Source organism: Oncorhynchus kisutch, linkage group LG26, assembly GCF_002021735.2.
Source record: "Oncorhynchus kisutch isolate 150728-3 linkage group LG26, Okis_V2, whole genome shotgun sequence".
NCBI classification, from domain to species: Eukaryota; Metazoa; Chordata; class Actinopteri; order Salmoniformes; family Salmonidae; genus Oncorhynchus; species Oncorhynchus kisutch.
In genome coordinates, this window is record NC_034199.2 from 40,375,794 (window position 1) to 40,427,972 (window position 52,179).

General features: G+C 42.5%; 3 protein-coding genes across 12 annotated transcripts; 2 read left to right on the top strand and 1 right to left on the bottom strand.

The window, feature by feature from the left end:
• The first annotated feature begins 796 nt into the window (after positions 1–796).
• Positions 797–8,005, top strand: LOC109870950 (UBX domain-containing protein 4-like). Of its 4 annotated transcripts, none has more exons than XM_020461667.2 (13): positions 798–1,013; positions 1,473–1,575; positions 1,706–1,734; positions 1,967–2,085; positions 2,182–2,347; positions 4,074–4,212; positions 4,291–4,342; positions 4,700–4,849; positions 5,070–5,197; positions 5,335–5,437; positions 6,273–6,404; positions 6,822–7,042; positions 7,361–8,005. In XM_020461667.2, exons 1-13 carry the CDS (start codon positions 932–934, stop codon positions 7,497–7,499), a joined length of 1,563 nt encoding a protein of 520 aa, XP_020317256.1. In that variant the 5' UTR covers positions 798–931; the 3' UTR covers positions 7,500–8,005. The 4 variants fall into 4 exon arrangements, with proteins under 4 accessions (XP_031662205.1, XP_020317256.1, XP_020317257.1 ...); XM_020461666.2 differs by having other exon boundaries at positions 799–1,013; positions 4,688–4,849; XM_031806345.1 differs by lacking the exon at positions 1,706–1,734 and having other exon boundaries at positions 797–1,013; positions 1,992–2,085.
• A 71-nt stretch (positions 8,006–8,076) lies between these two features.
• On the bottom strand, positions 8,077–40,150 carry LOC109871402 (protein mono-ADP-ribosyltransferase PARP14). 4 transcript variants are annotated; one of them, XM_020462263.2, is made up of 26 exons: positions 39,919–40,150; positions 38,241–38,437; positions 38,111–38,132; positions 37,724–37,891; positions 36,961–37,200; positions 36,293–36,535; positions 27,673–29,744; positions 27,324–27,456; positions 27,119–27,223; positions 24,038–24,100; positions 23,771–23,947; positions 23,457–23,641; positions 23,321–23,363; positions 23,089–23,193; positions 22,871–22,933; positions 22,575–22,751; positions 22,178–22,353; positions 21,986–22,094; positions 21,779–21,898; positions 21,594–21,656; positions 17,318–17,494; positions 16,973–17,155; positions 16,035–16,676; positions 15,669–15,832; positions 10,828–11,002; positions 8,077–10,622 (listed from the first exon to the last, which is right to left on the bottom strand). In XM_020462263.2, the coding sequence occupies exons 1-26, from the start codon at positions 40,088–40,090 to the stop codon at positions 10,327–10,329; spliced, it is 6,270 nt and encodes a 2,089-aa protein (XP_020317852.1). In that variant the 5' UTR covers positions 40,091–40,150; the 3' UTR covers positions 8,077–10,326. The 4 variants fall into 4 exon arrangements, with proteins under 4 accessions (XP_020317852.1, XP_020317853.1, XP_031662203.1 ...); XM_020462264.2 differs by having other exon boundaries at positions 27,339–27,456; positions 39,919–40,115; XM_031806343.1 differs by lacking the exon at positions 38,111–38,132 and having other exon boundaries at positions 37,724–37,802; positions 39,919–40,115.
• Positions 40,030–46,625, top strand: nmi (N-myc (and STAT) interactor). 4 transcript variants are annotated; one of them, XM_020462265.2, is made up of 10 exons: positions 40,030–40,376; positions 40,456–40,512; positions 40,604–40,669; positions 40,752–40,910; positions 41,086–41,202; positions 41,312–41,471; positions 42,082–42,188; positions 42,489–42,675; positions 42,821–42,924; positions 44,971–46,625. In XM_020462265.2, the coding sequence occupies exons 2-10, from the start codon at positions 40,471–40,473 to the stop codon at positions 45,172–45,174; spliced, it is 1,146 nt and encodes a 381-aa protein (XP_020317854.1). In that variant the 5' UTR covers positions 40,030–40,376; positions 40,456–40,470; the 3' UTR covers positions 45,175–46,625. The 4 variants fall into 4 exon arrangements, with proteins under 4 accessions (XP_020317854.1, XP_020317855.1, XP_020317856.1 ...); XM_020462266.2 differs by having other exon boundaries at positions 40,257–40,376; positions 40,468–40,512; positions 44,971–46,622; XM_020462267.2 differs by lacking the exon at positions 40,456–40,512 and having other exon boundaries at positions 40,261–40,376.
• Positions 46,626–52,179: the final 5,554 nt, after the last annotated feature.

The following is a 52,179-nucleotide window of genomic DNA, read 5'->3' on the forward strand; positions in this document are numbered from 1 at the left end:
TGCATTATTGACTGTATGTTTGTTTTTACTCCATGTGTAACTCTGTGTCGTTTTATCTGTCGAACTGCTTTGCTTTATCTTGGCCAGGTCGCAATTGTAAATGAGAACTTGTTCTCAACTTGCCTACCTGGTTAAATAAAGGTAAATAAAAAATAATGGTCTGAGTCACTCCAAGCCGGCTGCCGTGCCTTTTACTGAGGAGTGGCTTCTGTCTGGCCGCTCTACAAAAACTGTTTTCGTGTTGTCATGAAGGGGTATCGTGTGTAGATTGAGGATTTTAGAATAGGGCTGTAAAATAAATAAATGGAAAAAGTCCAGGGGTCTAAATACTCTCCGACTGCATTGGATCGCTATCGGGGCTCTAGTTAGTACTATTAGAGTGAGGGGAAATAATCTATATAAAAAGCACTGGGATGTTTGACATGCTAAGATAGACGTGGCTATTTGCCTTGTGAAATAAAACTACTTCCATAAAGGGCTAGAATACAAATAGTATTTCAACCCTTGAGGCTAGAGATTATATTTGAATTTGGCAATACAAAGTAATGTAGTGGAGGCTGATGTATTACCCCGTTAATCAAATGCAATGTTCTAGTTCTCATAACTCATCACATATATTTATTATGCTTTCTTAGTTACCACACCCGTTGTTTTTTCAGAGGGCCTCGTTAATCACATTCACAACTCTTTTCTAGTAATCGGCAACAAATATTTAATCAGTACCACAGCGCTATCTGCTGTTAATCGGTTGACATAATTGTGTGGACTACAAGTCCCATAAGGAAGCGTTAGTGCCTACGGACTACTACACCCATCATGCTAATTTAGTTCAGCGATGAGATTGAACGTTATAGCACAGTTTCCAATACTTTCAGAATAGAAACGACTGGACAGCATTACAAAACAGAAAAAGCCAACACATTTTATTAAAATGCTTTGGTTTGAAGGCTCTATTCCAGCAGCCATCATCTCAGCCAAAGAACAGAGCTCCATCTTCGTCGTCGTAATAACAGGTATTGTTTTGTAGATTACGGTAGCTAGCCAGCGCAGATTTGCTAGCAAACCAGTTGAGTTGAATGATTCGCTAATGTAGCTAGAACACTGAGCCCAAACGAGCTGTCATTGTCAGTAAACTAGCTATGAATATCAACAACATGACAAAACGTTAGCCAACGGGTCGAAACGGAAAGGAATGACAGCTGTCAAATATCAGCTAACGTTAAATAATACGATTTAGCTAGTTTAGTTAATTGTTAGCTAACTGGTTAGTTCTAGCCGCTAATGACAACCAGTATGTCTGGCTAGCTTTTTTTTTAACGTTACATACAACAGAAACATAGGTGGCCTTTGTCATTATTCACCGTTCGTTCCTTGCCTAATTTCAGTAGAACCAGCGACTGTCACCACCAACATACGCATAGTGCGTGTGAAGCGAATAATTCACCACTTCTGACATTCTTGTCTTCTACCAGGCGACGATGAGGTGTCAGCACAAATGATGTCCAGTTGGGAGGACGACGGAGTGGCCGAGGTCTCCCATAACTGCTGTGTCGCAATCAAGGTGGATGCCAAGAGGTAGCCTATAATGCAATCCTACACTTGTGTGGATATGATACACACTGCTTCCTTAACTTATTTTTCAAATGACGTTAGTAATACTAACATAAATGTTATGTCTTGTGTTTAATGTTTTTTTTTCTGCCAGCGAGACATGCTCTCAGTTCTCTCAAATCTGTATCCTTCTCCTCCAAAGGGTTTTTATTACCCCTATATTAGGACTATTGTTTCTGATCCCTCAGTCATAATTTTGTGTAGAAGATGTTCCATCTCTTCTAATACCTGTGATTATTCACCAACCATATTCTTTCAGACATATTCTAGACTATGTAATCAAGTCCAATCCCTTTTGTTGTTGTTGTTATTATTATGTTGTGCACTTTGGTTTGCCCTTAATTTCCCCTTGAAGACCCGGTGGTGTGCATCCCATCCAGTTTCTTTATTGGAGAGAATGGAATCCCCCTGGAAGTTGTTGCCGGGAGTGTCTCTGCAGAGGAACTCATGAAAAGGATCGACAAAGTCAAACAGGTAAGCCTTAAATCGAAAAGACAAACAATAACAGTAACTTGTTTTCAAGAGCGCTGAGGGTGTCACACTGAACATGCATCTCTTGTGCCTTAACAGATGCACGCCCAGCAGATAGCAAGCGAGGGAACGGAAGCAGGGACTCCCGTGGAGGCTTGCCCACCAGCCGTGGTAGCCTCAGAGCCAGCCCCAGCACAGCCCCCCTCACCCCCACTGGAGCTCCAGCCCAGCCACGCACCACCTGCAGCGCCAGCCACATCTAAAGGTATGTTTGTGTGTCAGACCACTGTGGACGATGCTGATTAATGATGGTTCACCACAGGAGTTTTGCTGCATAACAATGCAACAAAATACGAGCAGGTCCGCTATACAGAAATGTAGTTCGGTGTGTGTTACTAGATATGCTACATGACAAAAATTATGAGGACAGCTGCTCGCCGAACATCTCATTCCATAATCATGGGTATTAATATGGAGTTGGGCCCCCCTTTGCTGCTCTAACAGCCTCCACTCTTCCACTATATGATGGAACATTGCTGGAGGGACTAGCTTCCATTCAGCCACAAGTATTCGTGAGGTCGGGTACTGATGTTGGGCGATTAAGACTGCCTCGCAGTCGGTGTAACAATTCATACCGAAGGTTTTTGATGGGGTTGAGGTCAGGCCTCTGCAGGCCAGTCAAGTTCTTCCACACCGATCTCGACAAACCATTGCTGTATGGACCTCGCTTTGTGCAGGGGACATTGTCATGCTGAAACAGGAAAGGGCCTTCCCCCAAACTCTTGCCAAAAAGTTGGAAGCACAGAATTCTCTATAATATCATAGTATGCTGTAGCCTATGATCCCACTTCACTGGAACTAAGGGGCGTGGCCCGAACCATGAAAGTCAGCCGCAGACCATTATTCCTCCTCCACCAAACTTTACAGTTGGCACTATGCATTGGGGAAGGTAGCGTTCTCCTGGCATCCGCCAAACCCAGATTCTTCTGTCGGACTGCCAGATGATGAAACGTGATTCATCACTCAAGAGAAAGCGTTTTCACTGCTCCAGAGTCCAATGGCGGTGAGTTTTACACCACTCCAGCTGAGGCTTGGCATTGCACATGATGATCTTAGGCTTCTGTTCAGCTGCTTGGCCATGGAAACCCATTTCATGAAGCTCCTGAGGAAGACTTGTGCTGACGTTGCTTCCAGAGGCAGTTGGAACTTGGTAGTGAGTGTTGCAACTGAGGACAGATGATTTTTACATGCTACGCGCTTCAGCACTCGGTGGTCCCGTTCTGTGAGCTTGTGTGGCCTACCACTTCGCGTCTGAGCTGTTGTTGCTCCTAGACGTTTCTACTTCATAATAACACCACTTAGAGTTGACCGGGGCAGCTCTAGCAGGGCAGAAATTTGATGAACTGACTTGTTGGAAGGTGGCCTCCTATGACCGTGCCATGTTGAAAGTCACTGAGCTCTTCAGTAAGACCATTCTACTGCCAATGTTTGTCTATGGAGATGGCATGGCTGTGTTCTCGATTCTATACACCTGTCAGCATGGGGTGTGGCTGAAATAGCTGAATCCACTCATTTGAAGGGGTGTCCCCATACCTTTGTATATAGTGTCCTGTTGATATGAACAACAATGTGTAGACTTAAATAGAGACACTGACATGATTGCTGTTAATTGATACACTTGGTGTTTCTCAAAATGTATGGATCCAAATCAAAGTATGCAAAACGGAGCACGGAGGGCACTTCTTGAATGCATACTCCGTTTGTACATATTTTGAAGTATGCATCAATGCAAGCTTCAACTGAAAGTATGCACAGAAATATGAAACAACCATGTAAAAAAATAAATATATATTTCTCCACACTCGTCCTCACAAGAACCATACTCGAGAGAACGTTGTCGAGGAATGCACGCGGAGCATGGAGCACGGCAGTATGCATATTGAGAAACACACTGATAATGATTTCTGTAATCCGCTTGTGGTTCTGCTCAGAATCCCTGTCCAGGCCAGCAGAGGAAGGCGGAGCATCAGCCTCAGTGGTCGTCACCCCCGGGGAAGACGGGAGCTCATCGTCAGACGACGCATCAACCAGCTCTCAGCCTGACAGGGTCCTTGATGCTAAGGTGGAGAGGTAGGAACGACACACAACGGAGGAACAGGGATGGAGGGTTGAAATATGCTTTGTCTTCTGAAACTTTCCCTTCTGTAGGTTAACAAAGAAACTGGAGGAGAGACGGGATCAGAAAAAGAAAGAGGAGGAGGTAAAGAATACTGACACCTCCCCTACTGACACCTCGCTGGTGTCCCCTACTGACACCTCCCCTACTGACACCTCGCTGGTGTCCCCTGCTGACACCTCCCCTACTGACACCTCGCTGGTGTCCCCTACTGACACCTCGCTGGTGTCCCCTACTGACACCTCCCATACTGACACCTCGCCGGTGTCCCCTACTGACACCGCACTACTGACACCTCGCCGGTGGCCCATACTGCTCTTTTATTACTATATAATGTACATTTTAGCTAATCTAAATGTGTATACATAGTATGGATGGCCTATTGATACTTGTGTGCGCCTGTATCTATTTCTGTGTGATGATGGTCAGGGTGAAATAAAGGAGATGGAGAGAAGGAAGATAGGGAAGGAGATGCTGGACTTCAAGAGGAAAAACGAGGATGAGAAGACCAAGCGCATTATGGATGAGAGGAGCAGAGAGAAGGCAGAGGAGAAGGCTGCCAGGGAGCGTGTCAAAGCACAGATCGCCTTGGTAAACAAATGCATCAAACTCTCACCCCTCAGCTTCAAAACCCAAAAGACTTTGAACTAAAATAATAATCCCTTGTTGGGCTTCTCTAATTAAACTTTTACTCATAACTCCCTCTAGTGGCCTGAGTGAACACTACAGGGTCTTGTGATGAAATAGACAATGTTTGTTGTGGTGGTGTGGAATGAGTATAGAGGCTGGCTGATGCAAGTTTGTCCCACAGGACCGTGCTGACAGAGCTGCCCGCTATGCCAATAACCAGGAGGAGGTGGAGGCAGCCCGGCTGGCAGCACTGCAGGCCAGACAAGCAGAGGCGGAAGCCAAGAAGGAGATCGTACACAGGGAGAGGAGGTATGGAGCTACTTTAGTCACAGGAGAAAATGTAGATTCACTTTAAACATTATTATTATTTTTTTACACCCATGAAGTTCTATGTCACCACTAATGTAATCATAGATTAACATTAAAAAAAAGTTATTTTCCTCCAGCGCCATAGCAAGAATACAGTTCCGTCTCCCAGATGGTTCTTTCTTCACCAGGCAGTTCTCCTCAGAGGCCAGACTGAATGAGGCTCGGCAGTTTGCTGTCAATGTAAGACTTTTTCCAACTCAAGTTAGACAAGTAAACATTAAGAACATGTTCATTCTCTCTGGTGGAATATGATATTAAATATCATAATTGGTAAATAGCCCACCCTTCTTCACCTACCTCATCACCTACCTCATCCCCATACTGTTTTTATTTATTTACTTTTCTGCTCTTTTGCACACCAATATCTCTACCTGTACATGACCATCTGATCATTCATCACTCCAGTGTTAATCTGCAAAATTGTAATTATTTGCCTACCTCATGCCTTTTGCACACATTGTATATAGACTCCCCTTTGTTTTCTACTGTGTTATTGACTTGTTAATTGTTTACTCCATGTGTAACTCTTTGTTGTCTGCTCACACTGCTATGCTTTATCTTGGCCAGGTCGCAGTTGCAAATGAGAACTTGTTCTCAACTAGCCTACCTGGTTAAATAAAGGTGTTCTCAACTAGCCTACCTGGTTAAATAAAGGTGTTCTCAACTAGTCTACCTGGTTAAATAAAGGTGTTCTCAACTAGCCTACCTGGTTAAATAAAGGTGTTCTCAACTAGCCTACCTGGTTAAATAAAGGTGTTCTCAACTAGCCTACCTGGTTAAATAAAGGTGTTCTCAACTAGCCTACCTGGTTAAATAAAGGTGTTCTCAACTAGCCTACCTGGTTAAATAAAGGTGTTCTCAACTAGCCTACCTGGTTAAATAAAGGTGTTCTCAACTAGCCTACCTGGTTAAATAAAGGTGTTCTCAACTAGCCTACCTGGTTAAATAAAGGTTAAATAAAAATAAATAAAAATAATGCCGGCTGTCACTAAAGAGTTTGTATTTCTCCTTTCAGGAAGTGGGAAATCGCTATGGCAACTTCTCCCTGGCGACTATGTTCCCTCGCAGGGAGTTTACGGCTGACGACCTGGGTAAGACTCTACTGGAGTTGGAGCTGGCTCCCGGTGCCTCCATAGTCCTGCTGCCTGTGAGTGACTGGAAACCAAATACAACTCCCATTTTCCACTTTGTCATTTGTGAATTCACAACAAGACAGTGGAGGCAGTTAGATTTAGTCCTTGTACATGCATGTGTAACCGATGTGAAATGGCTAGCTAGTTAGCGGTGGTGCGCGCTAATAGCGTTTCAATCAGGTGACGTCACTTGCTCTGAGACCTGAAGTAGTTGTTCCCCTTGCTCTGCAAGGGCTGTGGCTTTTGTGGTGCGATGAGTAACGATGCTTCGTGGGTGTCAGTTGTTGTGTGCAGTGGGTCCCTGGTCCAAGCCCAGGTAGGGGCGAGGAGAGGGACGGAAGCTAAACTGCATTGGTCTTGTTTCCCATGTTTGTTTTCGGGACTTTTTGCACTGAGTATAATGTGTTTATATTATTCCTAACTGCTTCCAGCAAACAGGACGGCCCAATAACACGGTGGTGCAGTCTGGAGGGGGTTTCTGGGCTGTGTTGGGTACCATCCTCTACCCCCTGCTGGCTGTGTGGAGGTTCCTGAGCGGCTTCCTCTTCACCAGCCCCGCCACCCCCGGAGCAGCAGGCACTAGAGGCCCAGCCCAGCAGCCCAACACTAACTCGGGCTCTGGTTCCTCCTCCTCATCTGCTGAACCGAAGAGGTGAGGCCCCATCCAGCAGGCTCTTCGATATACACTCCTATGTTTAGGAGTAGCTGAGATTGTTGTGATGGTACATTATGGTTAGGAGTTCAGTTGACAAGATTGTAACAATGTACAATTACATTGAAATTGAATGGTTACACTCGTCGGGGGTTAATCATTATCAGGTTTCATAACAGAAACATGCATTGTTGTTGTAGCCAGAGGGCAATGAATTCTGAGAATGAATCTAGGGGTTTGATTGAATAGTGTGGTTGTGTAAGATTAGGTGTTATAAAGCCTAATTGGTTTGTTTCACATCCATTTTAACTTTTTCAGAGAAACCCTTCGCAAACGCACACTGGAGAAGCAACCAGTAGACTTCAAACGAGACGGTAAAATCCACAGGCTACGGAATCACCAGGACAGTGAGGATGAAAATAACACTTGGAACGGCAACTCTACCCAGCAGATGTAGTGCAATAACACTGTCTCCCCCCCTTCCTTCCCTCCTGCTAATATTAGGGCTGTTTGTTTTATGTTTCTTGTCTAAGCCTGTACTCTGCTCCTCCCCTGCATGGGTAGATGTAATCAAGTTTACCTCCTGACCGTTGGGCTTGAACAGAGAAGACCCCCTTTGTGTTGAAACAGTTACTTGATTCATTCAGCCTCTTACAGAATACAACCAGCCGGGGGGGGCCGTCAGTATCCTGACATGTCTGCTGTATGATGAAGGGCTGAGACAGGTGTTGATTGATGGCCTTGTCTAGATGAGAACTTTCGTGTTTATTTTAACATTTAACATTCAATAACCAAATAAAATGAGGCCTGTGTGTGTAGCAGTATTTAACCAAGGCGTGACCCCTTGGTATAGACTACCTCCCTCGGCAGTAGAATGTGTTTCTACTACTAGTTGAACATGGGAAACCACTGTACTGCTCTCATTTAACTATGGGAATAAAACTGTTTTCCAATAAACAATCATTTGGCTGGCTCTATAATTCTGTTAAGCTCATTAGATGATATGGTAAGGCTTGATTTGTGAATAACATCAGTGACTCAATCAGATCTTTATTGATTACAGATGTGCAAAATACAATTGATTTGAGATTCTTGCTTTCGCAGCAGTACTTTATAATATATATATATATAGCACAGGATACTGATTAATTTACATCTGTCCCTAATTAAGTTATTCATTATGTGAACTCTTGTTTTAATATGGTCAAACTATTTATTTAGAAAATAAACAGTCAAATCAGTGTAAAAGCAGGTGAGCTGGTTCTACTGTTCATTTGCTAGTGTTTTGTGGTAGAAAACTGAGTAGGTCGAGCAATACACATCAACCCTGTTCCCCATAGACTGGCTAGAAATGTTATACAAAATGTAAGCTTGCATTCAATTGCCCCTCCGTTGCACACAACAAGCTTCTATTTTCATGGCTGATTTAAGATTACTATAGTATTTTATTTAACCCCTTGAAATGGGGAAAACAACTTTTCTTGAACATGCATGTGCTCTTATGATCATGTTAAAATTAGGTGAAGTTACACTTCTCAAAAGGCACTGAATTGGTGGAACGACCCAGCTAACATTGTCATGATAATTTCAAAAACAACCATTGAGGCTGTATACAACTGTATATAAGAAGTATTTTTGTTGTCTGTCTTTTCTATATATACAGTTGGAGTCTTAAACTCATTTTTCAACCACTCCACATTTCTTGTTAAACTATAGTTTTGGCAAGACGGTTAGGACATCTACTTTTTTCATGACACAATTGTCCCAACAATTGTTTACAGATTATTTCACAATTCCAGTGGGTCAGAAGTTTACATACACTAAATTGACTGCCTTTAAACAGCTTGGAAAATTCAGTCATGGCTTAAGAAGCTTCTCATAGGCTCATTTACATAATTTGAGTCAATTGGAGGTGTACCTGTGGATGTATTTCAAGGCCTACCTTCAAACTCAGTGCCTCTTTGCTTGACATCACGGGAAAATCAGAAGAAATCCACCAAGACCTCCAAATTGTTTTTTGTTTTTTAGACCTCCACAGGTCTGGTTCATCCTGAAGGTACCACGTTCATCTGTATCAACACCATGGGACCACGCAGCCGTCATACTGCTCAAGTTCTGTCTCCTAGAAATGAAAGTACTTGTGCAAATCAATCCCAGAACAACAGCAAAGGATGTTGTGAAGATGCTGGAGGAAACAGGTACAAAAGTATCTATATCCACAGTAAAACGAATCCTATATTGACATAACCTGAAAGGCTACTCAGCAAGGAAGAAGCCACTGCTTCAAAACCGCCATAAAAGCCAGACTACGGTTTGCAACTGCACATGGGGACAAAGATATTTTTGGGAGAAATGTCCTCTTGTTTAATGAAATAAAAATAGAACTGTTTGGCCATAATGTCCATCGTCATGTTTGGAGGAAAAAGGGGGAGGCTTGCAAGCCGAAGAACACCATCCCAACCCGTGAAGCATTATCTTGTGGGGGTGCTTTGCTGCAGAAGGGACTGGTACACTTCACAAAATAGATGACATCATGGCGAATGAAAATCATGGAGATATATTGAAGCAACATCTCAAGACATCAGTCTGGAAGTTAAAGTTTGGTCGCAAATGGGTCTTCCAAATGGACAATGACCCCAAACATACTTCCGAAGTTGTGCAAAATGGCTTTAGTGGCCATCACAAAGCCCTGATCTCAATCCCATAGAAAGCAAGGAGGCCTACAAACCTGACTCAGTTACACCAGCTCTGTTAGGAGGAATGGGCCAAAATTCACCCAACTTATTGTGGGAAGCTTGTGGAAGGCTACCCGAAACGTTTGACCCAAGTTAAGCAATTTAAAGGCTATGCTACAGAATACTAATTGAGTGTATGTAAACTTCTGACCCCCTGGGAATGTGATGAAAGAAATAGAAGCTGAAATAAATAATTCTCAACTATTATTCTGACATTTCACATTCTTAAAATAAAGGGGTGATCCTAACTGTCCTAAGACACAGAATGTTTACTAGAATTAAATGTCAGGAATTGTGAAAAACGTATTTGGCTAAGGTGTATGTAAACTAACGACTTCAACTATAACTTATTTTAATATCTTATGTTCTCTGTACTTTGTCATGTATTTGTACGTGTTATGTGGATGTAGAGTAGCTGCTGCATGTGCACAGCTTCGACCTGGTTAAAGAGCCTCATACCTAAGAAAATATCAATACTCCACTTTAAGGCATAAAGGTCTACTTGCCTCCTAAGTACTTGACAAGCCCTTAAAATAATATTCCCATCTCTCAGATGGTCTTGAAGCTGATGAGGTAGTCTGGATAGGCACCTGCATCACAGAACACCACATAGATAAATGGATTCTGCAGATCATTGACGGCACAGTCATGTAGCCCCTGGCGGAGGTCAGCGGGGTTCAGGGGGATAGGCTCCTTCATGCCATGCACCCCCAGGCAGGGTGAACCCACCAGTGCCCTGGCACGGTACATGTACTTCAGCCCACTGGCATCTGGTTTGGAGTATGCATCGTGGCACGAGTACCACATCTCTTTGGCAAAGTAAGTCCCGTCGCCGTATGCAGTAGCTAAAAGGAAAACAGACTCAATGTTAATTAAACACTGAATGAAAATGGAGGGCTTCATCTTCAGGAATCTAGTCAAACCACAAGACTGTTTTTGCTGTGATAAGAACTTTAAATTGTTTGCTAAATCTTTGATTAAGCTCCTCCTAAGAGCACTGTCAGTATCTACCTGAAGAGGGCAGTAACGAGGCTATAGATTGTTCCGTACCGTTTCTCCCACAGAAGCTCCTGTTGAAACCACAGGTGTTGATTTTCTGACAGATGTCTTTGGTTGTTCCGTGGTAAAGGTTCAGCTCGTTCTTGTTTTTGGGATACTTCTTATCCATCGCCTGTTTTTTCACTGCGTACCTCTGCCACTGGTCTTTGCTCTGAATCCTCTGGATCTGTCAGTGGTCAGTGATAATAGAGAAACCAACATTTTTCTTCTAGTTATATATGTAATCTACATATCACAGCAGTAACACCTCACTGAAAGCGCAAACCAGTGCTTTTAATCAGGGCTAGGCGACCGGAAACATGACCGAATACAAACAGTGTAGCTATTCCCTCCGCAAGGCAATCAAACAAGCTAAGCGTCAGTATAGAGACAAAGTAGAGTCGCAATTCAACGGCTCAGACACAAAAGGTATGTGGCAGGGTTTTACAGTCAATCACGGACTACAAAAAGAAAACCAGCCCCATCGCGGACCACGATGTCCTGCTCCCAGACAAACTAAACAACATCTTTGCTCGTTTTGAGGACAATACAGTGCCAACGACACGGCCCGCTACCAAAACCTGCGGGCTCTCCTTCACTGCAGCCAACGTGAGTAGAGCATTTAAATGTGTTAACCCTCGCAAGGCTGCCGGCCCAGACGGCATCCCTAGCTGCGTCCTCAGAGCATGCGCAGACCAGCTGGCTGGTGTGTTTACGGACATATTCAATCTATCCTTATCCCAGTCTGCTGTGCCCACATGCTTCAAGAGGGCCACCATTGTTCCAGTTCCCAAGACAGCTAAGGTAACTGAGCGAAATGACTATCGCCCAGTAGCACTCACCTCCGTCATCATGAAGTGCTTTGAGAGACTAGTCAAGGATCATATCACCTCCACCCTACCTGACACTCTAGACCCACTCCAATTTGCTTACGTCCCAATAGGTCCACAGACGATGCAATCACAATCACACTGCCCTATCCCATCTGGACAAGAGGAATACATATATAAGAATGCTGTTCATCGATAACAGCTCAGCATTCAACACCATAGTACCCTCCAAACTCATCATTAAGCTCGAGACCCTGGGTCTCGACCTCGCCTTGCACAACTGGGCCCTGGACTTCCTGACGGGCCGCCCCCAGGTGGTGAGGGTAGGAAACAACATCTCCACCCAGCTCATCCTCAATACTGGGGCCCCACAAGGGTGCGTTCTCAGCCCTCTCCTGTACTCCCTGGTCACCCATGACTGCGTGGCCATGCACACCTCCAACTCAATCATCATGTTTGCAGAGGACACTACAGTGGTAGGCTTGAATACCAACAACGATGAGATGGCCTACAGGGAGGAGGCGAGGGCCCTCGGAGTGTGGTGTCAGGAAAATAACCTCACACTCAATGTCAACAAAACAAAGGAGATGATCGTGGACTTCAGGAAACAGCAGAGGGAGCATCCCCCTATCCACATCGATGGGACAGTAGTGGAGAAGGTGGAAAGTTTAAAGTTCCTCGGCGTACACAGACAGCGTGGTGAAGAGGCACAACAGCGCCTCTTCAACCTCCGGAGGCTGAAGAAATTTGGCTTGTCACCAAAAGCACTCTCAAACTTTTACAGGTGCACAATCGAGAGCATCCTGTCGGGCTGTATCACCGCCGGGTACGGCAACTGCTCCGCCCACAACCGTAAGGCTCTCCAGAGGGTAGTGAGGTCTGCTCCGCCCACAACCGCAAGGCTCTCCAGAGGGTAGTGAGGTCTGCTCCGCCCACAACCGTAAGGCTCTCCAGAGGGTAGTGAGGTCTGCTCCGCCCACAACCGTAAGGCTCTCCAGAGGGTAGTGAGGTCTGCACAACGCATCACCGGGGGCAAACTACCTGCCTTCCAGGACACCTACACCACCCGATGTCAAAGGAAGGCCATAAAGATCATCAAGGACAACAACCACCGAGCCACTGCCTGTTCACCCTGCTATCATCCAGAAGGCAAGGTCAGTACAGGTGCATCAAAGCTGGGACCGAGAGACTGAAAAAGAGCTTCTATCTCAAGGCCATCAGACTGTTAAACAGCCATCACTAACATTGAGTGGCTGCTGCCAACATACTGACTCAACTCTCTATCTCAAGGCCATCAGACTGTTAAACAGCCATCACTAACATTGAGTGGCTGCTGCCAACATACTGACTCAACTCTCTATCTCAAGGCCATCAGACTGTTAACCAGTCATCACTAACATTGAGTGGCTGCTGCCAACATACTGTCTCACATCTCTAGCCACTTTAATAATAAAAATGTGGATGTAATAAATGCATCACTAGTCACTTTAAACAATGCCACTTTATATAATGTTTACATACCCTACATTACTCATCTCATATGTACAGTGGGGAGAACAAGTATTTGATACACTGCCGATTTTGCAGGTTTTCCTACTTACAAAGCATGTAGAGGTCTGTAATTTTTATCATAGGTACACTTCAACTGTGAGAGACTGAATCTAAAACGAAAATCACATTGTATGATTTTTAAGTAAATAATTTGCATTTTATTGCATGACATAAGTATTTGATCACCTACCAACCAGTAAGAATTCTGGCTCTCACAGACCTGCGCAATTATTAGAAAATGGAAGAAGAACAAGATGACGGTCAATCACCCTCGTTCTGGGGCTCCATGCAAGATCTCACCTCATGGGGCATCAATGATCATGAGGAAGGTGAGGGATCAGTCCAGAACTACACGGCAGGACCTGGTCAATGACCTGAAGAGAGCTGGGACCACAGTCTCAAAGAAAACCATTAGTAACACACTATGCCGTCATGGATTATAATCCTGCAGCGAACACAAGGTCCCCCTGCTCAAGCCAGTGCATGTCCAGGCCCGTCTGAAGTTTGCCAATGACCATCTGGATGATCCAGAGGAGGAATGGGAGAAGGTCATGTGGTCTGATGAGACAAAAATAGAGCTTTTTGGTCTAAACTCCACTCACCGTGTTTGGAGGAAGAAGAAGGATGAGTATAACCCCAAGAACACCATCCCAACCGTGAAGCATGGAGGTGGAAACATAATTCTTTGGGGATGCTTTTCTGCAAAGGGGACAGGACGACTGCACTGTATTGAGGGGAGGATGGATGGGGCCATGTATCGTGAGATCTTGGCCAACAACCTCCTTCCCTCAATAAGAGCATTGAAGATGGGTTGTGGCTGGGTCTTCCAGCATGACAATGACCCGAAACACACAGCCAGGGCAACTAAGGAGTGGCTCCGTAAGAAGCATCTCAAAGTCCTGGAGTGGCCTAGCCAGTCTCCAGACCTGAACTCAATAGAAAATCTTTGGAGGGAGCTGAAAGTCCGTATTGCCCAGCGACAGCCCCGAAACCTGAAGGATCTGGAGAAGGTCTGTATGGTGGAGTGGGCCAAAATCCCTGCTGCAGTGTGTGCAAACCTGGTCAAGAACTACAGGAAACGTATGATCTCTGTAATTGCAAACAAAAGTTTTGTGTACCAAATATTAAGTTCTGCTTTTCTGATGTATCAAATACTTATGTCATGCAATAAAATGCAAATTAATTACTTAAAAATCATACAATGTGATTTTCTGAATTTTTGTTTAAGATTCCGTCTCTCACAGTTGAAGTGTACCTATGATAAAAATTGCAGACCTCTACATACTCTGTAAGTAGGAAAATCTGCAAAATCGGCACTGTAGATAAACCCCGACTTAGATGGGAAAAAGATCTGGGTATTGATCTTGATGAGGGTCTATGGAGTGACCTATGCAGGGATGGTGTTACATCCACATTGAACTCAGATACAGACTGATCCAGTTTAATTTCCTCCATCAGCTCTATATCACCCCATCTAGACTGCACAAGTTCAACCCAGATATCTCCTCCCTATCTTTAGATGTGGCTCAGATGAAGGAACATTCCTCCATTCCACTTGGCAGTGTTCAAAACTACACGGTTTCTGGCAGGGGGTATGCGATACCATATATCCTCAATTCACGGGGTTGCATTCCCTTTAGACCCCGAGGTCTGTCTACTTGGGTAACTTTACTAACACCAATCTTAGGCAAAGCCATACTATAAAGCTAACAGAAATATTGCTAGCGATTGCCAAGAAATGTATTGCCTTGAAATGGAAATTGGATTCCTCCCTGCCAGTTGCAATGTGGCTATCGGAAGTTAATAGTTGAATCCCTTTGGAGAAAATCACTTACTGCTTGAGGAATAAGTTAAAGACATTTTACAGAATTTGGCAACCTTTTATTGACTATATGGAGAATCTCCCCCCACATCTCATTGATTGAATCTATATATAATCCTCACATAATGTTTCACACGTAATGTATAATATGTAGCCTACGGCAGGTGATCCAATGTCTCGTTATTTTTTAATATATTTTTTCTTATTGTATGTTTGTTTATATAATTATTATTATTTATTTTTGTTATGCTCGTCTGTTACTGTCACTTTGTCCTATCGTTGTCTAATATCTTTTCACTTTTGTTTTGAATGTTCTTAATTGGAAAATGCAAAAATAAAAGAATACAATTTTTTTTTAAATGTTTTAAATCGGCACTGTATCAAATAATTGTTCTCCCCACTGTATTCACTGTACTCTATACCATCTACTGCATCTATGACGTTCGGCCATCGCTCGTCCATATATTCATATGTACATATTCTTATTCATTCCTTTACCTTTGTGTGTATAAGGTAGTTGATGTGAAATTGTTAGATTACTTGTTAGATATTACTGCATGGTCGGAACTAGAAGCACAAGCATTTCGCAACACTCGCATTAACATCTGCTAACCATGTGTATGCGACAAATAAAATTTGATTTAATTTACCTGGATAATTTGAATGGTTGGCTGCGTATTAGTATTTGGGTCCTTGCTGGTTGCAATGAACTCCTTCTCAATTCTCTGGTACTCTGCTGAATTGGAAGCCAGTGTGACGATCTCCAGATCCTTACCCTCCATTCTAGTCCAGCTCTGTGGGAACTGAATGACGGCTGAAAAAACAGACGCACAGTGGGAATAATTGAACAGATCAATCAATGTAAAAACATGATCAGGAGCGTTATCACCGAAGTTTGACAGGAATATTCTCTTAATATTCTGTATTGGACACTGTATAAAACTATACATTTGTATGAACTAAAAACTATACTTTCATATAAAACATTTTCCTAAACATTAAAACCGAGGCATTACCTGTTTCAGAGTCCGCCACAAGGCTCCTTTTGACCCTGGTGATGGTCCCTTTGCTGTCAGTCTGCTGCATGTCCTTCAGGTCCACAGTGAATGTCTCCCCCTGGTGGTTATATTTAAAAAGCTTCTCTTTCTTGTGGAAGGCCAGCTCCAGATCATAGCTTAGACTACAGTCCAGCTCTCCCCAGGTCTCTCCCTCCCCCGCCTCCCAGCGCACTGTCTCCCTCAGCCTCTTCTCCTCTCCCTCCCGGCTCTCCCTGTCCCTTGCCCCCTGCAGATAGTCCTTAATCTGGAGGACGGCGGAGAAAACGTCATCTTTCTTCCCAGAGATGGTCATCTTGTCTGGGGACGCCACCAGCACATGGACCTGGTTCTTCTGGCTCAGGGCCACGATGGCCTCCTTCTGCGCCTCCAGGAGCAAGGGCAGGTGGCTGGAGAGAAGGTCCTGGCTAATGCACTCCTCAGAGATCAGCTCGTCCAGGAGTTTCTTCACCTTGGTCAGGCTGGCAGGGGAGGGCCCATACACCACAGCCTCCATACTGGGGAAGACCACGGCTGCTGTGGCACTGGCCAAAAACAGGGCTGGTTTGGTAGGGATGGGCTGGGTTGGTCTGGTTGTTTTGGCAGTTTTTGATGACTTTTTGGCTATGGGAATGAATTAAAAAACAAAGAGTGCTGTGAGGAGCCTTACAAGACTTTCAAAAATAACAACATTGTATGCTTTGGTTTTGTATTAATGAAGCAGAAAAAAAACATGATCTAATTCTGTATACAGCCAAATTCTTAAAGGTATATTGATGATTAAAGTCCCACTCCCACCTCCTTAGAACCTCATTTATCCACCGGATTGACTTAACAAAAGGCACATATTTTTACTTTACTGTGGGACTTTAAGTGAAAGGTTGCAGCTTCAACTCTGGTCTTAAAACCCTGTCACCTACCTGCAGCCTTGGGGATCACCTTCTTGAACTTTTTCATAACCTCCTCAAAGTCCTTTATCATCTTGTTTTGGAAGATAACAATGTGAATCGCTGTAACTGACGGAGTTCTGACGCTTATCAGTAAATCAGCTATTGCGGCCATCATTGCATTCCCGACCTGCACTGCTCCCAAGTTACCAGCACCTGTACAAGGGCACAAACAATACCACATCTGTTAGAACAGACACTTGTGTCTTTAGTGTCCAGTGTATTTATTTGTTATATCTTCATACAGTACATGGACAGCAAATAATACACGTCACTGCAAGGTTTGCAACAATAATACTAGATTGTTATTATGCCTACCTGTTCCGAGCGCTGGGAAAGAGACCGATTGTATTTTCTCGTCTTCACACATCTTTAACGCTTTAAGCATGGAGCTGGTGATCTCCTTCTCCTTGGTCTGTCCCACCATGTGGATGATGTGCTTGGTCTTGAGATTCCCAGGCTTGGTCATGACAACACCATCACTGGGTTGGGTCCCTGGGATCAGAAGGTAAAAAAAAGGATTAGCAAGTTGCCATTATTGCATGGAAGTCCCACCTCATATTGCTCAAATGAACAACAAACCTGCTTTAAAAAAACCAACAGATAAAGCAACACCTCACGGCACAACGCCTCTCCCCTCTTTAACCTAGAGCAGAAACCAAGCCATGAGGTCGAAGGAAATGTCTGTAGAGCTACGAGGCAGGATTGTGTTGAGGCACAGATCTGGGGAAGGGTACCAAACAATTTCTGCAGCCTCTATGGAGATGGGAGAACCTTCCAGAAGGACAACCATCTCTACAGTACTCCACCAATCAGGCCTTTATGGTAGAGTGGCCAGATGGAAGCCACTCTTCAGTAAAAGGCACATGACAGCCCGCTTGGAGTTTGCCAAAAGGCACTTATAAAAACTCAGACCATAAGAAACAATATTCTCTGCTCTGATGAAAACTCTGGGCGAAGGTTCAACCTTCCAACAGGACAACGTGGGAGTGACTTCTGGACAAGTCTCTGAATGTCCTTGAGGGCCCAGCCAGAGCCCGGGCTTGAACCCCATCGAACATCTCTGAAGAGACCTGAAAATAGTTGTGCAGCAAGGTCCTCCTTGAGAGGATCTGCAGAGAAGAATGGGAGAAACTCCCCAAATGCAGGTGTGCCAAGCTTGTAGTGTCATACCCAAGAAGACTTGAGGCTGTAATCGCTGACAAAGGTGATTCAACAAAGTAAAGGGTCTGAATACTTACGTAAATGTTATATTTCCATTTTTTATTTTTAATAAACAAGCAAACATTTCTAAAAACCTGTTTTTGCTTTGTCATTATGGGCTGTCGTGTGCAAATCAATCCCAGAACAACAGCAAAGGACCTTGTGAAGATGGAGGAAACAGGTACAAAAGTATCTATATCCATCTATATCGAGTCCTATATCGACATAACCTGAAAGGCCGCTCAGCAAGGAAGAAGCCACTGCTCCAACACCGCCATAAAAACAGACTACGGTTTGCAACTGCACATGGGGACAAAGATTGGAGAAATGTCCTCTGGTCTGATGAAACAAAAATATAACTGTTTGGCCATAATGTCCATCGTTATGTTTGGAGGAAAAAAAGGAAGGATTTACATGTGGATATATTGAAGCAACGTCTCAAGACATCAGTCCGGAAGTTAAAGATTGGTCGCAAATGGGTCTTCCAAATGAACAATGACCCCAAGCATACTTCCAAAGTTGTGGCAAAATGGCTTAAGGACAACAAAGTCAAGGTGTTGGCAGTGGCCATCACAAAGCCCTGACCTGATTCCGATAGAAAATGTGTGGGCAGAACTGAAAAAGCGTGTGCGAGCAAGGAGGCCTACAAACCTGACTCAGTTACACCAGCTCTGTCAGGAGAAATGGGACAAAATTCAACCAACTTATTGTGGGAAGCTTGTGGAAGGCAAACCAAAACGTTTGACCCAAGTTAAACAATTTAAAGGCAATGCTACCAAATACTAATTGAGTGTATGTAAACTTCTGACCCCCTAGGAATGTGATGAAAGAAATAAAACCTGAAATAAATCTCACTACTATTATTCTTACATTTCACATTCTTAAAATAAAGTGGTGATCCTAACTGACCTAAAACAGGGAAATTTCACTAGGATTAAATGTCAGGAATTGTGAAAAACTGAGTTTAAATGTATTTGGCTAAGGTGTATGTAAACTTCTGACTTCAACTGTACGTGAGAATGCTGTTCATTGACTATAGCAGCCTTCAACACCATAGTACCCTCAAAGCTTATCATTAAGCTTGAGACCCTGGGTCTCGACCCCGCCCTGTGCAACTGGGTCCTGTACTTCCTGACGGGCTGCCCCCAGGTGGTGAAGGTAGGAAACAACACCTCCACTTCGCTGATCCTCAACACTGGGGCCCCACAAGGGTGCATGGTCAGCTCCCTCCTGTACTCCCTGTTCACCCATGACTGCATGGCCATGCACACCTCCAACTCAATCATGACACAACTGTAGTAGGCCTGATTACCAACAATGACGAAAAAGCCTAGAGGGAGGAGGTCAGGGCCCTGGCGGAGTGATGCCAGGAAAATAACCTCTCCCTCAACAAAACGAAGGAGCTGATCGTGGAGTTCAGGAAACAGCAAAAGGAGCCTATCCACATCGATGGGACCACAGTGGAGAAGGTGGAAAGCTTCAAGTTCCTTGGCGTACACATCACTGACAATCTGAAATGGTTCACTCAAACAGACAGTGTGCTGAAGAAGGAGCAACAGCGCCTCTTGAACCTCCGGAGACTGAAGAAATTTGGCTTGGCCCCTTAAGGCCCTCACAAACTTTTACAGATGCACAATTGAGAGCATCCTGTCGGGCTGTATCACTGCCTGGTATGGCAACTACACCACCCGCAACCACAGGGCTCTCCAGAGGGTGGTGTGGTCAGCACAACGCATCACTGGGGGCACACTTCCTGCCCTCCAGGACACCTACAGCACCCGATGTCACATGAAGACCAAAAAGATCATCATCGTCACTTAAAGAATTTTTACATACTGCTTTACTCATATCATATGTATATACTATATTCTATTGTAGTCAATGCCATTCCAACATTGCTCGTCCTAATATTTATATACATTTGAAATCCATTCTTCTACTTTTAGATGTGTGAATTGTTGTGAATTGTTAGATACTTACTGCACTGTTGGAGCTAGAAAGACAAGCATTTCACTACACCTGCAATAACATCTGCTAAAAATGTCTATGTGATCAATAACATTTGATTTGAAGTTGTCAATGCCAGGAGGTTTGTCATTATTGATTGATAACAATTTCTCCACCTCTCCCACACTAACTTTAGAAAATTAAAATGTACAATGCTTTTCTTTCATTATTAGTTTTTTTTATGCATGAATACGACGGCTCACTGTTCGTTGTTGGCATTTCCTGCCTAGGTTTGCCCACTTTGCCAATGAAGTAATCATTAAAATAATTGGCAACATTAAATGGTTTTGTGATGAATAAGCGTCGATGAAAGATGGCGTTGAATGTCTTTCTGCCCAGATTGTCATTTAATGTAGTTTTTATATCATTGATCTTGGCTTCATAATACAGATTCTTCTTATTTTTGTTGAGTTTAGTCACATAAAGTCAGAAGTGCAGCCAGACTTATTAGCCACTCCTTTTGCCCCATCTCTTTCAACCATGCAGTTTTTCAATTACTCATCAATCCATGGAGCCTTAACAGTTCTAGCAGTCAGTTTCTTAACAGGTGCATGTTTATCAATAACAGGAAGAAGCAATTTCATAAATTCATCAAGTGCCGCGTTTGGATGCACCTTATTAATCACATCAGACCAACAAATGTGTTTAACCTTATCCACATAGGAGTCAAAGCAAAATATTTTGTATGATCTCTTTTACATTATTTTAGGCCCAGCTTCTGGAGCTTGGGCTTTTCTGGATATAGCCACTATAATGTAATCACTTCATCCAATGGGTACGGATACAGCTTTAGAACAAAGTTCTACAGTATTAGTGAAAATGTGATCAATACATGTGGATGATCCTGTTACTAGTATTTGTTTCCAGAACAGCTACCTTGACCTTGAACCTCAGGAACTTGACCACTATCGGACTGGACCTGTCATCTGGGCCGGTGCTGGGTTTTCCAAGCCTGTGGACACGCTCCACCTAGCTACTAGGTCAAACAGCTCCCCAGACCCAGCCTTGGTCGGCAGGATCCCTGGACAGATATTAGCAATCCCAGCAAGTGATGCCAACCGCGTTGCGGGATCCAAACTCAAAAGGTGGCTAAACATTTTCAATATAACACTTTTTCAGAGACTTTCAAAACTTCAAACAGAGCACTCCCTCACTCAACAGGAAGTGATGTCACCTGGTTTATCTCTGTATAAGGTTGAAAATGTACAGTGCCTTCAAAGTATTCACACCTCTTGACTTTTTCCACATTTTGTTGCGTTACAGGCTGAATTTGGATTGGTTTGGGCTTCCACAGACCGATGCACTCATATCTCAAACAATTGAACTGGGGACCGATGCATATCGATAAATCCGTTACATCCTTAATGTACATCAAGACTCATACCTAAGGCTTTGCACTCGTCCACGACTGTCTGTCCAGCCGCTTTTAGAATGGCTCCTGATACACCTGCAGAGTGAGATAGGTCATGAGTATAATCCTCAGCTGAAGACCTGTATGATGCAATAATATCAGGTATGTTTGGCTGATTCGAAAGTTGGAATTGGGGGGGGGGGGGGGGGGGATCTTACCACAGTTCAGATCGAGGCTCGTGTTTGTACTGCTGACGATGGCGTCCGTTTTCTCCTTAGTGATGTCACCACATACTACCTTGACCTTCACTGGCCCAATTATTGCTTCAATTGTGTTTCCTGGAAGAAGGGATTCACATAGAAAAGTGTAAGTAGCAGGCATTTAGCAGTAGAACATATTTAGCAACAGACTGGAATTGTACGAACCTGTCTGAACACTGGTGTCATCTTCCTCAGAGTTGGTGTTCCATATATCACTGTCATCTTCATCACCATAAAGATCATCCTCAAGATCATAGTCACTGTTGTCTTCAACCTGGTTTTGGAATCACAATGTTTGCATTTAGTTGGTAAGGAAAGGTTAGTACATCAGATTTGTATTTCCTCAACATGCTGTACCATCTGGTCTGTCTTCCACTGGTTGAGCCCCAGCTGAAACTCCTGCAGGATCTTGTCCTCGTAGATGACGATGCAGATCAGTTTAATGATGGTAGAGGAGGAGCACAGTGATAGATGATCCTGGATGCCCTGGAGGGTGGCACCAATAGAGTCTGTGCCACTAAGGCCACCACCACCTACAATGGGAATCATACAAAATCACCCGCATTAGGTGGAGCTGAAAAAAATAGGACAACAAGAACCAATGGATGACTAGATTTTGAATGTGACAATTAAAAATAGCAGCATGGTGGTAGCCTAAAAAAAATATTTGATGGGGTAATTCATAGTTTTTAATAACAACAGTTTCTTTTAAGAACCTGTAACAACGCTGAATGACTAATAAACCATTGCCCACCAGTGCCAAGAGCAGGGAAGGACACAGTGGTGATCTGTTTGTCCTCACAGCACTCCAGGACCTTGGTGACTCGTCGTGTAGCTTCAGCCACAGAGTGGGGCCCCAGTATGTGGATGATGAAGTCACACTGAAGGGCCCCGCCACTGGTCACCCCTGCTGCATCAGCCCTCAGAGGGCCTGGATAAAGCAGATGTCACACACAGAGAGCGAGCAGGCGAGAGAGAGAGAGAGAGAGTCAGACTGAATGGCTGTGAGCCACCACAGGTGAATTGCTATGGGAGATGGGAGACACTCACAAATGGTTTTGCACTCCTGTTCAACTGCGCTCCCAGCTGCTTTGATGATCGCCGCACTAACTCCTGAAAATAACGTGTTTAAAATGAGGTCATATCCTTAAAATAAATGTTTAAAAAGACTGTATGGAGAAAGTTATATTCACAGAATAGCTACTACTGTATTTTCTGTAGTGTGCTAACAATGTACCATTTTATGTTTGTTTTTTCCATATACAGACCTCCTGTGAAGCTGATATCAGCGTTGGTGCTATTCACAATGCCTCTGACAGTTTCTTGAGTAATGTTGCCTTTCCTCAATTCAATTCTGACACCATGGATCTTAACTAGGGGTCGGAAGAGGTAAACATTTCAGCGACAATCATTATTGTGATGATGACAACCAACGCAAATGTTGAAATAGAACAGCGCAAATTCATGTAAAATGTAAACAAAGATGTATCAAAATCCAACCGTGATTTGGGGGAAGACTGGACTGAGAAGGTGTGGCTGCAGCCTAGATAAAACCCAGAACCTTAAGTTATTACACGCATCAACCAAACAAAACCACAGAACATGTCCAACTGAGCCTTAGTCACACTAAATCTACCTGCTTGATTTTGTGTGGGGGCAGGTTCCTTTTGTTAAAGTAATTTCTCAAGGAGTCAAAGATCTTCTGCTCAAAGGCCACTATGAAAATGATTTTGATGCTGGATGAGGTCATCTGTGACGTGTGGCTCTCCAGTCCTTTTAGAATGGCCTTGATGCAATCTTTGGGTTCAATCCCACCTTTCCCTAAAGCATAAGACATCAGATTCCAAAGTGATAAATAGATAATTTGAAACCAATAAATATAATGATTAATCAATACAAGTGACACCGGAATGGATCTTTTAGTTTTACACTACAGTTCAGTTGAATCACCTGTGCCAATAGTAGGGATGGACACTGTGGCTGCATTCTGGCTCTCACACAGCTGAAGGACCTTCTCTATGGAGGTGATGATACCTGCAGAATTCTTGGGCCCAACCATCTGAGCTATGTTTTTACAGTTTAGGTTCCCACCACAAGTGAGCACAACACCATCGGCCTTCAGCATACCTGGGGAAATTGGGACACAAAGTAAATTCTACAAACCTCAATGCACTTTCATTTCTGGACAAATAAAGACTTAATAAAATAATACTCAACCAATTATTTTGCATTCATCTGCTGCAGATTTCCCAGCCGCTTGCAGGATGGCTCCAGAAACCCCTGTCAAGTCAATGAGTATGAGATATGTTAAAGAGCAATCAAAAGAGCAACTTTTCTGGTTGTAAAGGGCCTATGTGGAAACATTTATTCAGAATTTTTTTCCATGCAAAAACATGAAGCAGACCAAAATGTGTTCCTTTAAAAACCTGCCCTATTTAAAATGTTGTGTGCTTTAGCTTGGAAAATAAATACATGTGACACTGGAAGACATCATAATGTTTGTTTGTTTGAAACATCAGGGCTGTTTTCCTAACAAAGTCAAATTTGCTTCGTGTTTTGTTTCTTTGCCACGATCCTAACGAGTATTGCGATACTGGTATCATCCCGGCCCCAGATGTTATTAGGGGAAAAAAGGGTATGTCACGGAATGAAGGGTTTTCCTTGGATTGGGTTTATTTCAATCCTGCCCACATGCCCACAGCCAGCAGCACACAAGTAATCACCAATTCGGAGTGGCAGTTGAACACGACTGATCATAATGCCCAGCACACTGACCATGGACAAATTGGTTTCATTTTGGATATCCCTACGGGGCTAGTTAGGGACCATCAGTAAATTACTCAGTGTACAGTTGAAGTCAGAAGTTTACATACACCTTAGCCAAATACATTTAAACTCAGTTTTTTACAATTCCTGACAATTTAATCCTAGTAAAAATGTCCTGTCTTAGGTCAGTTAGGATCACCACTTTATTTTAAGAATGAACTTTTATTTCTTTCATCATATTCTTGCTATATTGTATTTACTTTGCCATCATGGCCTTTTTTGCCTTTACCTCCCTTCTCACCTCATTTGCTCACATTGTATATAGACTTGTTTATACTGCATTATTGACTGTATGTTTGTTTTTACTCCATGTGTAACTCTGTGTCGTTTTATCTGTCGAACTGCTTTGCTTTATCTTGGCCAGGTCGCAATTGTAAATGAGAACTTGTTCTCAACTTGCCTACCTGGTTAAATAAAGGTAAAATAAATAAATAAATATTCCTAGTGGGTCAGAAGTTTACATACACTGAATTAGTATTTGGTAGCATTGCCTTTAAAATTGTTTAACTTGGGTCAAACGTTTCGGGTAGCCTTCCACAAGCATTCACCCAATTTATTGTGGGAATTTGGCCCATTCCTCCTGACAGAGATGGTGTAACTGAGTCAGGTTTTGTAGGCCTCCTTGCTCACACACACTTTTTCAGTCCTGCCCACACATTTTCTATGGGATTGAGGTCAGGGCGTTGTGGTGGCCACTCCAATACCTTGACTTGTTGTCCTTAAGCCATTTTGCCACAACTTTGGAAGTATGCTTGGGGTCATTGTCCATTTGGAAGACCCATTTGCGACCAAGCTTTAACTTCCTGACTGTCTTGAGATGTTGCTTCAATATATCCACATAATTGTCCTACCTCATGATGCCATCTATTTTGTGAAGTGCACCAGTCCCTCCTGCAGCAAATCACCCCCACAACATGATGCTGCTACCCCCGTGCTTCATGGTTGGGATGGTGTTCTTCGGCTTGCAAGCCTCCCCCTTTTTCCTCCAAACATAACGATGGTCATTATGGCCAAACAGTTATATTTTTGTTTCATCAGACCAGAGGACATTTCTCCAAAAAGTAAGTTCTTTGTCCCCACATGCAGTTGTAAATCGTAGTCTGGCCTTTATGGCGGTTTTGGAGCAGTGGCTTCTACCTTGCTGAGCAGCTTTTCAGGTTATGTCAATATAGGACTCGTTTTACTGTGGATATAGACACTTTTGTACCTGTTTCCTCCAGCATCTTCACAAGGTCCTTTGCTGTTGTTGTGGGATTGATTTGCACTTTTCGCACCAAACTACGTTCATCTCCAGGAGACACAACAAGTCTCCTTCCTGAGCGGTATGACGGCTGCGTGGTCCCATGGTGTTTATACTTGAGTACTATTGTTTGTACAGGTGAACATGGTACCTTCAGGCGTTTGGAAATTGCTCCCAAGGATGAACCAGACTTGTGGAGGTCTACCATTTTTTTCCTGAGGTCTTGGCTGGTTTCTTTTGATTTCCCCATGATGTCAAGCAAAAAGGCACTGAGTTTGAAGGTAGGCCTTGAAATACATCCACAGGTACACCCCCAATTCACTCAAATTATGTAAATTAGCCTATCAGAAGATTCTAAAGCCATTACATCATTTTCTGGAATTTTCCAAGCTGTTTAAAGGCACAGTCAACTTAGTGTATGTAAACTTCTGACCCAATGCAATTGTGATACAGTGAATTACAAGTGAAATAATCTGTCTGTAAACAATAGATGGACATTTTTACTTGTGTCATGCACACAGTAGATGTCCTAACCAACTTGCCAAAACTATAGTTTGTTAATTAACAAGAAATTTGTGGTGGTTGCAAAACTAGTTTTAATGACTCCAACCTAAGTGTATGTAAACTTCCGACTTCAACTGTACATTGGACAATATTTGTACATTTCAATAGGTCCAAATTGCAATGACATTAAAACCTCAAACCAACAACTATTTGTAGAAATTAATATACAAATATTGAAATAATTTAATGAGAAAACTAAAAAGGTGTGTGTAACATGAAAGTATACTCCCATGTATATTGTGTAATATATTGACTAGCCCCACAGATAGGCTATCCAAAGTCAAACCAACTTTGCCAAAGTCGTGCACCGGCTGGCTGAAGTTAATTGGCGAAAGAAGTTTGCTAGCTAACCTAGGCTACTTCCAGACACAAGACCTGGTTTTAAGTTATCTAGAAGGGTGATTGATTGTAACTGTGTACTGTTTTTGTCAGGGTGAATGTAGAAACTCTTCCCATGTGTGAACACATACAAGAGACACCCACATCAAAGCAAGGCTCCAAGACCCAAATCTCTTTCTCAGGTGCGTTTCCTAATGAGGAAGATTGAAACCGAGGCTAAATCAGTAAGTTCAGCAACCCTCTAAAGAATTGTGACTAACCTGAACTAAAACCTAAAAGTCTAAATTGAGATAATTTGCCTAATTGTAAACATTGAAACTGACACTTACCAGAGTTCAGATCCAGATTTTGGTTGTTGGAATTCACTATGACATCCACTGTCTCTTTGGTGATGTCGCCCTTCTTCAGGATCACTGACACGCCACCTATAATCACTGTTATAGAGGAGAGAAGTCTGAGTGAGGACACGGCTATAGGTTTCCTGCACTATTTATCTTTATGTTAACACAAAAATGTATGGTTGAAGGAAATAACCTTTGATGTCTGAACCTGGTTTAGCCGCTAGGGGTGGTGGTGGAGGTGTGTTATGTGAGGCGTTGGCTGCAGGGGGAGAAGTTGGAGTTGTGCCTTTTGCTGGTTTGCTGTTTTTTTGTTGACGACGATAACCCTGTTAAATTAAGCAGGACAAAAGAGGTTTCACTTTCAACAGGAATACTTGACCACATTTACAAATGCCACTGTACATTTCCTCTTCAATCACACACAAGAATGTACAGTGGTTTGACTTGGTATGTAAGTCTAAGGTAGAGCCGGGTGGCATTATAAACAAAAAAACCTGTCCAACTAGATCAACATGGAATGTTATGTGGAGAAGCAGAATTACCTTTCCTTCAATAGCTGATTGGAACTCCCCCACTAGCTTGGCATCAGAGTCGATCACAAATATGCTCCTCAGTTGGGGGGGTTTCTGATCAGCGTTGATGAAATCTAGGATTCCCTTGATAACTGCTACACAGCTTTCTTTGACAGAAAAACCAAAGGTGCCATACCCCATCACTGGCATGCCTATGGAGACACACTTCATTTTTTCTGCTCCCAATAAACTGTCCCTGACAGCAGACTGCAGATAGACAATGTTGAGAGGTGTGGAAGCATCCCCCAATACAGGAATGCCTGCATAGATGAGGTGTTTAGTTCCAAGGGTTCCTGGGTTGGACAAGACCACATCTCCCGCCTGTAGAGTTTGCCTTTCCTTCAGGAACTTGTCACACACCTTCCTGATCTCAGGCCCACCCATCTGAAGGAATTGCTTGGCGATCTGAGTATCGAAGGCCAGGCTGCTGCTCAGAGGGCAGATCAGAGCATCTGCAGCATGTTGGGAGATGTTACCCTGACCCACGGTTAAAGTGACGCACCCTTCTATGTCGTAGCTGTATTTCTGGCAGTGGGTAATCAATGGTGATAGGTAGAGCTTACACCCTAAATCCTTGGCCTTAGCCTGCAGAGCAACTCGGTTCTTCTCCAGGACTTTGGACTTGCCGGCTTCGGAGTATGTATACTTCTCTGTCGTTATTGTACTGACCTGCTGTTTCACTGCATCTAAGGCCTCTTTGATTTTATCCCTGGCTGCAGTGATCTTCAGGCAAGGGGATCCTTGTGTTTTGCATGGCAGTATAGTCACGCCAAGGGCCTTAATTTCAGGGACCTCTGAGAGTTTCATACAAGAGGCCACATACTGTACTTCCTGCACTGATTTGAGAGGGACGTCCACTGTTTCTGGCTTCTTGTTATCCAGGTATCCCCTTAACTTCCCTGACACATCTGCTACAACATTGGAGAATCCACAGACACCGATCTTCTCCTGTGAAACTGAGATGATGACATTGTGGTTGTTCTTGGTGGATTTGAGCTCCCCGTCGAGTCCGGCAAAGAACTGCAGCCATTGTTCGCCCTTTGTCACGTGGGTTTGGTCTGGTGTGAGTTTGATGACTTCCTCTTTGATGACCTCGTGTAGTTTGTCTTCAGCTCTCTGGATGTCAGTTCTATCTGCCAGGATCTGGATGGAATCATTACCAAGGAGGAACACCGATGATATGTTGTTCTGGGCAAAGTGGTTCTTCTCAATCTTCTTCAGGTCCACAGACTTTAGGAACTCCACCAGAGGCATTGATATCTCAAGGAGTTTGGCTTCAACTTTCCCCAGGGCCTCTTTCACGGCACCTTCTGCTGTGCTCACCTGGTTCTCCAAACCCTTTAGGCAGATGATAAAGCTTTCTTCATCTTTAGAAAACCCTACGTCCACTAGTTTACCAGAGACGAGATCACAAATGAAATCAAGCTTTTCCTTAGAGTCCAGTGGGATTTTTCTTAATACCGTGTTCCTCTCCCTCTCGAGCTCATCACTAGCATTTTTCACCATTTGCTCAATCTTCTCCACTAGGGTCTTCGCCTCATTCTGCACGCACACCACCACTATCTCAGCACTGGTGCTCCTGTAAGAGATGCTAGCGCCAGGGGATTTGAGGCCAAGGCAACCGCTCTCAATCCTTTCCCAGGCCTCCACCTCTATGGGCAGCTGAACCTCTTTATATTTCTTTAGCAAGGCCAGAGCCTGTCTCCGGGCTTTCCTCTCCCATGTAGGGAACAATCTGAGCATGCCTAAAGACTCATTCTCCATGGTCATGTTCAGTTCCATCTGAGGGGGTTCTGTACTCATGTTGAAGGAAACTCTAGCATGGACCCTAAGGAGTCCAGTTGTAATTTCCTGCTTGCGGGTCTCGTCATGGTTAATGAAGTCAAGGAGTTCCACACTGAGTGGAAGGGTCACTTCAGTGGGGATGTCTGGGAGGAGGGCTGTTTGTCCTGTCAAAGCCTTCTGCAGGCTCGAGTAGAACAGCTGAGCTATGAGGTCGACCCCACCAAAATGATGCTTGTGTTCTGCCACCTGATGGGCAACTGGAACAAGGAGAACAGGGGACAGAATGAATTACTACTGAATTGACTTAAAGACATCATCCATTTCTCCTGGTGAAAAGTGATATCCTAAGTAGAAATACAGTAAAGTACACACACTAAAGCAAAATTATACAGTGCCAGTCAAAAGTTTGGACTAACCTACTTATTCAAGGTTTTTAAAATATTTTTACTATTTTCTACATTGTAGAATTATAGTCAAGATATCAAAACTATGAAATAACACATATGGAATCATATAGTAACCAAAAAAGTGTTAAACAAATGTTTTATATTCTTCAAAGTAGTGTCATGATGTTGCCCTCTTTGAGTACAGCGACCACCATCCCCCGCTCTCTGCTTCTACAACCAGACTGTCACTTTCTGACCCTAGTTCTTGTGTTATTTGTTTGTTTTAGTTGGTCAGGACGTAAGTTGGGTGGGAATTCTATGTTTTGTGTTTCTAGGTTGGTTTTCTGTGTTCGGCCTAGTATGGTTCTCAATCAGAGGCAGGTGTCGTTAGTTGTCTCTGATTGAGAATCATACTTAGGTAGCCTGGGTTTTACTGTTGTGCGGTGGGTGATTGTTTCCGTGTTTGTGTCGCCACACGGTACTGTTTCGGTTTTGTTCACGTTTATTGTTTTGTATTCATTGAGTGTTCAGTTTGTTTTATTAAACGATATGGACACTTACCACGCCGCGCATTGGTCCTTCGATCCTTCTCGCTACTCCTCCTCAGAAGAGGAGGAGGAAAATATTTACACAGACTGCTGTGGGCAGAGTGCGGTCGTAAATTCCTAAGGAAGACCCTGCCTCATGGACACACAGTTATAGGGAGTAGTTTTTCAATGAGACAAAGGAAATCCTTCCACCTCACAGAACATGAGGTACGAACAAATTTCATGTTCCAGAGAAAGTGTAAAAGATCGGTGAAGAATCCAGCTACGAACTGGTCCATTTGTCACAACTTGGGAAGATCAAGAGAGACGGTGTGGCCACATTACCATAACGCTGTTTATTTAATAGCCTCAGATATGAGGTTTACATCTAATTGTTGTATAAAATGAATGAGTGAGGACGATACCGTTTGAATAATGGTGTAATATGATTGTGGACTGTTTAATGAAGAAAAATACAATTCCCTTTTGATTTGAACTAAATCAGAGGACCGCCCCTGAGCCCAGTTAGGGTCAGACATCCTGGGACAGCCCTCTTCTGCCATTCTGAATAAAACCCCACTTTGAGAAATTATCAGTAGACCATGTTTTTCTCCATTAGGAGGGGGACTAAAGGTTGCAGACCATTGCTGAATCTTTCAACCATACCACGTGGTTAAACTCTTAAACTATCGATACCGACAGAATGAGAACAAGTCTTTGATACTAATTACTAGTCTGTAGCTAGGAATTCGGCATCACTGGACGTGAAGAACGACAACAGCCGAAACATCCATTCTATAATGAATGTCAATCTGAACAATCCCCTTTAACCACAACCGAGAGGGAGAGACGGACAATCCTACAAAAGAAAGACTTTTCACCAGCGATCAAGACGACACACTGAGCGTAAATATATTGATTGATTGCAATTGTTCCAGACTGAGTGAGCGTTCATGTGTAAGGATTAGCATTTCAATTGTTATAATTATTAACTCTGTAGTGACTTCTTAGTCGACTACCCCATTGCCCCTTTGTCTAACAAGCTGCCATGCCTGCCGGTAAAGCCCACTAGGGCACATTCTAACATTTCATGTAACCACATTTACTGTTTGTTTATGCATTTCTGTGAATTACTTAGTTAGTAATAAATAAATGATTTAAGACAATTGACGTATGGATGACTCATAGTGATTCGTGCAGATAACCAACAATTTACGACGTTTGGAATGAGACTAACGTGAGGTTAAATAATTAAATCATTCATCAGCAGACTATTGATCAGATATGAAAATATCTGAAAGGTTATATTGGGAAATTATAACTTTGTAATCTGAATACTTTCCTTGGTGCCCCTATTTTCTAGTGAATTACAGTTACACGATTAATTACTTTGATCGTGTTAAACTAATTACAGGGAATCTTTGATAAAACTGTCTTCAATTTAATGATAGTAAAGACACGACAGTAGCCACCCTTTGCCTTGATGACAGCTTTGCACACTCTTGGCATTCTCTCAACCAGCCTAACCTGGAATGCTTTTCCAACAGTCTTGAAGGAGTTCGCACATATACTGAGAACTTGTTGGCTGCTTTTCCTTCACTCTGCGGTCCAACTCATCTCAAACCATCTCAAGTCAGTTGAGGTCGGGTGATTGTGGAAGCCAGGTCATCTCATGTAGCACATCACTCTACTTCTTGGTCAAATGGCCCTTACACAGCCTGGAGGTGTTAGGTCATTGTCTCGTTGAAAAACAAATGATAATCCCACTAAGCGCAAACCAGATGGAATGGCGTATCGCTGCAGAATGCTGTGGTAGCCATGCTGGTTAAGTGTGCCTTGAATTCAAAATAAATCATGAGTGTCACCAGCAAAGCCCCCCCACACCATCAAACTACCCCCTCCATGCTTCACTTTGGAAACAACACATGCTGAAATCATCCGTTCACCTACTCTGCATTTCACAAAGACACAGCAGTTGGAACCAAAGGACACATTTCCACTGGTCTAATGTCCATTGCTTGTGTTTCTTGGCCCAAGCAAGTCTCTTCTTCTAATTGGTGTACTTGCAGCAATTCGACCATGAAGGCCTGATTCACGCAGTCTCCTTTAAACAATTGATGTTTAAATGTGTCTGTTACTTGAACTCTGAAGCATTTATTTGGGCTGCAATTTCTGAAGCTGGTAACTCTGAACTTCTCATCTGCAGCAGAGGTAACTCTGGGTCTTCCTTTCCTGTGGCAGTCCTCATGAGAGACAGTTTCATCATAGCGCTTGATGGTTTTTGCGACTGTAATTGAAGAAACTTTCAAAGTTCTTGAAATTTTGCAGATTGACTGACCTTCGTGTCTGAAAGTAATGATGGACTGTCATATGTCTTTGCTTATTTGAGCTGTACATGCCATAATATGGACTTAGTCTTTTACCAAATAAGGCTATCTTCTGTATACCACCCATACCTTGTCACAACACAACTCAAACACATTAGGAGTGAAAGAAATTTCACAAATTAACAAGGCACATCTCTTAATTGAAATGCATTCCACGTGACTACCTCATGAAGCTGGTTGAGAGAATGCCAAGATCGTGCAAAGCTGTCATCAAGGCAAAGGGTAGCTACTTTGAAGAATCTAAACTATCAAATATATTTTGATTTGTTTAACACTTTTTTTGGTTACTACATGATTCCATACAGTTGAAGTCGGAAGTTTACATACACTTAGGTTGGAGTCATGAAAACTCGTTTTTCAACCACTCCACAAATTTCTTGTTAACAAACTATAGTTTTGGCAAGTTGGTTAGGTCATAACTACTTTGTGCATGACACAAGTAATTTTTCCAACAATTGTTTACAGACAGATTATTTCACTTATAATTCACTGTATCACAATTCCAGTGGGTCAGAAATTTACATACACTAAGTTGACTGTGCCTTTTAACAGCTTGGAAAATTCCAGAAAAGGATGTCATGGCTTTAGAAACTTCTGATAGGCTAATTGACATAATTTGAGTCAATTTGAGGTGTACCTGTGGATATATTTCAAGGCCTACCAAACTCAGTGCCTCCTTGCTTGACATCATGGGAAAATCAAAAGAAATCAGCCAAGACGTCAGAAAAAAAATGATACACCTCCAAAAGTCTGGTTCATCCTTGGGAGCAATTTCCAAACGCCTGAAGGTACCACGTTCATCTGTTCAAACAATAGTACGCAAGTATCAACACCATGGGACCACGCAGCCATCATACTGCTCAGGAAGGAGACACGTTCTGTCTCCTAGAGATGAACGTACTTTGGCGCGAAAAGTGCAAATCAATCCCAGAACAACAGCAAAGGACCTTGTGAAGATGCTGGAGGACACAGGTACAAAAGTATCTATATCCACAGTAAAATGAGTCATATATCGACATAACCTGAAAGGCTGCTAAGCAAGGAAGAAGCCACTGCTCCAAAACCGCCATAAAAAAAACAGACTATGGTTTGCAACTGCACATGGGGACAAAGATCGTACTTTTTGGAGAAATGTCCTCTGGTCTGATGAAACAAAAATAGAACTGTTTGGCCATAATGACCATCATTATGTTTGGAGGAAAAAGGGGGAGGCTTGCAAGCCGAAGAACACTATCCCAACCGTGAAGCACGTGGGTGGCAGCATCATGTTGTGGGGGTGCTTTGCTGCAGGTAGGACTGGTGCATTTAACATAAGGTAGGAAAATTGTGGATATATTGAAGCAACATCTCAAGACAACAGTCAGGAAGTTAAAGCTTGGTCGCAAATGGGTCTTCCAAATGGACAATGACCCCAAGCATACTTCCAAAGTTGTGGCAAAATGGCTTAAGGACAACAAAGTCAAGGTGTTGGCAGTGGCCATCACAAAGCCCTGACCTCAATCATATAGAAAATGTGTGGGCATAACTGTAAAAGCGTGTGCGAGCAAGGAGGCCTACAAAATCTGACTCTGTTACACCAGCTCTGTCAGGAGAAATGGGACAAAATTCACCCAACTTATTGTGGGAAGCTTGTGGAAGGCAAACCAAAACGTTTGACCCAAGATAAACAATTTAAAGGCAATGCTACCAAATACTAATTGAGTATGTCAACTTCTGACCCACTGGGAATGTGCTGAAAGAAATAAAAGCTTAAATTAATGTATGTACTATTACTCTAACATTTCACATTCTACAATAAAGTGGTGATCCTAACTGACCTAAGACAGGGAATTTTTACTTGAATTGTGAATAACTGAGTTTAAATGTATTTGGCTAAGGTGTATGTAAACTTCCGACATCAACTGTATGTGTTATTTCATAGCTCTGACGTCTTCACTATTCTACATTATAGAAAATAGTAAAATAAAAAAACCCTGGAAAGAGTAGGTGTGTTCAAACGTTTGACTGGTATTCTATATGTTTTGAGCAAAATTATGTTTTTTTAAGACAACTTCCATCTTCAAGGAGTAAGTCTGATGGTCAGATGTCATGTCATCAGTCTCCCTCCTCGCTTGAGGAACAATAGTAGTAGTAGCTGTTTTTTAAATTTTATTTTGTTGTACTCTTGTGAATTCAATGATTTTTACTAGTTTACTTGTAGTTTTTCATGTTGTCTGTCTGTAATTTTTTGTAATGACTCGGTGCTGCCTATCTTGGCCAGGATGCTCTTGAAAAAGAGATTTTTAACCTCAATGAGCCCTTCCTGGTTAAATAAAATAGGAGCAATAGAGAACAGAAGAAAGTCCTCCTCCCTCACTTGTGCCATTTCATATCATACTGTGACCACCTAGCGGGACAAGTTCCGGTGAAATTGGAGGGCGCGCAATTCAAATAAATAATCATAAAAATTATGGATATTAAACATTTAGGTGCATACAAGTGTCTTATATCGGTTGAAAGCTTAAATTCTTGTTAATCTAACTGCACGGTGCGATTTACAGTAGCCATTACAGCAAAAGCATGCCATGCGATTGTTTGAGGACGGCGCCCCACATCAAAATATTTTTCCACCGGCACAGGTTTCATAAATTCACAAATAGCGATTAAATATTCACTTACTTTTTGAAAATCTTCCTCCTATTTGTCATCCACAAGGTCCCAGCTATAACATGTGGTGTCATTTTGTTAGATAGAATCCTTCTTTATATCCTAAAAAGTCTGTTTAGTTGGCGTCATCGATCTGAGTAATCCACTTGTTCAACGTGCAGAGAAAGGAATCCGAAAATATACCGCTAAACTTTGTTTCAACAACAGCAGGTGAGTCTTGTCTTCATTGCGGGCCCAAACACAAATTTCCCTCTACTAAAACTCATTTCTTATTAGTTTTGGAAGTTACAAGCCTGAAACCTTGAACATAGATGGCTGACACCCTGTGGATGCCATAGGAATTGCATCCTGGGAGCTAGAATTCAGTATGCCCCTATACTTTCCATTGTAAGAGCATGGGCTCTCAACCCAAAAAAATTCTGGTTGGTTTTTCTTTGGATTTTCTCCTACCATATCGATTGTGTTATAGTCTCCTATATTATTTAAACATTTCTACAAACGTCAAAGTATTTTATTTCCAATGGTACCAATTGTATGCATATCTTAGCTTCAGGGCCTAAGCAACAGGCAGTTTACTCTGGGCACGTCAGTCAGGCGGAAATTGAGAAAAAAAGGAGCCCTTTAAGTAAATCAGGTGTTTAAATTAGGTGAAAATGAGACTGGAGGAGGACTTGAACACTATATTGTATTTCCAAGGTCATCAATTGTAACTGTTTGGAAATACCAGGATAGCACACGGAGGTAATGCATTACGCTTTGAAATGCACAATATACAATGTGCATGTACAACTATTGATACAACTGTAGGCCTACACACAACATCATTTCTAGAGCATAATGTCATTGAAAAGGGCCCTACCATGACAGTCTTCAAAGGTGATGACCATGCTCTTGCCATTTGTAACCCAAATCTGGGACCTGATAGCCCCTCCTTTGCTCCTCCTGCTGGAGAAGTAGAGATTCAGGGCCTCCTCCACCTCTCCTTTGTATTGGCTCATGTCCCCCTGGACAAGGACGGAGTCTGTCAGCTCTAAACGGCAAGCCCCAATCTCCATGCCCTGGAACTTCTTTGACAAGCATTTCCTAAGGAAGGACTTGATGTCTGCGGAACATGGATAGTTAGATTGATAGTTAGATTAGTGTTGTATTTCGCTGTTTGGTCATGCAACTTAATTGAATGGTGTAATAGTGATATGGTGTAATAGTGATATGATGTAATAGTGATATAGTGATATGGTGTAATAGTGATATGATGTAATAGTGATATAGTGATATGGTGTAATAGTGATATGATGTAATAGTGATATGGTGTAATAGTGATATAGTGATATGATGTAATGGTGCAATAGTGATATGGTGTAATAGTGATATGGTGTAATAGTGATATGATGTAATAGTGATATGATGTAATAGTGATATGATGTAATAGTGATATAGTGATATGGTGTAATAGTGATATGGTGTAATAGTGATATGGTGTAATAGTGATATGGTGTATACATATTTATGATGTATCTGTGGACCTACCAATGTCCTGTTTGAAGGTGACCACTACTCTTTCTCCATCGTCAAGGGTCTCCCAGACATGTTCAGCCCCTTGGCTGCAGCTGCCGATGTATAGAGAGACAATGTCGCACTTGCAGGTCTCGTTGAACCCAGTCAGGATGAAGCGTCTTTTGTCCAGTTTCCCTTCAACAGCTGTCTCATTGTACACCTCCACAGAAATGCCATACTGATGCTCCTTCTTGGCAAGGACTTTCTCTGCATCTGACAGAAGGTAGTAGGAACAGTATTTATTGGTGGGCATGAATGATCAAGCAGACTCAAGAAATTCACTCATGTAAATGTTCACTTGATGATATAAGTAGATGACACGTCACAATGTGATCACGTCACAATGTCATCACATGTCACAATGTCAATGTCATCACATTTAACAATGTAAATTATCTGAGATGCAAAGACTCACTGAAAAAAAATCTACATATACTTGTTTCAAATAGCTGCCATTGTGTTCTAGTGACCGAGAAGGAATCATTTCCTTATGAGCCCTGTTCCCAGCTGAGATGACTAATGGTATTTTACAGTCAAAGGAAAGTAACCTCTGAATGATACACAAGTGTCATAGTTGATCTAATTAGTGCTTATCCTGACAGGTACAAAGTTGAACTGTCCACTGAAAGCAATACAAGTGGTTAACAACTCCCACATACAGTAAATCCACAATATAATATTCATTTGAAGAAAGAACATTTTGAATTAGATGAGTCTATGGGAAAACACTCCTTACCTGACTGACAGGACAGTTTAAGGACCCATCTATTCTTTCCATGTCTTGTAATGCTGACCTCTCCTTCCTCTGAAGCAAACTGCTCAAAATACAAGTTAAGGACCTCCTTTTCACATTCCTTGGTTGTTCTGACAAGTAGTAATTTTATGTCATTATCCGTCACTGAATCTGAATAATAAACAGACACACAGAATGAACATTACTGTGATTTCCCTATTGATTTAATATCTTATTAAAGTGTCAATATTTAACCTTTAGATTTTATGCTAGTTTATTTCGTCACATAAACTGAAATTAGAAAAACGATTAGAGTTTTAGCAACCAGGAAATTGCGGAGCGAATTCTGCATAGTGCAACTTTAAGTATATTTATGAATATGAGTCTTACCCGCTAGACTCTCTGACACTGGCTGATACATCAAAGACAGAGAGAAAACACATTAGTAGGTCTAAATGCTGTAATGCTGTATATTGCCAACTCTAACTAGATACAATATAAGCAACACATAAAGAATTACCTTCTCTTCAACTTTAGGTGAAGACTTTCCTAGAGAAATCAGTTTGTCTTTTGTAGGGCGAGGGAAGACTGGTGGTTTAACTTTCTTCACTTCTGTTTCACCGCCATCTTCCTTCAGTTTCACTCGAAGCTCAACCACCCCAAAAGGGATTTTGAAATCAATTTTATGGCATTTTCTATCCAACACTTTCTGCAGAGCTGAGGAGGAATTGACAGACCATCAGCACATACAGTGGGACAAAAAAGTATTTAGTCAGCCACTAATTGTGCAAGTTCTCCCACTTAAAAAGATGAGAAAGGCCTGTAATTTTCATCATAGGTACACTTCAACTATGACAGACAAAATGAGAAAAAAAATCCAGAAAATCACATTGTAGGATTTTTTATGAATAGTTTTTTTTTAAAACTGGGTCACGTCTATGGCAACCGAACCGATAGAACAAACAACCAGCCGGCTTGGGTAGTAACCCTAGATTTGTGTCGGGACTATATCTTGTGGAAGGAAGAAATAGTATGAATAAATTCATCCAAATAAAGTTTTTAATTTAAATAAGTCAATCGTTATTTGAATATGTTGGTAACCCGTTGTGTAAAAGTGATACTGTCCTCAAAAATGGTGTTTGGAGAATATATTGGCACGGTTTGCCAGCCCTCGATTTCGTCTCGGGCCTAACAACACCCGTGCCAATATATCCTCCAAACACCGGCTTCTCAGGCATTATCACTTAAATACAATGCTCAGGGCTGTTCTTAAGCACGACGCAACACGGAGTGCTTGGATACAGCCCTTAGCCGGGGTATATTGACCATATACCACAAACCCCGGACGTGCCTTATAGTTTTTATAAACTGGTTACAAACATAATTAGAACATAAAAATATTTGTTTTGTCATACCCCTGGTATATGGTCTCATACAGTGGTGTAAAGAACTTACGTAAAAATACTTTAAGGTACTACTTAAGTTGTTTTTTTGAGGTATCTGTATTTTCCTTGACTATTTATATTTTTCACAACTTTTACTTCACTACATTCCTAATGAAAATAATGTACTTTTTACTCCATACATTTTGCCTGACACCCAAAAGTACTCGTTACATTACGAATGCTTAGCATGACAGAAAAATTATCCAATTCCCACACTTATCAAGAGAACAACCCTGGTCATCCCTACTGCCTCTGATCTGACGAACTCACTAAACACGTGCTTCGTTTGTAAATTATGTCTGAGTGTTGGAGCGTGCCCCTATCTATCCCTACATTTAAAAAATGAGAAAATGGTGCATCTGGTTTTCCTAATATAAGGACATTTTAAATAATTCATCATTTTACTTTTGTACTTAATTATAAACTGGGTGGTTCGAGCACTGCATGCTGATTGGCTGAAAGCCGTGGTATATCAGACCATATACCACGGATATGACAAAACATTTATTTTTTACTGCTCTTATTAAGTTGGTAACCAATTTATAATAGCAATAAGGCACCTCGGGGGTTTGTGATATATGGCCAATATACCACAGCACAGCGCGTTGCGTCGTGTTTAAGAGCAGCCCTCAGCCGTGGTATATTGGACATTTACCACACCTCCTCAAGCCTTATTGCTTAAATATACCTTTATGGATGTGTCTTTATTCATAGGCCTAAATATTTTGTATTAAGACAAATTGAAATAATGACCTGCATCTTCATGGTAAACAAGCAAAGCCTTCCTCTTGTCCCCAGGATAATCTTGAATTTGTAATGTCTCTCCTCCAGACTTTCTTTTGTTTTTGAAGTGCAAATCCAACTTGGGTCTGATTTTGTCTATGTCGTCTGGCAGACCCTCCAATACCAGCGTTTTTTCTGTCATTATGTTCAGACAGTTGTCTTCCTGTCCTACTTCGATTGAAGCAGCATATTTGTATGTGTCAATTCTTTCAGCAACTTCGATTTCCTGTTGTATAACACATTTTGTTTCCGGTTATTATGGAAAATCACTTGCTATTACATTGCGTTGCTCTCTGCAGCAACTTTCACTTTTGATTTCGTCCCCACGTGACTTCGAGGAACTCGAGTAGGTTACAAAAGGTAATCAATTCGTCGTGATATTTGACTGTAGGAAACAGTATCAGTCCGTATTTTCTCAGGCCGATTCGGTAAGTTAACATTACTTGCAACTGACCACGAATTAATCTGTCATATAAAAAGTAACATGATCGCAAGAATAATTGTTAGACTTTTACGCAGATAATGAGTGACTCTGACGCCGTCAAGCCGCTTGTGAATGGAAAGGTAGCGTAAAATCATGTAGGCCAATTGGACAATAATTTCCTTTTGACTATTATTTTTTTTCGAAATACATGAAATATCTTTTTATAAATAGATGGATAACATCGATGATGAAGAACAGAAACTGTCTGTAGCCAAGGAAGAGCTGAATAAATTGACGGTAGGCCTATTTGCAGAGTTTAGCTATTTATCTGTCAGATTAATGTTTTTTACATAAATATTTATTTCCTATTATTATGCAGAAACAACTTGAGAAGGCAGAGGACGAAAAATCTAGGCTGCAGTTGGCAAAACTGAGCGCAGAAGATTCAAAGAAAGAGGCTTCAAAAAATGTGATGGTCCTTCAACAACAGGGGAAGCAACGTCAGGAGGAGTTCTCTAAAACTGTGAAAGGGATACAGGTAGTCATTTACTTGCCCGTGGCGCTTTTTAAAAGAACATTCACTCAATGGATATTTATATTACATTTACTACTGTAGTTTTATCTGTATAGTCACTCAGATAGATATTGAGGCTGTGGTGGATTAATCAAATATGTTTTTCAATTGTAACCACTTGCATGGTATTGTTACACAGAATGATATCTCGATGCTTGAGAAGGGTAACAAAGATCTGATGGAGAAACTGAAGAAAATCCAGGCTAAACTACAGGCTAAGAAGAGCGAGTCTGCTACACTTCAGCAGAGGTTTAAGGTAGGTCATGTAACAACAGATGTTAAATATGAATTTCAAATATTTTGAGAGGACTAAAAAGAAAGCAATTCTGGCATGGACAACACTCACACTCTACTGCTGGTTCCAGATCTATGTCCAGATCCCTGAAAAGAAGGTGAAGTTCACCCGTAAGGAGAAGGACAGCGATGACAGCGGTCAACACATCAAGGGGGTGTTCACCATTGCCCAGAGACCATCAGTGCTCCTGAAGGGGGGACAGGCTCTCATCACTTTTGAGGAGGAGAAAGGTACAGGAAACAGGACGTCCATCTTTGTGGCTTCATAAAGACAGTGCACATTAATCTACATAACTCATCATTATGTTCCATGTGAGGCATTATGTTCCATGTGAGGCATTATGTTCCATGTGAGGCATTATGTTCCATGTGAGGCATTATGTTCCATGTGAGGCATTATGTTGAATGTGAGGCATTATGTTGAATGTGAGGCATTATGTTGAATGTGAGGCATTATGTTCCATGTGAGGCATTGTGTTCCATGTGAGGCATTGTGTTCCATGTGAGGCATTGTGTTCCATGTGAGGCATTGTGTTCCATGTGAGGCATTGTGTTCCATGTGAGGCATTGTGTTCCATGTGAGGCATTGTGTTCCATGTGAGGCATTGTGTTCCATGTGAGGCATTGTGTTCCATGTGAGGCATTGTGTTCCATGTGAGGCATTGTGTTCCATGTGAGGCATTGTGTTCCATGTGAGGCATTGTGTTCCATGTGAGGCATTATGTTCCATGTGAGGCATTATGTTCCATGTGAGGCATTATGTTCCATGTGAGGCATTATGTTCCATGTGAGGCATTATGTTGACTGTGTTATATTGGGATTATCCTTCCCTCTCTCTCAGTGGCTGCCCAGATCCTGAAGATGGCCAAGTGTACTGTGTCCTGTGATAAAGACAAGGTGCATGTGAAGCCCAAAAGCCTTACACTGGACCCCTTTGTCAAGTTTGAGGTACACCATTTCACACAATGAATGTGTCAAGTTAAATGAAGTACTTTGAAGACATTAAAGATAACCACCTCCAGCCGATAATGATTTAGTTTACTATGGAGTCTGTTTTCTAGAATAGAGTCATCTTATTTACTGCAAAGTGTAAAGGTGTGTTCCAATCAACTTCCAATCAAGAAAACCATACCATTCAATTGATACAATGGTGTCTATAATGACTTGTTGATATTGTTGATGATTCACTGCTGTGCTATTGCCCAGGTGACACACCTGTAACCAAGTTATGTGGCTGTTGCTGTGCAGGTACACCTTGATGTCTCCACAAAGACACTCAGCTTCTCCAATGTTCCATTCACCCTGTCAGAGGAACGAATGAGAGACCGTCTGGAGATCAGCTTCTCCAAGCCCAGTCGAGGGGGAGGAGAGGTGAAGATGGTGGACTATGACAAGCACACTGGGAAAGGACAAATCACCTTCCTCAACTCTGGAGGTACAGTACATCTATTATGTGTGTGTGTGTATGTGTGTTTGTTTGCCACTATCAGAACATGATTTGTTTTATTGGAAAGTGCCGTATTCAATATGTTTAATCATAGAAGAGTTCATATTTTAAATACTTGTGTCTACTTTTCTAGTTGCAGAGAGGCTGGCCCTGAAAAGGAAGTACATCGTGGATATGGACCGTGAGGTGAATGTGAAAGTTGACCTTGTTTACAACTACAAGCTGAAGAAGTTTCAGGTGAGATTAAAACAGTCGCTCATATTTTTCTCTGTCATTTGTTTACATACAGTTCCTAAGCATTGTCCCGTTGTGACTTCCCAATCGGATCAAAGGTGTCTGGACTTTGACTGTTTCAAGTATGTTGGGTTTTCCAAGTCAGGAGCCGCAGCTTGCTGTATTAGGTTATTTAGTTTCTACTAGAGCTGGGACGATAAACCAAAATGATCAACACATTTCTCTAGCCTATACTAGAGAGATGTGAAGTTTGAAATGTAATACGTTTTCTAATATGGGTGATTGTTAAATGGGACAAACTAGTAGTAGTAGTAAACTCAGCAAAAAAAGAAACGTCCTCTCACTGTCAACTGTTTATTTTCAGCAAACTTAACATGTGTAAATATTTGTATGAACATAACAAGATTCAACAACTGAGACATAAACTGTTCTACAGACCTGTTCTAAACAGAACTTGAATAATGTGTCCCTGAACAAAGAGTGTAGCCAACAGCTGCATTAAGTACAGCTGCATTAAGTGCAGTGCATCTCCTCATAGACTGCACCAGATTTGCCAGTTCTTACTGTGAGATGTTACCCTACTCTTCCACCAAGGCACCTGCAAGTTCCTGGACATTTCTGGGGGGAATGGCCCTAGCCCTCACCCTCTGATCCAACAGGTCCCAGACGTGCTCAATGGGCTTGAGATCCGGGCTCTTCGCTGGCCATGGCAGAACACTGACATTCCTGTCTTGCAGGAAATCACGCACAGAACGAGCAGTATGGCTGGTGGCATTGTCATGCTGGAGGGTCATGTCAGGATGAGCCTGCAGGAAGGGTACCACATGAGGGAGGAGGATGTCTTCCCTGTAACACACTGCATTGAGATTGCCTGCAATGACAGCAAGCTCAGTCCGATGATGCTGTGACACACCGCCCCAGACCATGATTGACCCTCCACCTCCAAAACGATCCCGCTCCAGAGTACAGGCCTCAGTGTAACGCTCATTCATTCAACGATAAACGCGAATCTGACCATCATCCCTGGTGTGACAAAACCGTGACTCGTCAGAGAAGAGCACTTTTTGCCAGTCCTGTCTGGTCCAGCGACAGTGGGTTGGTGCCCATAGGCGACGTTGTTGCCGGTGATATCTGGTGAGGACCTGCCTTACAACAGGCCTACAAGCCCTCAGTCCAGCCTCTCTCAGCCTATTGCAGACAGTCTGAGCACTGATGTAACTCGGGCAGTTGTTGTTGCCATCCTGTACCTGTTCCGCAGGTGTGATGTTCGGATGTACCGATCCTGTGCAGGTGTTGTTACACGTGGTCTGCCACTACGAGGACGATCAGCTGTCCGTCCTGTCTCCCTGTAGCGCTGTCTTAGGTGTCTCACAGTACGGACATTGCAATTTATTGCCCTGGCCACTTCTGCAGTCCTCATGCCTCCTTGCAGCATGCTTAAGGCAGGTTCACACAGATGAGCAGGGACCCTGGGGATCTTCTTTTGGTGTTTTTCAGAGTCAGTAGAAAGGCCTCTTTAGTGTCCTAAGTTTTCATAACTGTGACCTTAATTGCCTACTGTCTGTAAGCTGTTAGTGTCTTAACGACCGTTCATTAATTGTTTATGGTTCATTGAACATGCATGGGAAACAGCGTTTAAACCCTTTACAATGAAGATCTGTGAAGTTATTTGGATTTCTACGAATTATCTTTGAAAGACAGGGTCCTGAAAAAGAGACGTTTCTTTTTTTGCTGAGTTTTTAAAGGATAATTAAACACAAACTGTAGTTCATTGTTATAAACATATCGTTCTATTTATAGTTATCAGATCAACTCTGATAACTATCAGAATAGTACATCCATATCACCCAGCTCTAGTCTCTATTGGAGCAGAACTTTGACATGTGCCTGTGTGCTACTCTTGTGACAGACTGCTAACATATGTGTTCACAAATTAACAGGATGGTTCTTTACCAACATTTTTCTGCTGTCTTGTTTCAGATGTTATGTGTAGAGTTGACTGACACATGTATATCAACTGAGAGTGTTTTACTTGAACCTTTGTTGCAGACGTTCTGCGGCACTCCGACGCGCACCATCCTCCTGTGCGGGATTACAGACTTCCAGGATGAGGAGGACCTGCAGGATCACCTGGAGATTCACTTCCAGAAGCCCAGTAACTATGGAGGGGAGGTGGAGTGCATCAAGTATGTCTCCGGGGGCAACGAGGTCAAGGCCTTCTTCACTGAGGACATGGCTGAGATGGAGGCTTAACATTAACAAACGGCCATCCTCTTACGATACATCTATGCTCATGTTTCTCAGTACTTAGTTGGTACCACATGAATGAACCTTAGTGATGATGTATTCATCCGCATTTACCATAATCTATACCCCACTGACATGCAGCACTATATTATACCAAAACTGATCTGTAAGTCTTGGGAAATTAGTCATGTCAACTTTGTATACTGACAAAGTTTAACAAGGCCTTAAAAGGTGTATGATAATTCCTTGTGCAGTGCCTTAAGTTTAGAATAATATTGATTAGAAGGATCTTTATAGTTATATATATAGTCAAACTCTATTAGAAGGGGACGAATGAAAATGCACAGTAGTTGTTTTCATCTAGAGATACTATGTCTATTTCTCTCTGTCAGGCATCTTTGTGATATGATTAAAGGTGTTTTTTGCTCAAACTTCAAATCATGGGTTTTTAAATCGGTCATCATGACATGAATCATGAATTTAGTGTATGGATAATCCCATTGATCGTGGTATATGAGTAACCCACCTACTTAATTTCACCCCATAAAATTCATCTAATGCATATCACATTGTATTGTTTTATTGAACTCCTGTATGCTTTCTGACTACAGTGCTTAAATATAGGCCTGAATACGCACCATTAAAATATTGATAACAGCGCAGGTGACATAATCTGTGCTGAGCAAAAATACCAACGCAACATGCAACAATTTCAAAGATTTTACTGAGTTAACAGTGCATATAAGGAAATCAGTCAATTGAAATACATTCATTGTGCACTAATCTATGGATTTCACATGACTGGTCAGGGGTGCAGCCATTGCTGGGCCCACTGTGGAGCAAGGCCCAGCCAATCAAAATGCATTTTTCTCCACAAAAGGGCTTTATTACAGATAGAAATAGTCCTCAGTTTCATTAGCTGTCTGGTCTCAGACAATCCTGCAGGTGAAGAAGCCGGATGTGGAGGTCCTGGGCTGATGTGGTTACACGTGGTCCGCGGTTGCGAGTCCGGTTGGACGCACTGCCGAATTCTCTAAAACGACATTGGAGGCTGCTTATGATATATAAATTAGCATTCAATTCTTTGACAACAACTCTGGTGGACATTCCTGCATTCAGCATTCCAATTGCACGCTCCCTCAAAACCTGAGACATCTGTGACATTATGTTGTGTGACAAAACTGCACATTTTAGAGTGGCCTTTTATTGCACGTGTAATGATCATGCTTCTTGGTATGCCACTCCTGTCAGGTGGATGGATTATCTTGGCAAATGAGAAATGCTCACTAACACGGATGTAAACAAATTTGTGCAAAATAGTATTTTTGTGCTTATGGACAATTTTGGGGATCTTTTATTTCAGCTCATGAAACATGAGACGAGCACTTTCCATGTCGTGCTGATATTTTTGTTCAGTGTACAACTCAACTGTAAATAAAGACTGCTGAAGGCCACTAGATGGCAGTGTTTTATCATTATTCCCAACTTAATCAAGTACTCCAACACACTTAGCAATTTGGTTTACGCATCCTAAACTTTACTTGAATGGTAATCAGGTAATTAAGCTATTTGTTACGTCAGTGTAGAGGGGCTACGAACACCCCGTAATGCTGATCAATTGATAGGAAATGCAATGCAAAGCACAGGTCACTTAGAAATGTCCTTGTTTTTGAAAGAAAAGCTACATTTTTGTCCATTAAAATAACATCAAATTGATCAGAAATACAGTGTAGACATTGTTAATGTTGTAAATTTCTATTATAGCTGGAAACAGCAGATTTTTTTATGGAATATCTACATAGACGTACAGAGGCCCATTATCACCAACCATCACTCCTGTGTTCTAATGGCACATTGTGTTAGCTAATCCAAGTCTATAATTTTAAAAGGCTAATTGAGCATTAGAAAACAATTATGTTAGCACAGTGGAAAACTGTTGACCTGATTAAAGAAGCAATAAAACTGTCCTTTAGAATAGTTGAGTATCGGGAGCATCAGCATTTGTGGGTTCGATTACAGCCTCAAAATGGATAAACAAAGGACTTTCTTCTGAAACTCGTTTCTCTATTCTTGTTCTGAGAAATGAAGGCTATTCCATGTGAGAAATTGCCAAGAAACTGAAGATCTCGTACAACGCTGTGGACTACTCCCTTCACAGAAGAGAGCAAACTGGCTCTAACCAGAATAGAAAGAGGAGTTGGAGGCCCCGGTATACAACTGAGCAAGAGGACAAGTACATTAAAGTGTCTAGTTTGAGAAATAGATGCCTCACAAGTCCTCAACTGGCGACTCCGGGATGCTGGCCTTCTAGGCAGAGTTCCTCTGTCCAGTGTCTGTGTTCTTTTGCCCATCTTAATCTTTTATTTTTATTGGCCAGTCTGAGATATGGCTTTTTCTTTGCAACTTTGCCTTGTAGGCCAGCATCCCGGAGTCACCTCTTCACTGTTGACATTGAGACTGGTGTTTTGCGGGTCCTATTTAATGAAGCTGCAATTTGAGGACATGTGAGGAATCTATTTCTCAAACTAGACACTTTAATGTACTTGTCACACTTCCAGACAAACACATTCTTTGCCCACTTTAAGGATAATACAGTGCCACTGTCGTGTCCCGCTAATAACGACTGTGCCCTCCCCTCTCCTTCTCCTTGGCTGACGTGAGTAAAACATTTAAACGTGTTAACCCTTGCAAGGCTGCTGGCCCAAACGGCATCCCTAGCCTCGTCCTCAGGGCATGTGCAGACCAGCTTGCTGGTGTGTTTCCTGACATATTCAATCACTCCCTATCCCAGTATCTTGTCCCCACATGCTTCAAGATGGCTACCATTGTTCCTGTACCCAAGAAGGCAAAGATAACTGAACTAAATTACTTCCGCCCCGTAGCACTCACTTCTGTCATCATGCTTTGAGAGACTAGTCAAGGATCATATCAACTCCACCTTACCGACCACCCACTTCAGTTTGCATCCCGCCCCAACAGGTCCACAGACTATGCAATCGCCATCACACTACACACTGCCCTATCCAATCTGGACAAAAGGAATACCTATGTAAGAATGCTGTTCATTGACTACAGCTCAGCATTCAGCACCATAGTACCCTCCAAGCTCATCAAGCTGTAGGGCCTGCCTCAACTCCGCACTGTGCAATTGGGTCCTGGACTTCCTGAAAGGCCGCCCCTAGGTGGTGAAGGTAGGAAACAACATCTCCACTTCGCTGATCCTCAACACTGGGGCCCCACAAGGGTGCGTGCTCTGCCCCCTCCTGTACTCCCTGTTCACCCACAACCGTGTGGCCATGCACGCCTCCAACTCAATCATCAAGTTTGCAGATGACACAACAGTAGTGGGCTTGATTACCAACAACGATGACAGCCTACAGGGAGGAGGTAAGGGCACTCAGAGTGTGGTGTCAGGAAAACAACCTCTTGCTCAACATCAACAAAACAAAGGAGATGATCGTGGACTTCAGGAAACAGCAGAGGGAACACCCCCCTAACCACATCAAAGAGACAGCAGTGGAGAAGATGGAACGTTTTAAGTTCTTCGGCGTACAGATCACAGACAAACTGAAATGGTCCACCCACACAGACAGTGTGGTGAAGAAGGCACAACAGCGCCTCTTCAACCTCAGGAGGCTGAAGAAATTTGGCTTGTCACCCAAAACCCTGACAAACCTTTACAGATGCACAATCGAGAGCATCCTGTCGGGCTGTATCGCCGCCTGGTATGGCAACTGCACCTCCCTCAACCACAAGGCTCTCCAGAGGTTTGTGCGGTCTGCAAACTACCTGCCATCCATGACACATACAGCACCTGATGTCACAGGAAGGCCAAAAAGATCATCAAGGACATCAACCACCCGAGCCACTGCCTGTTCACCCCGCTATCATCCAGAAGGTGAGGTCAGTACAGGTGCATCAAAGCTGGGACGGAGAGACTGAAAAACAGCTTCGATCTCAATCATTAACTCAGAGAGGCTGCTGCTTACATTGAGACCCAATTTACCCAACTTTAAGAAATGGGTCACTAGTCACTTTATACAATGGCACTCTAAATAATGCCACTTTTATAATGTTTACATATCTTACATTACTCATATCACATGTATATACTGTATTTTATACAGCACCTTGCCTATACTGCTCGGCCATCGTTCATCCATATACCTATATGTACATGTATGTTCTCATTCACTGCTTTAGATTTGTGTGTATTAGGTAGTCGTTGGGGAATTGTTACATTACTTGTTAGATATTACTACACTGTCGGATCTAGAAGCACAAGCATTTCGCTACACTCACATTAACATCTGCTAACCATGTGTATGTGACAAATACAATTTGATTTGATTTGTACGCCTATGTAGATATTCCATTAAGAATCAGCCGTTTCCAGCTACAATTTTCATTTACAACATTAACAATGTCTACACTGTATTTCTGATCAATTTGATGTCATTTTAAACAAGTACATTTCTAACTGATCCCTATCATTTGAACGGTAGTGTATATACTTTAATGAAGCATTTTCTAAATTCAAAACGGAGCCCCTGCAACTGCACAGACATTTTGAGACTCCTGTTTGCACGAATTGAAGACGAAGATAGTATCACCAATACCAGGTCAGTTGAAAAATATCAGCCAACGTTTTGCATAGCCACACCTGTGACTACCAGTACAATGGTACATATTTGTGAGGTTAAATCACACTATCGGGTGTTACAGTTTGTAGCTATGCCTCCCTCTGGCTCCCCTCCGCCTGCCTCCCCTAACCCTCCTGCCTCTTCTCCCCTACAGCTCCTAATTGGTTGAAATGTGTCTGCTTGTTGCTATAGCCCTGCGTCCTATACAGTATGGTTCATGTTGCATGCCAGTGTTAGTGAGTTAATGTCACAGTAGGCACATTTTTCCAAATCTCCCTAGGTGATATCTTGGAGGACAGGAAGGATATAATCTCTCCAGGTGATATCTTGGAGGATAGGAAGGATATAATCTCTCCGGGTGATATCTTGGAGGATAGGAAGGATATAATCTCTCCGGGTGATATCTCAGAGGATAGGAAGGATGTAATCTCTCCAGGTGATATCTTGGAAGATAGGAAGGATGTAATCTCTCCGGGTGATATCTCAGAGAATAGGAAGGATGTAATCTCTCCGGGTGATATCTCAGAGGATAGGAAGGATGTAATCTCTCCGGGTGATATCTTGGAAGATGGGAAGGATATAATCTCTCCGGGTGATATCTCAGAGGATAGGTTGGATGTAATCTCTCCAGGTGATATCTCAGAGGACAGGAAGGATATAATCTCTCCGGGTGATATTTTGGAAGATAGGAAGGATATAATCTCTCCAGGTGATATCTCAGAGGATAGGAAGGATATAATCTCTCCGGGTGATATCTCAGAGGATAGGAAGGATGTAATCTCTCCAGGTAATATCTTGGAAGATAGGAAGGATGTAATCTCTCCAGGTGATATCTCAGAGGATAGGTTGGATGTAATCTCTCCAGGTGATATCTCAGAGGACAGGAAGGATATAATCTCTCCGGGTGATATTTTGGAAGATAGGAAGGATATAATCTCTCCGGGTGATATCTCAGAGGATAGGAAGGATATAATCTCTCCGGGTGATATCTCAGAGGATAGGAAGGATGTAATCTCTCCAGGTAATATCTTGGAAGATAGGAAGGATGTAATCTCTCCAGGTGATATCTTGGAAGATAGGAAGGATATAATCTCTCCGGGTGATATCTTGGAAGATAGGAAGGATGTAATCTCTCCGGGTGATATCTCAGAGGATAGGAAGGATGTAATCTCTCCGGGTGATATCTTGGAAGATAGGAAGGATGTAATCTCTCCGGGTGATATCTCAGAGAATAGGAAGGATGTAATCTCTCTCGGGTGATATCTCAGAGGATAGGAAGGATGTAATCTCTCCGGGTGATATCTTGGAGGATAGGAAGGATATAATCTCTCCGGGTGATATCTCAGAAGATAGGAAGGATGTAATCTCTCTGGGTGATATCTTGGAAGATAGGATGAGTGAGTGACATTTTTATTATTCTCTTTTCCCACGTTTTTCCCATTTGACCTCTTAACACACATATTAGGTGTTGGTGTGTTTGATGCTCTTCAGTTGAATTTAAGAGAGATTTGCACTGTGACAGGGTAAGACAGAGGCTGAAAAGAGTGTAAAACAGGAAGAGAAATTGAGACAGAGGGGTAGAAAGATGGTGACATAATTGAAGTTCTTCCAAACAACCCATCATCACCCCTGATTCGATTCCCTGTGTTTGAGTTGTAAGGGATATTCCTCATTAAAATGTTTGCTGGCGTCCGTCACTGTTCCCACTTCATTCATTTTGCCAAGACACAAGCCACTGGCACCCTGAATGGAACAAAAATAAGCCAAACAAATTTCCTGCCGTTAATTATTTAACCTTCACTCAAAAGGGATGAATGCCTCCCCATAGTGAATAATGCATGACTGAGTGGTCTGCTGGGCCAATTCAGCTGGCCCGGGCCCGCTGATGCAAAACCAGTTACTGGCCAATTTGATGCATATTGCTTTGGGGTCCGGGGACTGATGAGGATCAAAAAACAGGATTAAACCAGATCTTCTGCTCCACCAGTGTCATGGCAACATATTGGCCGCCCTAAGATAGGGATCTGATCTAGCTCCCTCGGCTCAGACTGTCTTGTTCTTTACCTTCCAAATGAGCTGACGGATGCAGGGAGAATGGGCGAGTGACTGAGGGGGGAGATGGGGGCCCGCTCAAAGATGTCGGAGCATGATTGAATGACTAGAGAACACCAACGTGCTGGGGTCAGCTACTAACTTCTCTTAGGTCACAGACAGTGGTTTAACTGAACATCAGATCATGGATTTATGATCCTATGCAGGTCAGTCACCACGCTGGACGCAGGAGATGGACTCTTGACGACAGATGGTGACAGAGGACTAACAACCCCGACCTTCACAGAGCTGTAGGTGACATCCATTCCTCTGTGAC

Bases quoted from the DNA above. Each gene is read 5' to 3' on its own strand.
- LOC109871402 (XM_020462263.2), bottom strand. From the start codon at position 40,090: ATGACAGAAAAAACGCTGGTATTGGAGGGTCTGCCAGACGACATAGAC. The intron at 38,438-39,918 runs GTCATTATTTCA...ATTCCTCCTCAG, and splicing joins TGTTTACCATGAAGATGCAG to CTCTGCAGAAAGTGTTGGAT. The intron at 27,457-27,672 runs GTAATTCTGCTT...TTAATTTAACAG, and splicing joins AATCAGCTATTGAAGGAAAG to GGTTATCGTCGTCAACAAAA.
- nmi (XM_020462265.2), top strand. From the start codon at position 40,471: ATGAGTGACTCTGACGCCGTCAAGCCGCTTGTGAATGGAAAG. The intron at 40,513-40,603 runs GTAGCGTAAAAT...TTTTATAAATAG, and splicing joins AGCCGCTTGTGAATGGAAAG to ATGGATAACATCGATGATGA. The intron at 40,911-41,085 runs GTAGTCATTTAC...ATTGTTACACAG, and splicing joins AAACTGTGAAAGGGATACAG to AATGATATCTCGATGCTTGA.
- LOC109870950 (XM_020461666.2), top strand. From the start codon at position 932: ATGCTTTGGTTTGAAGGCTCTATTCCAGCAGCCATCATCTCAGCCAAA. The intron at 2,348-4,073 runs GTATGTTTGTGT...GGTTCTGCTCAG, and splicing joins AGCGCCAGCCACATCTAAAG to AATCCCTGTCCAGGCCAGCA. The intron at 7,043-7,360 runs GTGAGGCCCCAT...TAACTTTTTCAG, and splicing joins TCATCTGCTGAACCGAAGAG to AGAAACCCTTCGCAAACGCA.